Source organism: Thalassophryne amazonica, chromosome 17 (assembly GCF_902500255.1).
Source record: "Thalassophryne amazonica chromosome 17, fThaAma1.1, whole genome shotgun sequence".
NCBI classification, from domain to species: domain Eukaryota; kingdom Metazoa; phylum Chordata; class Actinopteri; order Batrachoidiformes; family Batrachoididae; genus Thalassophryne; species Thalassophryne amazonica.
The window spans coordinates 2859239-2920612 of NC_047119.1; the positions used below are offsets into that span (position 1 = coordinate 2859239).

Sequence of the window (61374 nt, forward strand, 5' to 3'; positions counted from 1 at the left end):
GATGCACAAAGAAATATAAACCGGACACTAGGCAGAACCCACCAACAGAACTCCAACAGCGGATTTTCCTCGCCCACTTTGGAGAAGGAGCTGCCATCTTCTGGGGCACGTTGGCCTTTTTGGCCACTGTGGGTGTCGTTTCACACCTGAACGAAAACATACAACAGTCAAACTTCAGTTTATTTGCACAGCATCAATCAAAACCTGTCCACCTTTTGTCCTGCTCTTATTAACATGTTTTCCCCCATTGTCTTCTTTCTTAATCTTTTTGGTGCTGCAGCTGGTGGTGTCTTCCACAGAGTCACCACAGAGGCTTCTGCAGTGGGAGTTCCCCACAGCCAGCTCGCGGCATTCGCCCTACTGAGATATCCCATATCCCTTACACACCAGAAAGTCACTGCTGTCACACAACATAGAGAATCCACACGACGACAATTACAAATGAACATTATACGACCAAAATGTACTTTTTTATGCTTTTCATCACGTTAATAACAGACTGCTGAATGAGACCCTGAAAACTTGCTAAAACAAATATTCCAAATATGCCATGTTTGCTACATTTAACCTGCGTATAACTTCATGAATGCAAACTGAATTTCAGACATTTTATATATATATTACTCTGGAACAAGAGGACAAACAGTGCTGTAAAGGACAATAAGCAGGACGTTAAAGAGCAAACTTCACTTTCCCCCAGAACGACATGAACAGGAAGTGATCGCGGCTCACAGCGACTCCCGCTGAAAATAACGGAGAAACAACCTGAGCTTCACGTATGTTTACATAAAATAAACACAGTAGAAACATCTACAAACCCAGAGAATATATTCATGAGAGTTTTAGGCACAATATACAACCCCAATTCCAATGAAGTTTGGGACGTTGTGATGAATGTAAATAAAAACAGAATCAATGATTTTCAAATCCTCTTCAACCTATATTCAATTGAATACACCACAAAAACAAGATATTTAATGTTCAAACTGATAAAGTTGATTGTTTTTGTGCAAATATTTGCTCATTTTGAAATGGATGTCTGCAACTATTTCAAAAAAGCTGGGACAGTGGTATGTTTCCCACTGTGTTACATCACCTTTCCTTCTAACAACACTCAATAAGCGTTTGGGAACTGAGGACACTAATTGTTGAAGCTTTGTAGGTGGAATTCTTTCCCATTCTTGCTTGATGTACGACTTCAGTTGTTCAACAGTCCGGTCTCCGTTGTCATATTTTGTGCTTCATAATGTGCCACACATTTTCAATGGGCGACAGGTCTGGACTGCAGGCAGGCCAGTCTAGTACCTTCACTCTTTTACTACGAAGCCACGCTGTTGTTACGTGCAGAATGTGGCTTGGCATTGTCTTGCTGAAATAAGCAGAGACGTCCCTGAAAAAGACGTTGCTTGGATGGCAGCATGTGTTTCCAAAACCTGGATGTACCTTTCAGCATTGATGGTGCCATCACAGATGTGTAAGTTGTCCATACCATGGGCACTAACACACCCCCATACCATCACATGTGTAAGTTGTCCATGCCATGGGAAACTAACACACCCCCATACCATCACTGCCTTTTGAACTTTGTGCTGGTAACAATCTGGGTGGTCTTTTTCCTCTTTTGTCCAGAGGACACGACGTCCATGATTTCCAAAAACAATTTGAAATGTGGACTCATCAGACCACAGCACACTTTTCCACTTTGCGTCTGTCCATTTCAAATGAGCTCGGGCTCAGAGAAGGCGGCGGTGCTTCTGGATGTTGTTGATATATAGCTTTCACTTTGCATGGTAGAGTTTTAACTTGGACTTGTAGATGTAGTGACGAACTGTGTTAACTGACAATGGTTTTCTGTAGTGTTCCTGAGCCCACGCGGTAAGATCTTTTACATGATGTCGGTTTTTAATGCAGTGCCGCCTGAGGGATCGATGGTCACGGGCATTCAATGTTGGTTTTCGGCCTTGTTGCTTACGTGTAGAAAGTTCTCCAGATTCTCTGAATCTTCTGATCATATTATGGACTGTAGATGATAGAATCCCTAAATTCCTTGCAATTGAACATTGAGAAACATTGTTCTTAAACTGTTGGACTATTTTTTCATGCAGTTGTTCACAAAGTGATGATCCTCGCCCCATCTTTGCTTGTGAATGGCTGAGACTTTTGGGGATGCTCCTTTTATACCCAATCATGACACTCACCTGTTTCCAAACATTGTTCTTTGAGCATTCATCAACTTTCTCAGTCTTTTGTTGCCCCGTCCCAACTTTTTTGAAAAATGTTGCAGGCATCCATTTCAAAATGAGCAAATATTTGCACAAAAACAATAAAGTTTATCAGTTTGAACATTAAATATCTTGTCTTTGTGGTGTATTCAATTGAATATAGGTTGAAGAGGATTTGAAAATCATTGTATTCTGTTTTTATTGACATTTTACACAACGTCCCAACTTCACTGGAATTGGGGTTGTACAAAGAGTTTTATGTTGTGATGTTCATGCTGTTGTCCATGTGTAGAGGTTAAAGTGTAGCCTGATCAGTACAGTTTTCATGTTACTGACATCTCACAGAGCAGCAAACTCTTCGAAGTTTTATGAGATTTTGCGGGATTTGAAACCTCAAAAGGGCGAATAAGCCATATAGGTAGTCACCGACAGCGCCACCTGCTGGAGAGGAGCTGTTACAAGCACTCAAAAAATAAACAATACAGCCCTCACATCTGATTGTGGGGGACAAGTAAAAATGTGATCGGACAGCACAGATCCAAGTGCAGTCTGTCTTTCTAATGTGGTCATCATCATTTTTTTCTTTTGGGGGGGTTCACTGCTTTGCTGACAGCACACGTGCACATTATATGGGGACCCCCCCCAACCCCTTAAAGGCCCACTTTTGTAGAAATTTTAAATACATTTTTACACATAAGAATAACAAGAGTAACAACAACAACAACAATAATCAGCAGTTTCTCATACTTTGAAAAAAATTACATATGGAGAGGAAATCCTTTTTTTTCCTCAAAACTTTATTTCAACAAACAAACGAACAAAATATAAGGCCAAAGAGATATAAAAAGGAAAAAAGAAGAAAAAAAAGGAGTTTCTTTTTTGTAATATTTAAAGTAAACTATACATTAACATCAGAATGCCAGGGGGAGGCAAAGGCAAAAGCAATTATATATATATATTACATACATTTTTTGGTAAAAAAAAAAAAAAAAAGAAGAAAATGTATATACAATATGAGATCAAGAAATTCTGAATATATTAAGTGACAAGCAGCTACAACCCCTGGCAAAAATGATGGAATCACCGGCCTCGGAGGATGTTCATTCAGTTGTTTAATTTTGTAGAAAAAAAGCAGATCACAGACATGACACAAAACTAAAGTCATTTCAAATGGCAACTTTCTGGCTTTAAGAAACACTATAAGAAATCAGGAAAAAAAATTGTGGCAGTCAGTAACGGTTACTTTTTTAGACCAAGCAGACGGAAAAAAATATGGACTCACTCAATTCTGAGGAAAAAATTATGGAATCATGAAAAACAAAAGAACGCTCCAACACATCACTAGTATTTTGTTGCACCACCTCTGGCTTTTCTAACAGCTTGCAGTCTCTGAGGCATGGACTTAATGAGTGACAAACAGTACTCTTCATCAATCTGGCTCCAACTTTCTCTGATTGCTGTTGCCAGATCAGCTTTGCAGGTTGGAGCCTTGTCATGGACCATTTTCTTCAACTTCCACCAAAGATTTTCAATTGGATTAAGATCCGGACTATTTGCAGGCTATGACATTGACCCTATGTGTCTTTTTGCAAGGAATGTTTTCACAGTTTTTGCTCTATGGCAAGATGCATTATCATCTTGAAAAATGACTTCATCATCCCCAAACATCCTTTCAATTGATGGGATAAGAAAAGTGTCCAAAATATCAACGTAAACTTGTGCATTTATTGATGATGTAATGACAGCCATCTCCCCAGTGCCTTTACCTGACATGCAGCCCCATATCATCAATGACTGTGGAAATTTACATGTTCTCTTCAGGCAGTCATCTTTATAAATCTCATTGGAACGGCACCAAACAAAAGTTCCAGCATCATCACCTTGCCCAATGCAGATTCGAGATTCATCACTGAATATGACTTTCATCCAGTCATCCACAGTCCATGATTGCTTTTCCTTAGCTCATTGTAACCTTGTTTTTTCTGTTTAGGTGTTAATGATGGCTTTCATTTAGCTTTTTATGTATGTAAATCCCATTTCCTTTAGGCGGTTTCTTACAGTTCAGTCACAGACATTGACTCCAGTTTCCTCCCATTTGTTCCTCATTTGTTTTGTTTTTTTGCATTTTGATTTTTGAGACATATTGCTTTAAGTTTTCTGTCTTGTCATTTTGATGTCTTCCTTGGTCTACCAGTATGTTTGCCTTTAACAACCTTCCCATGTTGTTTGTATTTGGTCCAGAGTTTAGACACCGCTGACTGTGAACAACCAATATGTTTTGCAACATTGCATGATGATTTACCCTCTTTTAAGAGTTTGATAATCCTCTCTTTTGTTTCAATTTGATCTTTCAACATCTCTCGTGTTGGAGCCATGATTCATGTCAGTCCACTTGGCAACAGCTCTCCAAGTTGTGGTCACTCCTTTTTAGATGCAGACTAACGAGCAGATCTGATTTGATGCAGATGTTAGTTTTGGGGATGAAAATTTACAGGGTGATTCCATAATTTATTCCTCAGAATTGAGCCAGAAAGTTGCCATTTGAAATGACTTTAGTTTTGTGTCATGTCTGTGATCTGCTTTTTTTTCCACAAAATTAAACAACTGAATGAACATCCTCTGAGGCCGGTGATTCCATAATTATTGCCAGGGGTTGTATTATATGTAAATATTGCTTTTTGATTTGAGCTTTTTGCTATGGAGGACAAATACATTTCAATTTCTTTTATAACAACAGGAATAATAAAGCTGTGTTTGAAAATTTACATTTGTATATGTAAAATTTTGAAAAAACAACAATTAAATTTAAAACAATCTTTTTGTTTCTGAGGAGATTCGTGTAAATACCAAAAATTACATGTTCAAATTTTAATAAAAAAGCAGGATTCAACTTACTGATAAATTGCTGACTATCTTTCCAAATGATTTTGTGACTGGACAGCTCCAGAAAAGGTGACTAATAGTTTTAGGAGTTTTTTTTGCAAAAAGAACAGCTTGTTGTGTGTTGGGGGGTTTGGCTGGATGTTTTGGTGTTTTCTTTTCTTTGCTCTCCAGGTGGTATGCAAACTGGTTTTTTGTCTGTGGAGAAGGTGCTGGCAGAAGAGTACTTCACCCTCATCAGCATTATTAGCTGCACCTGTGGAGGATGTTTCACGTGCAGGCCTACTGACTCGCAGCACCTGTGGATGATGCTCACGTGTAAACTTAAAGACTTTCAGCTGAAGCAGATAATGAGATGGCGTTCTGCATTTAAGCCATGAGTGGTTCAAGCAGAATTGCCAGGAACTCGATCTTGTGATGTTCGTTTGTGAGACGCTGAGGACCGCGCCAGGGTTTGACACATCGTGCCTGTGAAGGAGGACGGGTGAGGGACACATGCTGTTAGCACACATCAGAGGTGATTATTGTCTGAATGATCGTTAATAATAGTTTGGCATTTTGTTACGCAGTATATTTGAACATTGATGAGAATTGTGCAGTTTGTTTCTCACTGCCGTGGTGTACGGACTGATGATCCTCCACCTGTTGTGAGAAGCTGCTCATTTACATAAAGCTTAAATTCAGACCTGAATGTGTTGCTGATAGTGTGTGCCTCTGAAAGATATTTGCTGTAGCTCTGTTGACTTACCTCACCTTTTCCATCCTTCACAGAGTCAGTTTGTCGTGTCCACCTGGGGGGTGTTTGGCGGTGAATCTGAGTCCAGAAGCACCGAGGCTTCGATCCTTTTGGGCGCTGGAGAGCGCGCCGTCCTTCACTCCGCCAGACAAACTAAATATTTATGTTGTACACTAATTATTGCACTGGAGGGGAAATAAAATCGTTTTGTTTGTGGAACCGCTTTCTGGTTATTTAGCGCTGGGTTCGGTCAGACGTTGGTCCGCTCCTCAACCTGCGTCTGCACATAACACAGCTGGGATCAATAGTTTTGAGAAATTTTTACCATATATTGATTTGTGGGGTAAATTCTATGCAAAAGTTTAAATGCTACATCTTTCATTTTGTTATTTATCATAAGTTTTTGGAGGATGGACCAGCTCTGGTTCCAGATATTATCATTTCAACTGTTTCACATACAAAGCTTCCTTCACTCCCCTCTCAAACCATTTCTTCTCTCTGGCTAACATTTTGACTTCCTTGTCCTCAAACATGTGGTTAGTGTCTTTAAGGTGGAGATGAAACGCAGACTGAGGTCCACCGGCGTCCTCTCTGCGGTGCTGGTATAGCCTTTTGTGCAACAGCTGCTTAGTCTCACCTATGTAGTGTTCATTACAGTTTTCCTGACATGTGATAGAATACACTACATTGCTCTGTTTCTAACTAAGGATCCTGTCCTTAGGGTGAACTAATTTCTGTCTCAAGGTGTTAATAGGTTTAAAGTAAACTGGGATTTTGTGCTGTCTGAAGATCCTCTGTAGTTTTTTCCCCTACTTCTGCTAAGTAAGGGAGAGACACTCCTCTTCTTGGCTCTGTCTCCTGTCTGTCTGGTCTCTTTGTTCTTTGGGACTTCTGCACTTTATCCAGGTACCTTCGTGGGTACCCACATACTGTGAGGGCTTTCCGGACATGTTGTTGTTCTTTTCTTCATGTCAGTGAGAGTTCTGAGTTTTACCAATTAATCGTAATCACCAAAGATTTACAAAATTCTGAGGGGTATCAGTGGATTCTCCAGATACAGGAGAAGTCGGCCTGACGCAAACTTGGCCAAAGATGTGCACTGTGTCCGGGGCGAACTCTAACCCGAACCCAACCTGCAGATGTCAAGGGCCATCTATCGAGTGCAGCAAAATGATCATGTTCATCTTTATAGATCACAATCAGTTAATATGTCGATTATCACGACAAACCGATTAGGGAACTTCACAAAGTCCCATCAGAGATCAGAGCAACATTTTGATGTCATGAGGCTCGATCAAGTGAAAGTCAACATGCACCATGTGCAGAGGCCAAAGTGTTATTCTTCCAACATCAGTGAGCAGCAATTTACCACCACCCCGTGACAAATCTGAGAACAGTCAGTCAGAATGATGCAGGAAAACATGAAGACAGTAAGATTTTAACAGTTTTTTCCTGCGCCGTTTTATATCAGTCTTCAGTCTTATATTTAAAAATATATAATTACACAAACAAAGCCAGATATCATTTTGAAAAACTGGTAGCTAAATGTGAACATTAACATTTTACTAATAATTTTGTGTACTTTATATTACAGCACAACGATGGAGCTGTTTATCAGGACAAAAAGCAGCAGATTCAGAAGAAATTTAGTCAAGTCAAAGATCTGTTGAAGGAGGAAGAGAAAATGTTCAGCAAGAAAAGCTCCCAAGAGCGAGAGTCAGCCGTGCTAAAAATAAATAAAATAAAATTTGCTGGACATGCCAAAATTTAATGGATTCTTACTTCATCCATGCCTCACGGTTCAAATGATTTTCATGACTTTTTTGGCTAATCATGGTGATAATCTATGCAACTGACAGGCAACAAAAGCAAATTCTGGTGTAGAAAAATGAAGCAGATATCAGTAGTTTGGTGAGGTTAGCTACAATGATGATGCCACACAGCCAATATGCTGGTCAAAGTTTTTAATGTCTGCAGCTATGCCACCCATTTTTTAAAAGCAGCATCCAGTCTGTAAAAATATGCCTTAATCAATACCTGACTAAGGTTACATAGCCCGTTAGCCTTAGCTTGGCTGGGTAACAATGAGACAGTGCTCACACTTCATTTATACTGCCCAGATTATGCCCGTTGTGCCCACGCTCCATCTCTTTGCCCATTTATGGGTTGGCAGGTGGGTGGAGTCAGGCACTGCCAAGATGGTGCCATCGAGAGCTGCCCTATTTGAGGTTCAAATCTGCTCCACAAAAAACCCAGTCTATGTGTACAACCCCTGACGGAGGATGTTCATTCAGTTGTTTAATTTTGTAGAAAAAAAGCAGATCACACACATGACACAAAACTAAAGTCATTTCAAATGGCAACTTTCTGGCTTTAAGAAACTATAAGAAATCAGGAAAAAAAATTGTGGCAGTCAGTAACGGTTACTTTTTTAGACCAAGCAGAGGGAAAAAAAAATATGGAATCACTCAATTCTGAGGAAAAAAATGATGGAATCATGAAAAACAAAAGAACGCTCCAACACATCACTAGTATTTTGTTGCACCACCTCTAGCTTTTCTAACAGCTTGCAGTCTCTGAGGCATGGACTTAATGAGTGACAAACAGTACTCTTCATCAATCTGGCTCCAACTTTCTCTGATTGCTGTTGCCAGATCAGCTTTGCAGGTTGGAGCCTTGTCATGGACCATTTTCTTCAACTTCCACCAAAGATTTTCAATTGAATTAAGATCCGGACTTTGCAGGCCATGACATTGACCCTATGTGTCTTTTTGCAAGGAATGTTTTCACAGTTTTTGCTCTATGGCAAGATGCATTATCATCTTGAAAAATGAGTTCATCATCCCCAAACATCCTTTCAATTGGTGGGATAAGAAAAGTGTCCAAAACATCAACGTAAACTTGTGCATTTATTGATGATGTAATGACAGCCATCTCCCCAGTGCCTTTACCTGACATGCAGCCCATATCATCAATGACTGGAAATTTACATGTTCTCTTCAGGCAGTCATCTTTATAAATCTCATTGGAACGGCACCAAACAAAAGTTCCAGCATCATCACCTTGCCCAATGCAGATTCGAGATTCATCACTGAATATGTGTAGCGGTTGCACTCTGCGTTGTGTTGCTATGACTCCACCCATTTGCTCCCCTCGGGACGCGAACTCACGAGCTCTGGCATGGGAGTCGGACTCTCTAACCAGAAGGCTAAAACCCAGGGCTCTGGCCTTGTGACCAGAGAATCCTTTTGAGCTGTTGGGAGTGAGGTTTACTAACTACATCTGAACAGCGACACCTGCTGGCCTCCGTTACACTCACCCCCCTAAACTCACTCCCATCCGGGTCACGGCACCATTGTAGCGGTTGCACTCTGCGTTGTGTTGTTATGACTCAGCCCATTCGCTCCCCTCGGGACACGAACTTACGAGCTCCGGCATGGGAGTCGGACAGAAAGCTAAAACCAAGGGCTCTGGCCTTGTGACCAGAGAATCCTTTTGAGCTGTTGGGAGTGAGGTTTACCAACTACATCTGCACAGCGACACCTGCTGGCCTCCATTACATATGACTTTCATCCAGTCATCCACAGTCCACGACTGCTTTTCCTTAGCCCATTGTAACCTTGTTTTTTCTGTTTAGGTGTTAATGATGGCTTTCGTTTAGCTTTTCTGTAAGTAAATCCCATTTCCTTTAGGCGGTTTCTTACAGTTCGGTCACAGACGTTGACTCCAGTTTCCTCCCATTCGTTCCTCATTTGTTTGTTGTGCATTTTCGATTTTGAGACATATTGCCTTAAGTTTTCTGTCTTGACGCTTTGATGTCTTCCTTGGTCTACCAGTATGTTTGCCTTTAACAACCTTCCCATGTTGTTTGTATTTGGTCCAGAGTTTAGACACAGCTGACTGTGAACAACCAACATCTTTTGCAACATTGCGTGATGATTTACCCTCTTTTAAGAGTTTGATAATCCTCTCCTTTGTTTCAATTGACATCTCTCGTGTTGGAGCCATGATTCATGTCAGTCCACTTGGTGCAACAGCTCTCCAAGGTGTGATCACTCCTTTTTAGATGCAGACTAACGAGCAGATCTGATTTGATGCAGGTGTTAGTTTTGGGGATGAAAATTTACACGGTGATTCCATAATTTATTCCTCAGAATTGAGCGAGTCCATATTTTTTTTCCCTCTGCTTGGTCTAAAAAAGTAACCGTTACTGACTGCCACAATTTTTTTTCCTGATTTCTTATAGTGTTTCTTAAAGCCAGAAAGTTGCCATTTGAAATAACTTTAGTTTTGTGTCATGTCTGTGATCTGCTTTTTTCTACAAAATTAAACAACTGAATGAACATCCTCCGAGGCCGGTGATTCCATAATTATTGCCAGGGCTTGTGTATCTACGAGGGTGAAAAAGTATTACGTCCCTGGTGGAGTGTTTTAACACAATAGTCTTGTTATTTAATGTATCTGAATAAAATTACAATAATTCAATCTGTGGGGTGGATTTGTGGAACGGTTTGGAACTGGAGCTCAAACAGGGCACCAATATAAATCTTTTAAAAGAATGTACAAAAAATCTATCTAAGTAGTTACAAGGTTCACTAAAGTATTCAAAATGGTAAAAGAAATTGAAGAGTAAAAGTACTGTTGACTCATTGTAATTGTTTTCATATTACTGTTCGTAGTCTGACAGAAATGTTTTGTTTTTAATATTGACATGGTATAAATGACAGCTTCAGCCTTGACCTTTTTCGCTCATCTGCATGTATTTTTTTTCAGTATTTTCAATATTGTGCTTTTTTGTTTGATTTTATCTATTTATTCATTTATTTTCTGTTTTGCATGAGTTTGCTGATTGAAATAAATCAAATAAATCAAATCAATTCATGCTACACTACCGTTAAGATTTTTAATACATTTCTTTACGATCAATGGCTCTGATCATGTTGATGAGAGAAAAACATATTTCTCAATACCACTGTAATGTTTCCCAGGAGCTGATGATACAGTCTCTGCTGAAACAGGTTCCATAAACGTCCACTTTAGCAGTCATGAGACACAGTTAATGAGTCAACTAGTGACCGTGTTCACTGACCGTTGCAAAAACTGACACGAAGGCTTTTTATAACTTGACTCAAAGTGAATCACAGGCCTCAGTTCTGCGCTACAATCCTGTATTCAAAAACAACTACAGTTTGTCGACTGCCTCACTCAATAATATTCCTAATCCATTCATTGAATAGTATGTTCCAGCTTTCACCTCATGAAATATTCGACCATTGAACTCATAAACATTCATTTGTATATTGCAGTGTTTGCTGGTGGGTGCATAAATACTTATGTCAGCAGATTACGCGGAAAAAATAATATAAGTAAGAATACGTATGTCTAGATATGGTAAAATTATTGCACAGGATAAATTGCACAGATGTGCATGTAATAAAGCACAAAAGGTGACAGTAGATGTAGTTAATGCTAAAAACATTTTGAAGTATTATACGAGTACAGTCTGTCTGCAGTTGGAATAAATGACCTGCGGAGGCATTCTATCACAAAGCATTAATGTCAAATAATTGTATATTTATTATCCCCTGAGACTGTAACATGAAGAAGATGAGAGTCTACAATTGGCTCTGCACAGGACACCAGCTCATTGCAGCTGGCTACTTTCCCAGCCAAGGCTGCTGCCCATGGACAGCTGGGTGCACTGGTACAATGCAGATGGAACAACTCAAGGACACAGACAAATAGCCTGAAGCACACACCTGGAATTGGAAACAAACACCAGTCTATTTAGTGGCCATCTAACATGGAGCTGGACATCCAATTACCCATTACTTTTTCCACAAAATGGGGACAATCTCTCATAAGCTTCTTTTCCCTTTCTGATCATCTCTGATACCACAAAGCCACCTTCTCTTCATATGACTGTTGGGGAATCACTTCATCCTCCTTAACATCCAGATACATACAGCACAAAACCCTAAAATCTACCCAGGGGAGCAGTTATGGTGTAACCATCAGGTGTCTTTGAGGCCTCTGCAATTAATCCAAAATGCAGTGAAGCAGTTAAAACCTCTAATTGACTTAAGCGGGTTCAATCAATGGCTCTGGATTGTGGCTGTTCTAGTTTAAGCTATGCCCCTTAACTTCTTTGACAGTAAACTGTGCTCTTCATATATATATAACACTTTTGAATAAATTTACTATGTTAAAGTTTAACATAATTGGAAAATTAATATTTAAAAACATTCAATAAATAGTTATAAATAGTTAAGATATGCACTCCATTTGAAAAAAATAGTGCAGCTTCAACAATCAGAGAACCAGGAGTAGTACACACAAAGAAAGAAGTCTATTAAAAAAACAAAACAAAAATACAGCAACAAAAACCCCCCAAAGTGTCTCTTGAGATGCAGCTTCATACGGCATCCAATAAGAAACTGCCGTGATTATCGCGAGATAAAGAGGGACATCAGGGTGTTGGAAGTTGTACAGGAGGCAACTGACCAATGTCAAGCTCAAAACTTAGCATTGTGCATAAACCATGATGTTGGGTAGTTTAAATGGCAATGGGTGTCATATGCCTAATAGCAATTCACAGTTTGCATATGGTACCCCATTGATGGCAACGACCTTATTCTAACCGAGGTAAGTTTGAAATAATCCTGATGTGGAATTATATTGCCAAACCTGAGGGGCTAGTTTGTATTATCAATGAGTGATTATGTTTACTAGAATGGGGACGTTTTGGTCCATATCTCCCTTAATATTTGTCTTGTCGCTTTTTAATGTGTTCCTCGCGTAATTCTCTTCAAGAATCATATACTGCAGGGGTTTTCAAAGTGGGGAGAGTGACCCCCCCTCACAGAACAAATGAATAGCTCCCCCAACGACACACAATTTCAACATCTTTGTGCATTTCTTTTTATTCTTTTACACAACTTAAACACATTTTAAAAGTATTTTTGTGTTTTTAAAGAACTTTCTATTCTTTCACACATTTTACACTTTTCAAACATTTGAACATGTTTTTAAAGAACTTTCTATTCTTCTAATTTTACCATTTGTATTTTAAACATGTTTTTTTAAACATTTAAACATTTCTGTGTGATTCTAAAGTCTTTGGCATAACTAACACATTTTAACATAAATAATAAGGGATGGGTATCGATGCCATTATCGACTCTCCTTATCAATACCGCCTGTGAATTTTCTGTGTACTAAAATTAAGATTTACAGGTTTTCTATGTTATTAACATTTTATTGAGTCTTAAAGTAAATAAATATGAAATTGGTCACTGGATCCTTGATCTCTGGACATAAATAGAAATAAACAAAATCTAGTTTTTCTCAAAAGCATTTCCTTTTAGACATTAATGGCACGAATGTCACTCCGTACCTCTGAGTTGAGCTCAGCCGGCTGCACGTCACCATCAGCGTAATTCATAAAGAACGCAGGACGTCTCATTTTGGGAGGAAAAAACTTTAATCTGTTGTAGTTTGTTGTCTGTGTTACAACATTTGGAAAGAGGTGTCATTTGATTTAAAAGGTGATTCGCTTTGAATTTATTCATTCTGGCCAGACTCTAACTTGACTCAGCAGAGAGCAGTGCAGCGTTTGGAGCTGTGAGAACAGAACGGAGGACAATTCTCATTTCTTACCTGCAACAAGACAAGAGTCCCAGTTAATGACTTTAATCCACACAAAAGTGACTCACAATTGACATTTTTAAATGGCTTTGAGAGGAGTTAAGAAGCAGACTTGCCGCTTCTGAAAAGCAGTGAAGCAATGAACCAATGAAGCAGTGCTCCGACCCACTGCTTCATTGGTTCAAGCTTCAAGAACAGCCGCTGCAGAAGCGGTTGATTACAAACCCGCTTCAAGGTCTGTAATCAACATAAAGAAATGATCATTTTCCCAATAAAACACCCTCAAAAACAACAGCCGCTTTGAAGGACCGATAAAAGAATTGTTAAGCAAAAAGACTATTGATGTCAGTGGATCAAATCATTTCTTAACGATTCTTGAAAAGAACCGGTCCTCAATACCCATTCCTTCCACCCCCGAAGTTTGAAAATCACCGATATACTGAATTTTATCAGCAGCTCACAAAAGGGTAAATTTGTGCTCTCTGAGGCACTGCAGAAGTGTCATTGATCAGCGGAGGCCGGCCGGCTGCCAAAATAGTGTGATTTTACATTATGTTCTGATATGTAAATCTAGATCCTGTAGTCAGTGTCGTGTACATGCTATCTACATGGTAACATTCACTAGTAAGTCCCTTTGGCTGTTCCCTTGTTTTCCCTCAGGGTCACCACAGCAAATCCAAGGTGGATCTGCATGTTGATTTGGCACGTTTAACACCGGATGCCCTTCCTGATACAACTCCACATTCCATGGAGAAATGTGGTGGGGGTGGGGTTTGAACCGGTAACCCTCTGCACTGAAACCAAGTACACTAACCACTTGGCCATCACAGTGATGTATTCCAGGCTGACTCGGTTAAAATTAAATTTCGGGACTATTTACCCCTTTTCAGTGTGCTGTTGATAAAATTCAACATGTGACTCTTGAAGAGAATTACGTGAGGAACACATTAAAAAACATTAGCACGTCAGGACAAATATTAAGTGAGATATGGACCAAAACGTATGACATTAGTACATGTGGTTCCCGAGACTGTCATGGTTTCGAGATCGTATCGGTACCGCTGGTACAGAGGTCGTGTGGTTCCGAGGTCTCCAGCCATAAACATGCAGAAGAACCCTGAGTGAAAAAAAAGTAAGAAACCAAAGGAACTTTGAATGTCTGTCTGTCCCACATACTAAGAACAGCAGTGAGAATGAACCATCCTCATCACCATGGAGACGATCTGTCGCATCCTGTCACACAACAGGAATGATTCGTTTTTGTCCAGCAGACAAGCCGGAAGTCTGCCCCCTACAGGCGCTATGCCACTTGTAAAACACTTGACGAAGAAGCCCGATTTTAGAAACTTTAAACAGATTAAGACAGAACCGAAGCCCTCGGCTGTGTGTGTGACTGTGAGACCTTTCGGTGCCTCCTCTCCTTCTCCAGCCGCTCGCTCCTCTCCAGACGCAGCCTGTCCAGCTCCAGACGCAGCTCCTCGGTTCCGGACTGATGCTGCTGCGGCTCACCAGCACCTCCAGGATCTCCAGCACTCGGACCACTTTGGGCATCAGCCTGGACAGAGCCTCGCAGCCGTACTGGTCGATGATCCTCTCGAACTCTTGGCCCACCACCGCCGCGATGTCGTACACGTCCATGACCGTGAGGTCCGCCACATTCTTCTCCAGGGCCGAGCCGAAGTCCTCCATGTCTGCTTCCTGTCCGCTTCCCGCCGCAAACTTCCTTCCTCCGGGAGACTAAACTGCGCCGAGTCACACTCGCTGTATCCTATTTACAAGGTAAACGGCAGAAAATACACTCTAACTATCCGGCAGAGTGTTTTGAAATAGACTCTGTTTGGGACAAATAATATCGTTTGTCCCATCGCTGTCCGGTCAAATCTGTCCCCCGTCTGTGGTTGGAGCGTCACGTAAGCAACACGAAGAACATACACCTTCCGGTTGCGCGTTTCACAATAAAGCACTGCTCGATGGCTGCGCTGGAAAGTTTTATAAGAGTCTTCAAATTCACAGGGAACATTCTTGGGACACAGGCCTTGGACAAGTTCAGAGATGGCTTAACCTTGACCTATTTTAAGTGGTTAAATAGTCACATTCTATTCTGTTCATTATTTTTTATTATTTTATTTTATTAATTTTTTATTTTTTATTTTTTGAGGGGCAGGGGTTACAGCCAGAGTAGAGGTGGGTGATACCGGGGAATTTTCATATTGTATCCAATACCAAGTAAATACAGGCCCAGTATTGCCGATATCGATACCGATACCAATACCAATACTTTTTCATATTTAAGCTTCATACATTCCAAAGGATCCAAAAGACCTAGGATAGAATTTCGCCAAACATTGTACGTGACAACAAAATGCTTTATTATCACAATCAACATTTTTGTTTAAAAAATATCACTCAACACAACTTAAAACAAAATCTCCTAGGTAGAGGGCTGACAACCACAATACAAGGGTGCGCTGCTCCACAGACAGAGAGTAGACTTACAGACAGAGAGTAGACTTTGATGAATCCGCGTGTGCCAGCAGGCAGTGCGTGCGGGAGAGAGAAAAAAAAAGATTGCGTATCAATCTTTTTACACGAGGATCATTCAATATCAATACCAGCATTGGTATCGATATTATCAATATTAGGATCAATCCGCCCATGTCTAAATCAGAGTAGCAGCACTGTGAAGTCAGTGGCTGGTCTTGCTAGCTGCAAACTCTGTCTGTAAATATAACCTCTTTGTCATATATTATGTAAAAGCTAGCGAGAAGTCAACACTTCTGAAACTGAAAAAGCTGCTTTTGTAACATGATAACGCCTCTGGAGTGATTTACATGACATTTTCACAGATGTCAGTGTGCACGCTAACTTCCGCTAATTCAAAGCTAACTTCTGCTCTTTTCAAAAAGTCTTGTATACGCACACGCATGCCCAACTGCAGCACCATTAAAAACATAAATAATGTTTATGATTGATTGATTGATTGATAGAGGGGCTTTAATGAACATGTGCAAATTGTACGTAAGACAACAGGATCTTAATTAATGTAAATAATAAATGTATGATTATATGTGTTTATTTATACTTTGCACTGGGATACCAATTAAACAACTGCAAATCATAAAGAAGGCAATGCTTATACAGACGAGGGTATTTTACCATTGCATTATATTTTTTTATTTTGATGTCCACTGTGATACCAGTGGCAAGAAAACTTATCTAAAGCAAATATAACCATTTATTCATAAACACCAGCCTATAAAGGGTGTTAGTCATATTAATTCAACAAGCTAATACTCATACAACCCCAGGCAAAAATTATGGAATCATTGGCCTCAGAGGATGTTCATTCAGTTGTTTAATTTTGTAGAAAAAAAAGCAGATCACAGACATGACACAAAACTAAAGTCATTTCAAATGGCAACTTCTGGCTTTAAGAAACACTATAAGAATCAAGAAAAAAGATTGGGGCAGTCAGTAACGGTTACTTTTTTAGACCAAGGCAGAGGAAAAAAACTATGGAATCACTCAATTCTGAGGAAAAAATTATGGAATCACCCTGTAAATTTTCATCTCCAAAACTAACACCTGCATCAAATCACATCTGCTCGTGACATTGACCCTATGTGTCTTTTTTGCAAGGAATGTTTTCACAGTTTTTGCTCTATGGCAAAATGCATTATCATCTTGAAAAATGATTTCATCATCCCCAAACATCCTTCAATTGTCCAAAATATCAACGTAAACTTGTGCATTTATTGATGATGTAATGACAGCCATCTCCCCAGTGCCTTTACCTGACATGCAGCCACATATCATCAATGACTGTGGAAATTTACATGTTCTCTTCAGGCAGTCATCTTTATAAATCTCATTGGAACGGCACCAAACAAAAGTTCCAGCATCATCACCTTGCCCAATGCAGATTCGAGATTCATCACTGAATATGACTTTCATCCAGTCATCCACAGTCCACGATTGCTTTTCCTTAGCCCATTGTAACCTGTTTTTTTCTGTTTAGGTGTAATGATGGCTTTTGTTTAGCTTTTCTGTATGTAATCCCATTTCCTTTAGGCGGTTTCTTACAGTTCGGTCACAGACGTTGGACTCCAGTTTCCTCCCATTCGTTTCTCATTTGTTTTGTTGTACATTTTTTGATTTTTGAGACATATTGCTTTAAGTTTTCTGTCTTGACGCTTTGATGTCTTCCTTGGTCTACCAGTATGTTTGCCTTTAACAACCTTCCCATGTTGTTTGTATTTGGTCCAGAGTTTAGACACAGCTGACTGTGAACAACCAACATCTTGTGCAACATTGCGTGATGATTTACTCTCTTTTAAGAGTTTAATAATCCTCTCCTTTGTTTCAATTGACATCTCTCATGTTGGAGCCATGATTCATGTCAGTCCACTTGGTGCAACAGCTCTCCAAGGTGTGTTCACTCCTTTTAGATGCAGACTAACGAGCAGATCTGATTTGATGCAGGTGTTAGTTTTGGGGATGAAAATTTACAGGGTGATTCCATAATTTATTCCTCAGAATTGAGTGATTCCATATTTTTTTCCTCTGCTTGGTCTAAAAAAAGTAACCGTTACTGACTGCCACAATCTTTTTTTCCTGATTTCTTATAGTGTTTCTTAAAGCCAGAAAGTTGCCATTGAAATGACTTTAGTTTTGTGTCATGTCTGTGATCTGCTTTTTTTCTACAAAATTAAACAACTGAATGAACATCCTCCGAGGCCGGTGATTCCATAATTTTTGCCAGGGGTTGTATTTACAACAGTGCAGAGGGTTGCTGGTTCAAACCCCACACCCTACCACATTTCTCCATGTATGTGGAGTTGCATCAGGAAGTTACTTGGTCACTGGAGGTCACTTGAGTTCAGGTGTGAGTTGTTATTGAGGTGAGAATGATTTTTGAGACTCTGTGGTCTTCCCAAATAGTGGTCCATAGACCACTGGTGGTGCGTGAGTGACCCTGAGTGCCCTATGTGTATATTACTTAAATATCACATTTTAATTAATATTTTATTATAACTGAAAATTGTTTCCCTAACTATTTAAAAATTACAGCAAAGTCTAATAGATAGTAACATATATTATTTTCATTATTAATTCAACTCGCATATAAATTATTCTTATTTTTGAATATTTGGGGAGTCAGGTGGTCCATGAGATTTTTTTTAATCGGTTAAGTGGCCCTTGGTCTGAAAATGTTTGAGAAACACTGGTATAGATGAAAGCATAGACTGATAGGAGGGAGAGATGTGGGATCTCAGCTGCCCACCCTGTTTCAAGAAAGTTTTATCACCTTGACAAAGATGGCTTCCTTGATGCCTCTTTAAAACCAGCCATCTTCCCCATGTAAAAAAATACATATACGTATATCACTGTTATCCTCAAAGGTGTCTTTTTGTCTTTCATATGCTGGTATTTGGCCAAGTTCTGACCAGAGGAATGAACCCTTCTGTGCTGAGCCATTTGTTTATTCACTGGCTGTTTGGGAAACCCAAAGTTTTCAAGGAACTAAACAAGTCCAGTTGATCTGTCTCATCATACTTGAATACCATAATCAGTATGACTCAGAATCTCCACAGACTCCTGTGTACATTGAGTCACCCTACAGCACTTGTATCATACAGGGATTTGCAGAATCATCGGATTACTCTGATTACAGCACTTAAGAAACTATGTGAGGAATCGGAGTGTCTGGTTTGAGATGGTCCTGGATCAAGACTAAGATTCATGCTTTTAATGACTTTCTAGACTCAGCCATCAGAAGAGTATCTGTATGTGGTGAAAGTGTTGAGTTTGGAGAGACATTACTTATCATTGCAGTGACATACATGTCTCTGGGTCCTCAGTCTTTGAGATCGAGAGGCGCCTGAGCATGGAGTCATGAAGTCGCTGGTGTTAGTTGATATCTTTGCAGGAGAATGAAACTCTAATAGTCTTTAGGGTTCTGGTGCTTCCTGCCTTACTGTATAGTTATGAATCTTGGGTGCCAACCAGGGAACAAAGGTGATGACTAGATGTCTTTGGTACTTCAAAGGCTTCTTGGATACAGCTGGAATGACTTTGTGTCAAATGAGCACTTACTGTATGTAGAGAGAGGAAGAGTAACTGCATGGTGAGGAAGCATTATCGTCAACATTTGGCTATGTCGCAGTGGTTCCTGTGGATCATCCAGCGTGCACCTGCCTGAGTGCTGAGGACCCCCAATGGCCGGAGAAGGATATGGGATGCCCACATTTCACTTGGTTCAGGGAAATAGATGGTTATTTTTGAGATGTGGGGACAAACTATTTGTCTGAGTGGTTGCCATCCAGGAGCTAAGGTGGTTGTGGGGTGTTGTGGATGGAGGGAGGCATGGCACCAACACATTCTCCCAGACTTGATGTCAGAGTTGAAATCTGTAAAAAAGCAACTCAGTTAACTAACACAAAGAATGATCACGCTGGAGACTGAATTTCATTTCCTGATCAGGAGAGAACGAATGACCCTTCGTCAACCTCGTCCTCGTCCACTCTGAAGGACCCGCCCACTCTGCTCCTGAATTTATTTGCACACAGACATATTACAAAACAATATACAAGGCACAGCTGTGTTTCTTCAGTCAATTAATATTTGTATCACTTTGCACCTGGAAGGCGCCCTGCAGTCTTGCTCAGACAGATAGTAATTGTTCTTCAAATTGAAACATTACAGCGCCAGCCTCAAACTAGTGTACAGGCTGTGTTATTCTGCTCAAGGCCGAAATATACATCTGTGCTCAGCAAAAACATAGCTCTAGCAAAACAGTCTGCACATTCACTAAAGCCAAAAGTCAAATGTTACATTCTCGTGGGAGCAGTTTTTGTATATGACTGCTTTGACAATGAGTGATTATTTAGCAAGAATAATGGTGCATGAACTCTCACACATGCATATATGTATATATGGAAAATAGAGAACAGAATCAAAAACAAGATCAAAGGCAGCTCATCAAAGTAAAGGCATTAACGATCAAAGTAAAGACAAAGACATTAATATTTGATAATAATATTGATAATATATAGAAAACCCTGTCAACATTTGACAAGGGCTCAACACCAGCACATGATCTAAGACCTGAATCTTAAATTATGCTCAGTTAACACTCTTAACAGTCTTCATCCAGACTGCTCCCACTTCTGCAATTCTGCATGGTTGCAGTCAGTGCAACAGGCTGGCCATGGCATTTCAGGGACTTGGCCGTGCTTTAATTTTGAAGATACTGTCACGCCATTCCCAGTCTGGTGTTGTCTACCTTGACACCTGTGTTTGGATGGCAGCGAGCGCGTCCATGAGGCTGCAGTTTGTTTTTGCGCATGACAGAAATAACAGACAGATGAGGTCGATGCGCGGAAATATGATCGAGATAAATCTGGAGATTTATTCTGCTTATTGCTCACTACTTACTGTCAAAAATAAATTGGTCCAAACACACGACTTAAAAAGTGGAACACCACTGTTTTTTTTATCATGAAACTTTCTTCAATGTTGCTTCTAAATTTGCTCCAACACAATTTCTGAGCAGTTAAAAATTATTTCGTGTTATAGATGATAGAACAAACACAGGCACACGCACGCACACTGCCACAGTTTTTTTTTTTAACTATTAGTTTTGTAATGTTTTGCCTTCCCAGCTACAGGCCCTCACCAATAGGGGGTGCTGCAGCCCCTTCAGCAGCTCGAATTTCAGCGTTTCTGAGTGTGTTTGACCTTTGACAAAGTAGCAGTTTTCCTTGTGATCACAACAATAGGAAGAGTTTTGCTGTTTTTGGCGACAGTCTGACTCATCTGCGAGCCAGAAGCAACTTTAACCTTTGACCCCTGTGCAAACTGAAATTGACCTTGCCATTATATTTGCTGTTTTTACCCCAAAAACCTCCATAACAATCATCCAAACTATACATTTTTGGAATCTTCATGATCAGACAAATAGGTGCTATAGTTTTCAATATGACTGGAACATTTTTACATTTTGACCCCTGTGTAACCCTTTACGGACCTCTCTGCCTGCCTGAAGCTACACCCTGGGATGGTGATCATACATTTGTGTGTGGCTTGTCAAGTGTGTGGATTGTAAATGTTGCTTGGCCTCCTCAAGCAGTACAGACAGCCTGCTTGGATCATGGACTAAACCTCCTGATTTTACCAGCTGATTCTTCCCTGAAAATTCTTTGGAGGTAAAAGGAGTATTGAGTCAGAATTTACCTGCTTCACTGCCACCTGACTGCTGCTGTGACTGTGTCAGTGATCTCCTCTCTGGTGCCACACCTCAGAGCTCCAGGATATGGACAAATTTGAAAATCAAATCAAATTAAATCAATTTATTTATATAGCGCCAAATCACAACAAACAGTTGCCCCAAGGTGCTTATATTGTAAGGCAAGGCCATACAATAATTACGTAAAACCCCAACAGTCAAATCGACCCCCTGTGAGCAAGCACTTGGTGACAGTGGGAAGGAAAAAACTCCCTTTTAACAGGAAGAAACCTCCAGCAGAACCAGGCTCAGGGAGGGGCAGTCTTCTGCTGGGACCTGGTTGGGGCTGAGGGAGAGAACCAGGAAAAAAGACATGCTGTGGAGGGAGCAGAGATCAATCACTAATATTAAATGCAGAGTGATGCATACAGAGCAAAAAGAGAAAGAAACACTCAGTGCATCATGGAACCCCCCAGCAGTCTAAGTCTATAGCAGCATAACTAAGGGATGGTTCAGGGTCACCTGATCCAGCCCTAACTATAAGCTTTAGCAGAAAGGAAAGTTTTAAGCCTAATCTTAAAAGTAGAGAGGGTGTCTGTCTCCCTGATCTGATTGGGAGCTGGTTCCACAGGAGAGGAAGCCTGAAAGCTGAAGGCTCTGCCTCCCATTTCTACTCTTACAAACCCTAGGAACTACAAGTAAGCCCGCAGTCTGAGAGCGAAGCGCTCTATTGGGGTGATATGGTACTACGAGGTCCCTAAGATAAGATGGGACCTGATTATTCAAAACCTTATAAGTAAGAAGAAGAATTTAAATTCTATTCTAGAATTAACAGGAAGCCAATGAAGAGAGGCCAATATGGGTGAGATATGCTCCTCCTTCTAGTCCCCGTCAGTACTCTAGCTGTAGCATTTTGCAGCAAATGTTGAAAAAGCACAGGTCTCTGTCCCCTTGTACTGATTTACAGGGCCTCATCGATATTCATATTAAGAACAGGATTGATAATTTGAGTTTTCATCTGCAGAATGCCACCAAGATGATCATAGGAATTATCATTAGCGCAATTCTCATCTTTTCTAAGGATGCAGCAGAGTGTGTTCATCATGTCAGAAACGTTCTGCAGCAACTTTTAGGCAGCAAATCTTTTATGAAGTCCAAAAAATGTGACTTAAGCCAGTCTACCTTCTCATTTGTGGCTTTGTGATCTCCCCTGGAAAGGTGGGGTTGGATCGAGGATTGGCAAGTCATGAGATGAGCAAACAGTTTCAACAGTTCCTAGTTTCACAACCTTCAAATGTAGGGTATTAGCGATTATAGCACCTTGGTTGCTTCATTGCATCACACATTTCAAAACTGAAGCCTGACTGTCAATAACAATGCTGAAACTATCTCAGTTTGGGGCACAAACTGAGACACATCTGGTCACCTTCAGAGCAAAAACACTTCAGAAACCTGAGGCCGAACTTCACCTCAGCTTCAGTCTTGACCACGTCAGATCCATCTTAACAATTTGTGGTGAAGTTTGATGTTTCAGATGTGGGAGTTGGGGCAACACTCTCACAATGATCCCCTGAGGACAACAAATGCATTTTTCTTGAAAAGCAGACTGAAACTCTGATGTGGTAATGCTGGTATTTGGTTAGACTCTTTCTCTCCGATTGTTCTGTCTGAGTTATTTCATTAGTTACTTCATCCAAACCATCAACATGTTATTAGACCCCCATTCCTACCAGGTGCTCAAGGAAGTCCTACCATTATTTATGCTTCGATCTTAATATGATCAATCTATCTTTATTAGTTGGCTATGTACCACAGGCTTTTAAGGTGGCAGTAATTAAAACCATTACTTAAAAGCGATCACATGACCCAGCTATCTTAGCTAATTATAGGCCAACCTCCAACCTTCCTTTTCTCTCAAAAATTCTTGATAAGGGTAGTTGTAAAACAGCTACTGATCATCTGCAGAGGAAGGTCTATTTGAAGAGTTTCAGTCAGGTTTTAGGAATCATCATAGTACAGAAACAGCATTAGTGAAGGTTACAAATGATCTTCTTATGGCCTCAGACAGTGGACTCATCTCTGGCTTGTTCTGTTAGACTCAGTGCTGCTTTTGATACTGTTGACCATAAATTTTATACAGAGATTAGAGCATGTCATAGGTATTAAAGGCGCTGCGGTGGTTTGAATCATATTTGTCTAATAGATTACAATTTGTTCATGTAAATGGGGAATCTTCTTCACAGACTAAAGTTAATTATGGAGTTCCACAAGGTTCTGTGCTAGGACCAATTTTATTCACTTTATACATGCTTCCCTTAGGCAGTATTATTAGACAGCATTTCTTAAATTTTCATTGTTACGCAGATGATACCCCAGCTTTATCTATCCATGAAGCCAGAGGACACACACCAATTAGTTAAACTGCAGGATTGTCTTACAGACATAAAGACATGGATGACCTCTAATTTCCTGCTTTTAAACTCAGATAAAACTGAAGTTATTGTACTTGGCCCCACAAATCTTAGAAACATGGTGTCTAACCAGATCCTTACTCTGGATGGCATTACCCTGACCTCTAGTAATACTGTGAGAAATCTTGGAGTCATTTTGATCAGGATATGTCATTCAAAGCGCATATTAAACAAATATGTAGGACTGCTTTTTTGCATTTGCGCAATATCTCTAAAATTAGAAAGGTCTTGTCTCAGAGTGATGCTGAAAAACTAATTCATGCATTTATTTCCTCTAGGCTGGACTACAACCCCTGGCAAAAATTATGGAATCACCAGCCTCGGAGGATGTTCATTCAGTTGTTTAATTTTGTAGAAAAAAAAGCAGATCACAGACATGACACAAAACTAAAGTCATTTCAAATGGCAACGTCAGGCTTTAAGAAACACTATAAGAAATCAGGAAAAAAAATTGTGGCAGTCAGTAACGGTTACTTTTTTAGACCAAGCAGAGGGAAAAAAATATGGAATCACTCAATCTGAGGAAAAAATTATGGAATCATGAAAAACAAAAGAACGCTCCACACATCACTAGTATTTTGTTGCAACCACCTCTGGCTTTTATAACAGCTTGCAGTCTCTGAGGCATGGACTTAATGAGTGACAAACAGTACTCTTCATCAATCTGGCTCCAACTTTCTCTGATTGCTGGTTGCCAAATCAGCTTTGCAGGTGGAACCTTGTCATGGTGTTGGGAAAGTGTAGTGACACAGACCCACAACAGGGGGTGTAAATGAACGGACAATGAAAGAGTCGAATATGAACACTTTACTGTTGTGAAAGAGCACAACCACAATACAGAGGAATACAGAATTTTGCAAACAGTCAATCCACAACGGTGACGTGTGGGCAGGCTCGAGGATAGAAGACGTCTGTCCTGAGAAGAACCGGAACCACACGATTTCCTCCGCCACCGAACCTGGAGAATAACTGGAGCCGCCAAGTCCCGAGTCCCCAGTTGGCCACCGTCTTCCGAATGTCGGATCTGGTACTGCTGGCGAGGAGCAGAAACAATAAGAAGTGGGTGTGTGTACACCCAGTAACAACATGGTGGAGATTCCACCTCCACCTCTCACACACACTAGTGCAGCTCCTGTCTCAACACTTATCTGGCTGGGGTGTGAAGCGAAGCCATCATGATTACACCAACCTCACTGATAAGGCACTCCACAGGAAAGCAGCTGCAAAATGAATTCATACTAAGACACAATTAGCTTCTGGCTGAGGATATTACCTTCACAGGTAGATGATATCTGGGCAACGAGGTGGAGATGACGTCCGGGTTTATGGAGTAGTATGATGAAGTGTAGATGGGTGACAGCTGTCATGAGATAATGAGTGACAGCTGTCACTCCCGGCTGTGTCCGTGGCGGCAGCGCCCTCTCGTGCCTGAAGCCCGCACTTCAGGCAGGGCGCCCTCTGGTGGTGGGCCAGCAGTACCTCCTCTTCTGGCGGCCCACATAACAGGACCCCCCCCCTCAACGGGCGCCTCCTGGCGCCCGACCAGGTTTATCCGGGTGTCGGCGGTAGAAATCGGCCAGGAGGGCCAGGTCCAGGATGAAGCTCCTTTTCATCCAGGAGCATTCTTCGGGTCCATACCCTTCCCAGTCCACCAAATACTGGAACCCCCGGCCCATTCGATGGACGTCCAGGAGCCAGCGCACTGTCCAAGCCAGCTCCCCGTCAATGATCCGGGCAGGAGGCGGTGCCGGACCGGGAGCACAGAGGGGTGAGGTGTGGTGTGGTTTCAGTCTGGACACATGGAAAACAGGATGGATCCGCAGTGAAGCTGGGAGTTGGAGCTTCACTGCGGCAGGGCTGAGGACCTTGAGGATTTGAATGGTCCGATGAACCTGTCCTTCAACTTAGGGGAGTCCACTTGGAGGGGGATGTCCTTCGTTGATAACCACACCTCCTGCCCGGGCTGGTATGCAGGGGCTGGGGACCGCCGTGGTCTGCATGGGCCTTAGCCCTCGTCCGGGCCTTTAACAAGGCAGAACGGGCGGTACGCCACACCCGACGGCACCTCCGCAGGTGGGCCTGGACCGAGGGCACACCGACCTCTCCCTCCACCACGGGAAATAATGGGGGCTCGTACCCTAGACACACCTCAAATGGGGAGAGGTCCGGTGGCAGAAGACACCTGGCTGTTATGTGCATACTCGATCCAGGCCAGATGGTTACTCCAGGCCGTCGGGTGCGCGGATGTCACACAGTGGAGGGTCTGTTCCAACTCTTGGTTGGCCCGTTCTGCCTGTCCGTTCGTCTGTGGGTGGTACCCGGATGAGAGGCTCACGGTGGCCCCCAGTTCTCTGCAGAAACTCCTCCAGACTTGAGAGGAAAACTGGGGACTACAATCCGAGACTACGTCAGTTGGTATCCCATGCAGACGGACGACGTGGTGGACCAGGAGGTCTGCTGTCTCCTGGGCCGTTGGGAGCTTCGAGAGGGCCACGAAGTGGGCCGCCTTGGAGAATCGGTCCACTATCGTGAGGATGGTGGTGTTGCCCTGGGACGGCGGGAGGCCCGTGACAAAATCCAGGCTGATATGGGACCAGGGGCGATGAGGCACAGGAAGCGGCTGGAGAAGTGCCAACACTGCACAATTTTTTTCTTGATATCTTATAGTGTTTCTAAAAGCCAGAAAGTTGCCATTTGAAATGACTTTAGTTTTGTGTCATGTCTGTGATGTCTTTTTCCTGGTTCTCTCCCTCAGCCCCAACCAGTCCCAGCAGAAGACTGCCCCTCCCTGAACCTGGTTCTGCTGGAGGTTTCTTCCTGTTAAAAGGGAGTTTTTCCTTCCCACTGTCGCCAAGTGCTTGCTCACAGGGGGTCGTTTTGACCGTTGGGGTTTTTCTATAATTATTGTATGGCCTTGCCTTACAATATAAAGCGCCTTGGAGCAACTGTTTGTTGTGATTTGGCGCTATATAAATAAAATTGATTTGATTTTGATTTGATGTGGGAATCTGGGAGCTGCTTGCTGTCAAACTGGCATCAGGAAATTGGAGACTCTTGTGGTGTCCACAATTAAAAATCCTTCTTTCAGGATGACTTGATTTTGAGTAAATTAATTCTTTAACAAATTACAGAACAAATGTTTGATTACAAATGACCTAAAAAGACCACTTTTTTTAAACTGTATTCAGTGTTTCAAAAGACTAAAATTGTTTCATTCAGCAGTTTATGAATTTAATATTTTGACTGTTTCAAAGCACTGAACTATTTTCTGATCCTTCTGGCTTGTTCTGCAGCTTGATCTGGTTTATAAACTCGAAATAACGTTCAGGATGTTGCTGCTCCTTTGGTACCAAGTGCACACAGAGTCTGAACCCAGAAACTTCCAGAAACAACCCCAGTCCCACTCATCGCTCAGTCAGTCAGTCCAGACTGACTGAGGGAAAGTCCTGCATAGGACCTGAGGCCTGTTTCTGCTCATCTCAGGAAAACATGATGAGGATCTCCACCTGGACAGGAACTCCAGTCCAACACAGGTTTGTCCTCAGTCCAGGCCAGTGAAACCTGGATCACTTGGTCCCATCCTGGATTTGAATTCACAGTTACCGGGACGGGAGACAGAAGCTCGAACCATGAGGATAAAACCCGCGGACTCTGTCTTTTGTCCTCAGGGGAGGAGGTTTACATGACTTCTTCTGCACAGCACCACCTGCTGGTCTCCGTCACACCAGCACCCATTTTTACAGCTGGGAACTGAGTTCTTCTCTTTCATGTTGGTCACAAATTAACAAACAACAATGTAGTATGAAAATTCATAAATATATGATGGTCATTTTTCATATAAAGTTTTTTTTTACTCTTCTACTTGCTGAAAGATGACATTTGACTTGTTTGGTATAAAAGTTTTATTTCGTGAGGCTTTAATATACGAGGAAAAACACCTTTAATATACAGGAAAAACACCTCCGTGTTGATAACCATTTGTAAAATCCAGGCAGCTTTTGATGGCTTTCAGTGGAGTGAGTATATGAGAAATTGTTTAACAGCTGGACATGTTCCAACTTGTCCTTAAGGCTTCCAACAGAGGTGTTTTTCCTGTGCCGCCGCACCGCGTCGGGTGTGTTTTTCCTGTGCCGACGCGCGGACCCGTCCGCACGTCTTTCATAAAAAAAAAATCTCCTTTAACAGTGGAATATCCGGATAAAATGCTGAAACCGACTTCTTCTGAAACTTCTCTGTTCTCTCACGACGTCCTGGATCAATAGAGCCTGAAATGTGGAGGTTTTCAGCTTGAAACAGGCTGACGATGGCACCTCGGAGCGCTGCACGACGTCTCGCTCCATGGGAAGTCCTTAAAGTGACAGTATCACCTCAAAATCTCTCATCAGCCGTTAAAAGTTTCACTGAAAACCAGCTTAATTTTTCGAACCGTGTCCACTTCGATGTGTCTCACAGGTTTAGAAAAAATTTTGATCAAACAAAGCGCCAGTCTCTCAGCAACTTCTCAGACAAAGGAATTCCGACGAGGGGCTGGACGACTTCTCCCACAAGGAGTGCTCACAGGCGAATGACGTCACCGACAGGCGTGGAAAAACTCACGCATGCGCACGAGGGTTCAAGCATGTCTGACGTAAAAACATATGAATGAAATCCATATAGTTTTTGAAAAAAATAAAAAGGACTGTTACTTTATGGACAGACCTCGTATTAAATCATAATTTGTTCACACACACACACACACACACACACACACACACACACACACACACACACACGGAGAGACAGATGCACAAAGAAATATAAACCGGACACTAGGCAGGAACCACACCAACAGAACTCCAACAGCGGATTTTCCTCGCCCACTTTGGAGAAGGAGCTGCCATCTTCTGGGGCACGTTGGCCTTTTTGGCCACTGTGGGTGTCGTTTCACCCTGGAAAACGGAAAAAACATACAACATTCAAACTTCAGTTTATTTGCACAGCATCAAATCAAAACCTGTCACCTTTTGTCCTGCTCTTATTAACATGTTTTCCCCCATTGTCTTCTTTCTTAATCTTTTTGGTGCTGCAGCTGGTGGTGTCTTCCACAGAGTCACCACAGAGGCTTCTGCAGTGGGAGTTCACCCACAGCCAGCTCGCGGCATTCGCCCTACTGAGATATCCCATAATCCCTTACACACCAGAAAGTCACTGCGGTCACACAACATAGAGAATCCACACGACGACAATTACAAATGAACATTATACAACCAAAATGTACTTTTTTATGCTTTTCATCACGTTAATAACAGACTGCTGAATGAGACCCTGAAAACTTGCTAAAACAAATATTCCAAATATGCCATGTTTGCTACATTTAACCTGCGTATAACTTCATGAATGCAAACTGAATTTCAGACATTTTATATATATATTACTCTGGAACAAAGAGGACAAACAGTGCTGTAAAGGACAATAAGCAGGACGTTAAAGAGCAAACTTCACTTTCCCCCAGAACGACATGAACAGGAAGTGATCGCGGCTCACAGCGACTCCCGCTGAAAATAACGGAGAAACAACCTGAGCTTCACGTATGTTTACATAAAATAAACACAGTAGAAACATCTACAAACCCAGAGAATATATTCATGAGAGTTTTAGGCACAATATACAACCCCAATTCCAATGAAGTTGGGACGTTGTGATGAATGTAAATAAAAACAGAATACAATGATTTTCAAATCCTCTTCAACCTATATTCAATTGAATACACCACAAAAACAAGATATTTAATGTTCAAACTGATAAAGTTGATTGTTTTTGTGCAAATATTTGCTCATTTTGAAATGGATGTCTGCAACATATTTCAAAAAAGCTGGGACAGTGGTATGTTTCCCACTGTGTTACATCACCTTTCCTTCTAACAACACTCAATAAGCGTTTGGGAACTGAGGACACTAATTGTTGAAGCTTTGTAGGTGGAATTCTTTCCCATTCTTGCTTGATGTACGACTTCAGTTGTTCAACAGTCCGGGGTCTCCGTTGTCATATTTTGTGCTTCATAATGTGCCACACATTTTCAATGGGCGACAGGTCTGGACTGCAGGCAGGCCAGTCTAGTACCTTCACTCTTTTACTACGAAGCCACGCTGTTGTTACGTGCAGAATGTGGCTTGGCATTGTCTTGCTGAAATAAGCAGAGACGTCCCTGAAAAAGACGTTGCTTGGATGGCAGCATGTGTTTCTCCAAAACCTGGATGTACCTTTCAGCATTGATGGTGCCATCACAGATGTGTAAGTTGTCCATACCATGGGCACTAACACACCCCCATACCATCACATGTGTAAGTTGTCCATGCCATGGGAAACTAACACACCCCCATACCATCACTGCCTTTTGAACTTTGTGCTGGTAACAATCTGGGTGGTCTTTTTCCTCTTTTGTCCAGAGGACACGACGTCCATGATTTCCAAAAACAATTTGAAATGTGGACTCATCAGACCACAGCACACTTTTCCACTTTGCGTCTGTCCATTTCAAATGAGCTCGGGCTCAGAGAAGGCGGCGGTGCTTCTGGATGTTGTTGATATATAGCTTTCACTTTGCATGGTAGAGTTTAACTTGGACTTGTAGATGTAGTGACGAACTGTGTTAACTGACAATGGTTTTCTGTAGTGTTCCTGAGCCCACGCGGGTAAGATCTTTTACATGATGTCGGTTTTTAATGCAGTGCCGCCTGAGGGATCGATGGTCACGGGCATTCAATGTTGGTTTTCGGCCTTGTTGCTTACGTGTAGAAAGTTCTCCAGATTCTCTGAATCTTCTGATCATATTATGGACTGTAGATGATAGAATCCCTAAATTCCTTGCAATTGAACATTGAGAAACATTGTTCTTAAACTGTTGGACTATTTTTTCATGCAGTTGTTCACAAAGTGATGATCCTCGCCCCATCTTTGCTTGTGAATGGCTGAGACTTTTGGGGATGCTCCTTTTATACCCAATCATGACACTCACCTGTTTCCAAACATTGTTCTTTGAGCATTCATCAACTTTCTCAGTCTTTTGTTGCCCCGTCCCAACTTTTTTGAAAAATGTTGCAGGCATCCATTTCAAAATGAGCAAATATTTGCACAAAAACAATAAAGTTTATCAGTTGAACATTAAATATCTTGTCTTTGTGGTGTATTCAATTGAATATAGGTTGAAGAGGATTTGAAAATCATTGTATTCTGTTTTTATTGACATTTTACACAACGTCCCAACTTCACTGGAATTGGGGTTGTACAAAGAGTTTTATGTTGTGATGTTCATGCTGTTGTCCATGTGTAGAGGTTAAAGTGTAGCCTGATCAGTACAGTTTTCATGTACTGACATCTCACAGAGCAGCAAACTCTTCGAAGTTTTATGAGATTTTGCGGGATTTGAAACCTCAAAAGGGCGAATAAGCCATATAGGTAGTCACCGACAGCGCCACCTGCTGGAGAGGAGCTGTTACAAGCACTCAAAAAATAAACAATACAGCCCTCACATCTGATTGTGGGGGACAAGTAAAAATGTGATCGGACAGCACAGATCCAAGTGCAGTCTGTCTTTCTAATGTGGTCATCATCATTTTTTTCTTTTGGGGGGTTCACTGCTTTGCTGACAGCACACGTGCACATTATATGGGACCCCCCCCAACCCCTTAAAGGCCCACTTTTGTAGAAATTTTAAATACATTTTTACACATAAGAATAACAAGAGTAACAACAACAACAACAATAATCAGCAGTTTCTCATACTTTGAAAAAAATTACATATGGAGAGGAAATCCTTTTTTTTCCTCAAAACTTTATTTCAACAAACAAACGAACAAAATATAAGGCCAAAGAGATATAAAAAGGAAAAAAGAAGAAAAAAAAGGAGTTTCTTTTTTGTAATATTTAAAGTAAACTATACATTAACATCAGAATGCCAGGGGGAGGCAAAGGCAAAAGCAATTATATATATATATTACATACATTTTTTGGTAACAAAAAAAAAAAAAAAGAAGAAAATGTATATACAATATGAGATCAAGAAATTCTGAATATATTAAGTGACAAGCAGCTACAAACCCCTGGCAAAAATGATGGAATCACCGGCCTCGGAGGATGTTCATTCAGTTGTTTAATTTTGTAGAAAAAAAGCAGATCACAGACATGACACAAAACTAAAGTCATTTCAAATGGCAACTTTCTGGCTTAAGAAACACTATAAGAAATCAGGAAAAAAAATTGTGGCAGTCAGTAACGGTTACTTTTTAGACCAAGCAGACGGAAAAAAATATGGACTCACTCAATTCTGAGGAAAAAAATTATGGAATCATGAAAAACAAAAGAACGCTCCAACACATCACTAGTATTTTGTTGCACCACCTCTGGCTTTTCTAACAGCTTGCAGTCTCTGAGGCATGGACTTAATGAGTGACAAACAGTACTCTTCATCAATCTGGCTCCAACTTTCTCTGATTGCTGTTGCCAGATCAGCTTTGCAGGTTGGAGCCTTGTCATGGACCATTTTCTTCAACTTCCACCAAAGATTTTCAATTGGATTAAGATCCGGACTATTTGCAGGCTATGACATTGACCCTATGTGTCTTTTTGCAAGGATGTTTTCACAGTTTTGCTCTATGGCAAGATGCATTATCATCTTGAAAAATGACTTCATCATCCCCAAACATCCTTTCAATTGATGGGATAAGAAAAGTGTCCAAAATATCAACGTAAACTTGTGCATTTATTGATGATGTAATGACAGCCATCTCCCCAGTGCCTTTACCTGACATGCAGCCCCATATCATCAATGACTGTGGAAATTTACATGTTCTCTTCAGGCAGTCATCTTTATAAATCTCATTGGAACGGCACCAAACAAAAGTTCCAGCATCATCACCTTGCCCAATGCAGATTCGAGATTCATCACTGAATATGACTTTCATCCAGTCATCCACAGTCCATGATTGCTTTTCCTTAGCTCATTGTAACCTTGTTTTTTTCTGTTTAGGTGTTAATGATGGCTTTCATTTAGCTTTTTATGTATGTAAATCCCATTTCCTTTAGGCGGTTTCTTACAGTTCAGTCACAGACATTGACTCCAGTTTCCTCCCATTTGTTCCTCATTTGTTTTGTTTTTTTGTGCATTTTTGATTTTTGAGACATATTGCTTTAAGTTTTCTGTCTTGTCATTTTGATGTCTTCCTTGGTCTACCAGTATGTTTGCCTTTAACAACCTTCCCATGTTGTTTGTATTTGGTCCAGAGTTTAGACACCGCTGACTGTGAACAACCAATATGTTTTGCAACATTGCATGATGATTTACCCTCTTTTAAGAGTTTGATAATCCTCTCTTTTGTTTCAATTTGATCTTTCAACATCTCTCGTGTTGGAGCCATGATTCATGTCAGTCCACTTGGTGCAACAGCTCTCCAAGTTGTGGTCACTCCTTTTTAGATGCAGACTAACGAGCAGATCTGATTTGATGCAGATGTTAGTTTTGGGGATGAAAATTTACAGGGTGATTCCATAATTTATTCCTCAGAATTGAGCCAGAAAGTTGCCATTTGAAATGACTTTAGTTTTGTGTCATGTCTGTGATCTGCTTTTTTTTCCACAAAATTAAACAACTGAATGAACATCCTCTGAGGCCGGTGATTCCATAATTATTGCCAGGGGTTGTATTATATGTAAATATTGCTTTTTGATTTGAGCTTTTGCTATGGAGGACAAATACATTTCAATTTCTTTTATAACAACAGGAATAATAAAGCTGTGTTTGAAAATTTACATTTGTATATGTAAAATTTTGAAAAACAACAATTAAATTTAAAACAATCTTTTTGTTTCTGAGGAGATTCGTGTAAATACCAAAAATTACATGTTCAAATTTTAATAAAAAGCAGGATTCAACTTACTGATAAATTGCTGACTATCTTTCCAAATGATTTTGTGACTGGACAGCTCCAGAAAAGGTGACTAATAGTTTTAGGAGTTTTTTTTGCAAAAAGAACAGCTTGTTGTGTGTTGGGGGGTTTGGCTGGATGTTTTGGTGTTTTCTTTTCTTTGCTCTCCAGGTGGTATGCAAACTGGTTTTTTGTCTGTGGAGAAGGTGCTGGCAGAAGAGTACTTCACCCTCATCAGCATTATTAGCTGCACCTGTGGAGGATGTTTCACGTGCAGGCCTACTGACTCGCAGCACCTGTGGATGATGCTCACGTGTAACTTAAAGACTTTCAGCTGAAGCAGATAATGAGATGGCGTTCTGCATTTAAGCCATGAGTGGTTCAAGCAGAATTGCCAGGAACTCGATCTTGTGATGTTCGTTTGTGAGACGCTGAGGACCGCGCCAGGGTTTGACACATCGTGCCTGTGAAGGAGGACGGGTGAGGGACACATGCTGTTAGCACACATCAGAGGTGATTATTGTCTGAATGATCGTTAATAATAGTTTGGCATTTTGTTACGCAGTATATTTGAACATTGATGAGAATTGTGCAGTTTGTTTCTCACTGCCGTGGTGTACGGACTGATGATCCTCCACCTGTTGTGAGAAGCTGCTCATTTACATAAAGCTTAAATTCAGACCTGAATGTGTTGCTGATAGTGTGTGCCTCTGAAAGATATTTGCTGTAGCTCTGTTGACTTACCTCACCTTTTCCATCCTTCACAGAGTCAGTTGTCGTGTCCACCTGGGGGTGTTTGGCGGTGAATCTGAGTCCAGAAGCACCGAGGCTTCGATCCTTTTGGGCGCTGGAGAGCGCGCCGTCCTTCACTCCGCCAGACAAACTAAATATTTATGTTGTACACTAATTATTGCACTGGAGGGGAAATAAAATCGTTTTGTTTGTGGAACCGCTTTCTGGTTATTTAGCGCTGGGTTCGGTCAGACGTTGGTCCGCTCCTCAACCTGCGTCTGCACATAACACAGCTGGGATCAATAGTTTTGAGAAATTTTTACCATATATTGATTTGTGGGGTAAATTCTATGCAAAAGTTTAAATGCTACATCTTTCATTTTGTTATTTATCATAAGTTTTTGGAGGATGGACCAGCTCTGGTTCCAGATATTATCATTTCAACTGTTTCACATACAAAGCTTCCTTCACTCCCCTCTCAAACCATTTCTTCTCTCTGGCTAACATTTTGACTTCCTTGTCCTCAAACATGTGGTTAGTGTCTTTAAGGTGGAGATGAAACGCAGACTGAGGTCCACCGGCGTCCTCTCTGCGGTGCTGGTATAGCCTTTTGTGCAACAGCTGCTTAGTCTCACCTATGTAGTGTTCATTACAGTTTTCCTGACATGTGATAGAATACACTACATTGCTCTGTTTCTAACTAAGGATCCTGTCCTTAGGGTGAACTAATTTCTGTCTCAAGGTGTTAATAGGTTTAAAGTAAACTGGGATTTTGTGCTGTCTGAAGATCCTCTGTAGTTTTTTCCCCTACTTCTGCTAAGTAAGGGAGAGACACTCCTCTTCTTGGCTCTGTCTCCTGTCTGTCTGGTCTCTTTGTTCTTTGGGACTTCTGCACTTTATCCAGGTACCTTCGTGGGTACCCACATACTGTGAGGGCTTTCCGGACATGTTGTTGTTCTTTTCTTCATGTCAGTGAGAGTTCTGAGTTTTACCAATTAATCGTAATCACCAAAGATTTACAAATTCTGAGGGGTATCAGTGGATTCTCCAGATACAGGAGAAGTCGGCCTGACGCAAACTTGGCCAAAGATGTGCACTGTGTCCGGGGCGAACTCTAACCCGAACCCAACCTGCAGATGTCAAGGGCCATCTATCGAGTGCAGCAAAATGATCATGTTCATCTTTATAGATCACAATCAGTTAATATGTCGATTATCACGACAAACCGATTAGGGAACTTCACAAAGTCCCATCAGAGATCAGAGCAACATTTTGATGTCATGAGGCTCGATCAAGTGAAAGTCAACATGCACCATGTGCAGAGGCCAAAGTGTTATTCTTCCAACATCAGTGAGCAGCAATTTACCACCACCCCGTGACAAATCTGAGAACAGTCAGTCAGAATGATGCAGGAAAACATGAAGACAGTAAGATTTTAACAGTTTTTTCCTGCGCCGTTTTATATCAGTCTTCAGTCTTATATTTATAAAATAATAATAATTACACAAACAAAGCCAGATATCATTTTGAAAAACTGGTAGCTAAATGTGAACATTAACATTTTACTAATAATTTTGTGTACTTTATATTACAGCACAACGATGGAGCTGTTATCAGGACAAAAAGCAGCAGATTCAGAAGAAATTTAGTCAAGTCAAAGATCTGTTGAAGGAGGAAGAGAAAATGTTCAGCAAGAAAAGCTCCCAAGAGCGAGAGTCAGCCGTGGCTCCTCTGCTCCAGCTGACAACGGAGCAGCAACAATCTGCTCAGAAGGACCTGAAGGAGTTGGTCACATGTTTTAAAGAACAGATGGAAACCATGAAGTTCAACTTCCACAAACATCTGAAAGACCAGGAGGACCGTCACACAAAAACTCTGGCAGCCCAGGAGGAGAGGCTTTTGATTCAGAGAGACCAACACCAGAAAGAGGTGGGAGATATGAAACAATATCTTATGGAAGAGCTGCAAAACCAGGACAAAAAGCATCAAAAAGAACTGACAGCCCAGAAACAGAGTTTCCAATTTAAGGAGGACAATCACCAAAAACAGCTGGAAGACCTGAACAAACTATTTACAAAGGAACTGGCAACCTGGAAAGAGAAATATCGGCATAAGGAGGACTTACTGTTGGGAAGGTGTCGTAGCACGGACCCACAACAGGGGGCGCAAAGGAACGGACAATGAGTAAGCCAAAAGGTAACAATTTAATGTTGTGACAATACACAACTAAATACACAAAATCTGCAAAGTCAATTAACACCAGGTGACGTGTGGGCAGGCTCGAAGATAGGAGACCCCGATGAGAGAGAGGCCGCGTCCCACACGGCTTCCACCACCAACGGCCTGAAGAACACCGGAGCCGCCAAGTCCCGAATCCCCAGGTGACCTCTGTCTTCGACTGTCGACCCTGGTACTGCTGGCAAAAAGCAGAAACAAGATGAATGAGTGTAAGTCTTTACACTCAGTGGTTCTCGGTCTGTACACCGTTAGGAGGGGGAACCTCCACCTCCGAATCACACACTCGTGCAACGCCTGTGTAACCACTTATCTGTCCAGAGAGTAAGGCGCAGTCGTCGTCGTTAATCTCCGAAGTCCCAGATAAGGCTTCGTCCACAGGAATAGGGCTGCAAATAACACAACGTGTCAGTCAGCAGAGAAATTACCTCACGGTAGTCGATTTCTCGGCGGGGAGGTGGAGTTGCAGTCCGGCTTAAGTAGTGGCGTAGATGAGTGACAGCTGGTGTGATGAGTGACAGCTGTCACTTCCTCTGGATCTGGCGCCCTCTCGTGCTTGGAGCCCGCACTCCAAGCAGGGCGCCCTCTGGTGGTAGTGGGCCAGCAGTACCTCCTCTTCAGCGGCCCACACAACACTTACATCAGTTAGAGCTGGAACACCTGGTAAACAAATTTAAAAAAGAACTCTCAAAACTGGAAGAAAAAATTAAATCTCAGCAAGAAAACCTACCAAAAGGACCTGGAGGACCTGGACAAGAGATGCAAAGACCTGGCAGCCCTGACAGAGAGTCTCCAGTCTAAGGAGGACAGCTATGAAAGAAAGTTTAAAGACCTGGAACACAAATTTAACAAACTGGCAGCACAGGAACAAAACTTTCGATCCAAGGAGCAAAGTTACCACAAAGAACTGGAAAACCTGGAAAAAACATTTAAAAAAGAACTGGAAACTCTGGAAAAGGAGTTCCAGTCCAGGGAGGACAGCTATCGAAAAGAGCTGGAAGACCTCAGCATCAAATACAAAGACGCGTTGACCAGGGAACACAATTTACAAGTTAAGGTGCAAATTTATGAGAAAAAGATGGAAAACCTGGAGAAATCATTCCAAAGAGAACTTGCAGCCCGAGATGAACATTTCCAATCCAAGGAGGGCCAATACCTGAAGATGCTAGAAGACCTGCAGACCAAGTTCAAAAAAGAACTGGCAATCCAGGAAATGAATTTCAAATTAAAAGAGGACAGACTTGAAAAAAGGCTGGAAGACCTGAAGAATACATTCATGACAAAACTAGCAGACCAAGAAGAAAAGATGAGACTACAAGAGGACATGTTTAAACAAGCAATGGATGACCAGGACAAAAGATTTAAAAATGAATTAGCTGCCCAAGAAAAGAAGTTTCAGAACCAGCTGACTGATACCAAGAAGAGGAAGCTGGAGAACCACGAGAACCCAAACAGAAACACTTTACACAGAATGAACCCAGCACCAAGTGGAAACAGAGTTACTAAGCCACTGCCATGTGAAGCTAAATACTATAAAAATATTTTAATTGAGTATAAATACACATTATTTTAAAGTGTCCTGGTTGCTTCATGTATCATAAAACTGTTGTTAAATCTTTAAAAAAGCAACAGCAACAAACCAAATCCATACACGTGTGTACGAGCCCCTCTAACAATCACATGCTTGACTTTTATTCACCGACTTTTCTTCAGCTTTTAACCAGATGCAGAATAGTGACGACAGTGTTTTGAATTATAACATGATGTTTCATGAAAACTGTAATAAGATCCACCTGTAAAGGTGTAATAAGGGCCACAGAAAGAAAAATACACTTTTTTTGAACAGGCTAATTTTCCTTTTTCTTCACTTTCTGTAATGTAATAAATTTGATCCATTTTTCTTCATGTTTTGATTTGAAATAGAATGTGCAGTGTTGACATGCATTTGTGTGTCTGGAAATAAAAACTATATTTTGATTTTTACTCGCTTTTTAAACACTATTATTTTATTATTTTCGGTGGGTGTCTGGAATTATCCAGACAAATTCTAATTTGCCAAAGTTCATGTGTTGGTTCTGACGTCACGTCTCCACCTTTTGTTGATTTACCAAACTTGGTATGTCAATGAAGGTTGACCTGAAAATAATTCCTTTTGGTAAAAGTTGAGGAATTCAGTTTTCCAACCTAATTTGGGTCAAATGTGGCACATACTTAGATGGACTCCAGAATATTCTGGCAAGGTCAAATAGAGGTCAATATTTGGGAAAAGGTTCAAGCAACTGGGTCCAAGTGTTAGAACGGCGTAAAGCTTACTGTGTCAATGTGCACAGGTACTGTTTGCCTATACTTGAAAAATGGCAAACATCTTCAAGTTTGAATGACTTGGATGTTATTTAATCTAATTATACCTGGAATATCACAGATTAATTAAAAAAACAACAAAACAACAACATTGATCTGAAGCTGCAGTACGTCCATCTGTACTGTTGTCCTTTTTTTGTTTTGTTTTAATCACAGATAAAAGTATGACAAAAGAAGTTGATAAAAGAATGGTTTTAATAGTCACTTGCAAACAGACCTGATGTATCAATAAGTAACACAGAGAACCAATTCCTTGAATAATCTGTTTTTGTTTTTTTTTGTATTCCTGCTGGAGATAGAAAGTTTGCACTGTGGTAACTGTTCACACGCCCAAAACCTCTTAACAGTCAAGGTCCCAGATGGTATTAATCCAAAATCCAGGCCGTTTAAATGTGAGTTGGGTCCAACGTCAAGACACAAACGGCTGAGCGGCGACACAGTTACGACTTCTTTCTGGTTTTCCCTCTGCTGTAGCGAAAACTCTTCAGTGGGTTCTTCCCCTGAACGTTCTTCTGCAAAGAAGGAAAGAAGAAGCTGTTCAGTCACCGTAGGCCAAATTAATTAAATGGCATCATCGAGAACCATGGTTCCCAATCCGTGGTCCGAGGCCTGCTGTGTGTTCACCTAAAAGAGGTCATTTCACTGATTAGCTCATCCACCTGCCTGAAGAGCCGAACTAATTCAAATCAGCTGGTTTAGAGGGTAGAACAAACGTTTGGTAGGACTTTTACTCCCTGGAGCTGGAGTTTTCCATCTCTAATCTGCACTGAAGCTGCAAAAAATTAGAAGTACATGTGTCAAAGCCTCCTGGATAATCAACAGTCATTAAGAACATCGTTTTTCTTTGGAACAATCAAAGAGAAAAGGAGAAAACTAAGTTATGTGTTAGAGAGTTCCCTTTTGACTGAGACTCCTGGGTTGAGTTACTTTAGTCTTTAGTTACATGAAAGTTTCTCTTCATACAAACAGCGTAGTTTGAAAAGAAAAAAGTTGGGAACCACAGATCTAGAACTTGTGAAGCTGTGAAAGGTGAACGTGTTAAGTTTTGTTTGTGGCACCACCAGTGACGGTTTCACGGTGGAGTTTCATACAAGAAACAATAATGGCCTCCATCAATGTGAAGACAGTGCAGATGGAGAAGAATTATTCAGGAATTATAGCAGAAAGATGTCCTGGGCTATTTCAAAAACTTGACTTTGTGGATGAACAGACCACAATTACATGTACAGAGGTGCACGTAACTGCCAAAGTCAGTCTCCCCATGAAGACATCAGACATGAATAACTTTCCTTCTTGCATATCTTCATATAATCTACAACCAGTGTGACGTTTCATTAAAAGGTTTGAGGCGTTGCACTAAACTCATGGACACACACAGATGAACTGACAGCACAAACCCTCTTCTACGTAACACTGTTGAGGTCAAAGGTTGTAAAAACATTCTGCACTCACACAACATTCAGTCTCATTATAGAAACTTTGCACAATTTATTACCACCCTTGAAAAACGTCAGCTGCCTATATTTTTTTAACACAACCTAATCTAGAGCCCGTGGATCCCCACGGACAACACGCTAGTTCTCACCTTAAAACTGGTCTTTGTGACACCATGAGAGTTTGACTTTTCCCTCTTCCTCCTCTTCTTGAATGACAGTGGATTTAAGACCCCCTTCAGCGTCTGAGGAACTTGATTGAAAATGAACACGGTTAATGTGAGGAAGCTGACCTGTGGCTGTGCGCGGGTTCGACTTACTGAGGTATTCTGGGATGTTCTTCAGGTGGGGTTTGACCACAGCAGGATGCAGTTCTTTGTCGTGTCTCAGTAGCTGCAGGTCTCTGGGGTTATCTTCAAAATACGTCTGATTGACAGCACAAAGCTTCAGGAAACATCCAGACAGATTGAGTCCACAGTGGAGTGACAGTTCCTCACCTTAAGCTTCTCTGAATTGAGGAGCTCCTGTTTGATCTCCTTCAGTCTGGCCTCCTTTATCGCCTGCTTCGTGACTGTATGCATCGCATCCTACGTAACACAAAACACACAACTGTGCAAGCTTGACACAATCCACCACACTAAAATTAACATGTAATCCATTCAGAACATAGTAAAGCAGGAAAAATTCCTCCGTGTGTCTGCAGGGCAACTGAAACTAGTCAAACTAAAGGTGCCCTCAAAGGTACAAGGAGACAAAAAGCCACTCTATGGCTTTCCCGGGCCACACTGACCACCTCTGACTGGGGGATCCCAAGGTGTTCCCAGGCCAGTGTGGACATATACAGTGAAGAAAATAAGTATTTGAACACCCTGCAGTTTTGCAAGTTCTCCCTCTTAGAAATCATGGAGGGGTCTGAAAATTTCATCTTAGGTGCATGTCCACTGTGAGAGACATAATCTAAAAAAAAAAAAACTGGAAATAATTTATTTGTATGTTACTGCTGCAAATAAGTATTGGAACACCTGTGAAAATCAATGTTAATATTTGGTACAGTAGCCTTTGTTTGTAATTACAGAGGTCAAATGTTTCCTGTAGTTTTTCACCAGGTTTTCACACACTGCAGCAGGGATTTTGGTCCACTCCTCCATACAGATCTTCTCCAGATCTTTCAGGTTTGGAGTTTCAGCTCCCTCCAAAGATTTTCTATTGAGTTCAGGTCTGGAGACTGGCCAGGCCACTCCAGGACCTTGAAATGCTTCTTACAGAGCCCCTCCTTAGTTGCCCTGGCTGTGTGTTTGGGGTCATTGTCATGCTGAAGACCCAGCCATGACCCATCTTCAATGCTCTTACTGAGGGAAGGAGGTTGTTGCCAAAATCTCGCAATACATGACCCCATCCATCCTCCCTTCAATACGGTGCAGTCGTCCTGTCCCCTTTGCAGAAGAACACCCCCAGAGTATGATGTTTCCACCCTCATGCTTCACGGTTGGGATTGTTTTCTTGGGGTTGTTCTCATCCTCTAAACATGGTAAGTGGAGTTGATTCCAAAAAGCTCTATTCTGGTCTCATCTGACCACATGACCTTCTCCCATGCCTCCTCTGGATCATCCAGATGGTCACTGGTGAACTTCAAATGGGCCTGGACATGTGCTGGCTTGAGCAGGGGGACCTTGCTGCCCTGCAGGATTTTAAACCATGACAGCATCATGTGTTACTAATGTAATCTTTGTGACTGTGGTCCCAGCTCTCTTCAGGTCATTGACCAGGTCCTCCTGTGTAGTTCTGAGCTTTCTCAGAATCATCCTTACCCCACAAAGTGAGATCTTGCATGGAATCCCAGACCGAGGGAGATTGACAGTCATCTTGTGTTTCTTCCACTTTCTAATAAATAATCATAACAGTTGTTGTCTTCTACCAAGCTGCTTGCCTGTTGTCCTGTAGTCCATCCCAGCCTTGTGCAGGTCTACAGTTTTGTCCCTGGTGTCCTTAGACAGCTCTTTGGTCTTGGCTATGGTGGACAGGTTGGAGTGTGATTGATTGAGTGTGTGAACAGGTGTCTTTTATACAGGTAACACGTTCAAACAGGTGCAATTAATACAGGTAAAGAGTGCAGAATAAGAGGGCTTCTTAAAGAAAAATTAACAGGTCTGTGTGAGACAGAATTCTTGCTGGGTGGTAGGTGTTCAAATACTTATTTGCAGCAGTAACATACAAATAAATTATTAAAAAATCATACATTGTGATTTCTGGATTTTTTTTTTTCGATTATGTCTCTCACAGTGGACATGCACCTAAGATGAAAATTTCAGACCCCTCCATGATTTCTAAGTGGGAGAACTTGCAAATCGCAGGGTGTTCAAATACTTATTTTCCTCACTGTAATCTCTCCACCTAGTCCTGGGTCTTTCTTGGTATCTCCTCCCAGATGGACGTGCCTGGAACACCTCCCTAGGGAGGCACCCAGGAGGCATCCTTACCAGATGCCTGAACCACCTCAGCTGACTTCTTTCAACATGAAGGAGCAGCAGCTCTACTCTGGGCTCCCCACGGATGACTGAACTTCTCACCCCATCTCTAAGGGAGAATGGTAAATGGTAAATGGACTGCATTTATATCGCACTTTTCCATCTGCATCAGACGCTCAAAGCGCTTTACAATTATGCCTCACATTCACCCCGATGTCAGGGTGCTGCCATACAAGGTGCTCACTACACACCGGGAGCAATAGGGGATTAAAGGCCTTGCCCAAGGGCCCTTAGTGATTTTCCAGTCAGGCGGGGATTTGAACCCATGATCTTCTGGATTCAAGCCCAACAACTGGAGACACCAGCCAACCTCCTGAGGAAGCCCATTTTGGGGGGTGGGGGGCTGTGCAGCTGCAGCGCTGCTGAACTTGTGTGTTCACTGGAGGAAGCAAAGACGGCACCGTTTACATCAACACTGCTGCAAAGGTGAATGAAACTCAATACCAGTTTTTCGTATCGATGAATATCAGAGTATGTTTTTTGTCAACCTTAGTCGGCACAGTTTGGTATCTAATATTTGACCACGTCACTGAAAACTGCAGACGGCCTTTGTTCCAAAGAAGTGAGAACTTTGGGATCACACCAGAATGTCATCGTCTTAGTGTAACTAACACGGCAAGTCCAGAGAGTCCAGGTCCAGATGGTGCAAATGGACAAAATAAAACACTTATTTTCTGGTTAGACACTAAACTTTGATTTGAAGAGGACACTTACCCGACACCTGTACCTGAATCCTTCAATCGCTTCCATCTTAAATTCATAAGGCTTTAAAACACAATCTTCATTATCTAAACAAAAAACAAACAACGTAAACATACACTTTCTAAAGATCAGTATAAATGTGGTCTTTTCCAACCACGAACAGCAGCTTCTGTTTGTGTCTGTCTCTCTCTCCCTCTCTCTCTGCTTGTCTCTCCCTCTGTCTGTCTCTCTCTCTCGCTCACTTTCTCTCTCACTGTTTTCGTGCTGCACAAACTGAATTTTTTGGAAACAAGAAGCCTTTCAACTGTAAAATAAATGTATCATCAGCGACTCTCACGTGCCGGATTTTAATGGAGACTTTTTTCTCTTTCTGCAGACAGAATCTCTGTTCGCCGTCCTTCTCAGCTGCACACTGAGCTGCTTTTCATACCGTTTTACAGCCTCTGGACAGTGAAGTGGTTAACTTTTTAGCACACATTTTCAGCAACAATTCAGTACATTTTTTGGAAAATATGTGCTTGAAGAACAGACAATTTGAACCCGAGAGCTGAGCAGAAATTTGCCACTAACTGCAGCTAGAACACTGCAGAAGAGAGCTCTCTCAAAGAGCCGGACTTCAGAAAACCTCCTCACACTCAGCAGTAAACAAGCAGAGAGCAAACAGCAGCAGTTGAGAGAATTCACAGTGGCTCTTCTCCAGTATTGGAAAATTTTGTGGGTTGGATTGGTATTTTCCGATATGTGAATTACGTTGTATAGGAACCTGATGCTGATCCAGGGTTGGTCCAATCCCTAGTGGATACCATGAAATGACCTCTACAAACACTACACAAGCTGGAGCCAAGGGCCCAGTGCCGTCAGGCTCTCAGAAGATACAACCAGGCCCTCGAACCAGCAGCCACAAGTTAGTTTTTGGTTTAGGTCCCAGCATTACCAAAGATGATGGTATTATCACAGGTTCTAAACTGCCAACAATGAACCCCCGTCTGCACAAATCCTTGTTTTGAGGTGAAGTGCCACCCAAGTCCCACCCAACAAGCTGATATAGGGGGACTTTGTGTAGGTGAGAAAGGCAGTAAATAGTATCACCGGGTTTTTAAATGTCTCTACAAACAGGCAATAGGAATGTCCACAATCACTTTTAAAAGCACCCAGCCACAGGGTTTCACAACAACACAATACTCAAACCTCTTCTCACCTGGACTGGACCGGCAGCTCCGAGTTGAGCACGCAGGCAGGAATTCCAAACTGTTACAAGAAGAGTTTCAGCTTGTAGCATCGCTCCAATGAGCCCACAAACAGCAGTCTTGCCCCGGGAGCATGCTTTTATTTTGGAGGTTAAACGGCTCACAGCGGAAGCTGGTTTACCTGCCCGCTTGTGTCCGTGGGGACATGTGGATTTTAGACGTTTTGGACACGACAGTGAACCACTGGTGGAGGTTTTAAATATTTGTCCCAAACCTAAACGGACATTCAGCAGCGTCGCTACAGACATGAACTGGTAAACATGCAGCTTTTTCATGTCTGTTGTGTGACTTGACTAGTCGGCTGTTTTTCTTATGGGTTAATTTGATCACTCAGATACCATGATTTTACAACAATTTAAGGATTCATCTTTAACGAAAACAGCCGGTGTCTGTAACTGTTTATGTAACGTCGTCTTTCGGTATCTGCCTTTACAGCAGGTCACTTCCGGTTCGGTGAAAACAAAGCACGTTTTTGTGGCTCACTATCGTCAGATACGTCGTGTGTTGCGTTTGGTTTACTCATATTAACCAACCGCAACATGAAACACACTGGGGAAAAAAGATCGTTTCATAATTTTCCCTAAAAACAAAGAGAAACGTAATTTGCAAATTTGGCCATGAAAGCCAGATTTGATGGCAAGTAGAAACTCAGGGAATGAATTTTATGGGTTGCCTCGGTATGTGAGAGACCGGAGGCGTGACGAGTGGGAAAAAAAATCGGTCACGTGACTCCTGGTGCCATCTTGGTTTCAAATTTTATTTTATTTATTTTTTTTTTTTACTTTTTTTTTGTAATATATAAAGTAAACTATACATGAACATCAGAATGCCAGAAGGGAGGCAAAGGCAAAAGCAATTATATATACAACCCCTGGCAATAATGATGGAATCACCGGCCTCGGAGGATGTTCATTCAGTTGTTTAATTTTGTAGAAAAAAAGCAGATCACAGACATGACACAAAACTAAAGTCATTTCAAATGGCAACTTTCTGGCTTTAAGAAACACTATAAGAAATCAGGAAAAATAATTGTGGCAGTCAGTAACGGTTACTTTTTTAGACCAAGCAGAGGGAAAAAAATATGGAATCACTCAATTCTGAGGAAAAAATTATGGAATCAACCTGTAAATTTTCATCCCCAAAACTAACACCTGCATCAAATCAGATCTGCTCGTTAGTCTGCATCTAAAAAGGAGTGATCACACCTTGGAGAGCTGTTGCACCAAGTGGACTGACATGAATCATGGCTCCAACACGAGAGATGTCAATTGAAACAAAGGAGAGGATTATCAAACTCTTAAAAGAGAGTAAATCATCACGCAATGTTGCAAAAGATGTTGGTTGTTCACAGTCAGCTGTGTCTAAACTCTGGACCAAATACAAACAACATGGGAACGTTGTTAAAGGCAAACATACTGGTAGACCAAGGAAGACATCAAAGCATCAAGACAGAAAACTTAAAGCAATATGTCTCAAAAATCGAAAATGCACAACAAAACAAATGAGGAACGAATGGGAGGAAACTGGAGTCAACGTCTGTGACCGAACTGTAAGAAACCGCCTAAAGGAAATGGGATTTACATATAGAAAAGCTAAATGAAAGCCATCATTAACACCTAAACAGAAAAAAACAAGGTTACAATGGGCTAAGGAAAAGCAATCGTGGACTGTGGATGACTGGATGAAAGTCATATTCAGTGATGAATCTCGAATCTGCATTGGGCAAGGTGATGATGCTGGAACTTTTGTTTGGTGCCGTTCCAATGAGATTTCTAAAGATGACTGCCTGAAGAGAACATGTAAATTTCCACAGTCATTGATGATATGGGGCTGCATGTCAGGTAAAGGCACTGGGGAGATGGCTGTCATTACATCATCAATAAATGCACAAGTTTACGTTGATATTTTGGACACTTTTCTTATCCCATCAATTGAAAGGATGTTTGGGGATGATGAAATCATTTTTCAAGATGATAATGCATCTTGCCATAGAGCAAAAACTGTGAAAACATTCCTTGCAAAAAGACACATAGGGTCAATGTCATGGCCTGCAAATAGTCCGGATCTTAATCCAATTGAAAATCTTTGGTGGAAGTTGAAGAAAATGGTCCATGACAAGGCTCCAACCTGCAAAGCTGATCTGGCAACAGCAATCAGAGAAAGTTGGAGCCAGATTGATGAAGAGTACTGTTTGTCACTCATTAAGTCCATGCCTCAGAGACTGCAAGCTGTTATAAAAGCCAGAGGTGGTGCAACAAAATACTAGTGATGTGTTGGAGCGTTCTTTTGTTTTTCATGATTCCATCATTTTTTCCTCAGAATTGAGTGATTGCACCAGACAAAAAAAGTCCCAAACATTTTGTATTGTTTTCCATGTAATAAACACCGTATATAACAGATTTTGTACAGCGGATTTTCCACTCAAATCGGACAAAATCTCAAGTCCAATCGCAATGTACACTCAACAAAAATATAAACGCAACACTTTTGGTTTGGCTCCCATTTTGTATGAGATGAACTCAAAGATCTAAAACTTTTTCCACATACACAATATCACCATTTCCCTCAAATATTGTTCACAAACCAGTCGAAATCTGTGATAGTGAGCACTTCTCCTTCGCTTAGATAATCCATCCCACCTCACAGGTGTGCCATACCAAGATGCTGATTAGACACCATGATTAGTGCACAGATGTGCCTTAGACTGCCCACAATAAAAGGCCACTCTGAAAGGTGCAGTTTTGTTTTATTGGGGGGGGATACCAGTCAGTATCTGGTGTGACCACCATTTGCCTCATGCAGTGCAACACATCTCCTTCGCATCATCCGTGAAGAGAACAACTCTCCAACGTGCCAAACACCAGCAAATGTGAGCATTTGCCCACTCAAGTCGGTTACGACGACGAACTGGAGTCAGGTCGAGACCCCGATGAGGACGACGAGCATGCAGATGAGCTTCCCTGAGACGTTTCTGACAGTTTGTGCAGAAATTCTTTGGTTATGCAAACCGACTGTTCCAGCAGCTGTCCGAGTGGCTGGTCTCAGACGATCTTGGAGGTGAACATGCTGGATGTGGAGGTCCTGGGCTCGTGTGGTTACACGTGGTCTGCGGTTGTGAGGCTGGTTGGATGTACTGCCAAATTCTCTGAATCGACTTTGGAGACGGCTTATGGTAGAGACATGAACATTCAATACACGAGCAACAGCTCTGGTTGACATTCCTGCTGTCAGCATGCCAATTGCACGCTCCCTCAAATCTTGCGACATCTGTGGCATTGTGATAAAACTGCACCTTTCAGAGTGGCCTTTTATTGTGGACAGTCTAAGGCACACCTGTGCACTAATCATGGTGTCTAATCAGCATCTTGATATGGCACACCTGTGAGGTGGGATGGATTATCTCAGCAAAGGAGAAGTGCTCACTATCACAGATTTAGACTGGTTTGTGAACAATATTTGAGAGAAATGGTGATATTGCATATGTGGAAAAAGTTTTAGATCTTTGAGTTCATCTCATACAAAATGGGAGCAAAACCAAAAGTGTTGCGTTTATATTTTTGTTGAGTATATTTCCATTAAACCCCTCACATGTGGGACCGGAGTCATTTCTGTGATTAAAAGCCTGACCGTTTAGTTTTTTCACACCATGCTCAGATTCGGACCCACAGCCTGACACACACATGTTAAATCAGATGCAAAAGGCTGTGATTTGACACTTTGCTGCTTTCACTGCTTCATCTGCCACCATATTATAATAGTTTTTTACAGTGTGAACGCTGATTACATTTTGATAATGGATCAAATACATTTGGCAGAAAAAAAATTTCAGAGGAAATTTTGACCCGGTCATTAAATGAGGCGCACGTCCTGATTCAGGATTTCTGTAGATGTTCAGCACCTCCTGACTGTAACTAATCCGTTACATACATATGGCTCGCATCTGATAACATGTCCCGTCCGATCTCAATGTATTTCCATTAAAAACCCCGAGCAGTCTGGACGTGCACAGTAACAGAGGTACAAATTAAAGTTCAGCTCTGACACTCGCCGATTTGAGGACTGGAGTCATTTTTGTGATTAAAAGTCATTCTCATGATTTTTTATTTTTTTGCAAGTACCTACATATGTCTGATGAACACATGCAAAATATTTCTGCTTAATTTCAAGTAGTTTTTTAGATATTATTTTTTTAATAAGGGTACCCACAATCCTATTTTTCACTCGTGAATGCATTTTGAGCTTTTTTAATTTTTAAAAGGCATTATCTCAACTAAAAATGCAGATATAAATCTCAAATTTGGAATATACCCTATTTGGGCACCCTAGATACAGTAGTAAATTTCAAAAATGGGATACAGAGCTAATTTTTCATTCTGTAGCATCATAAAAATGGCAGTTTGTCCATTCTCGCAAAAAATTACAAAATTTCAAAGAGCTATACTAAAGAAGAGATTCAATGGATAATCTTCATATTGCAGAATACACATATCTGCTGTACTAGTTATGTGTGTAAAACAATGAGCAGTTACTCTTGATATCAGATCTATTTTTAAACTGCAGTGACTCATGATCAGCTTGTCTAAAATTGTTCTAACAACAATTCTTTGCCCTATTAATGCCTCTGATGAAATGAACAGATACATAAGAAAAATACATATTGTCTTAGTTGTTTTAGCTACTGAACTAAGCACTATTAGTATAATACTAGACTAAGTATACACTTTACTGCACCATGCAAGATTTCATCTGCTTTGAGAGAGAAACCCCCATCCTGATGAATATATTTCAACAAATATCGCCCCTCAGCAGCAGCTTCCAAATTCTTTAAATAGTCGTAGGTCATCTTGAACACTTAAGTCCCGTCACACATAGCAAGAATGTGGAGGAAGCATTCCTGACACGGCAAATATTGCCATAATTCGACGCAGTTGAGAGGAAAAGAGGCGTGGTCAGCTGTATCCAAATGCATCTGGACTGTCTCGTGCGCACCTGCAGGATGCAGCCCAAATGTGTCAGATGGCATCGACATTGGAGCTGTCACTTGGAGGTGATGATCTAGTGGTTAAGGTGTTGGGCTTGAATCCAGAAGATCATGGGTTCAAATCCTCGCCTGACTGGAAAATCACTCACGGTCCTTGGGCAAGGCCTTTAATCCCCTATTGCTCCCGGTGTGTAGTGAGCGCCTCGTATGGCAGCACCCTGACATCGGGGTGAATGTGAGGCATAATTGTAAAGCGCTTTGAGCGTCTGATGCAGATGGAAAAGCGCTATATAAATGCAGTCCATTTACCATTTACTCACCCACTCACTCACCCACGCAATCAAATCTCGGCTTGTTCTCACATTCCCAGTACTAAACTGACCTCTCATCAGTGTGTGTCTCACATGACGGAGAGCGTGCGTGTATGTGTGTAGAACAGGTGATCAAAGCAGTGTGCGAGTGTGTGGCTGAAATGTTCGCACAGTGTGCGAACATTTCGTTTATGAGCAAATATGTGTGCTCATAAACGCTGTACCAGCCACTCCGCGTGCGCACGTGAGCACATGGGCTGTTCATCCAGAGAGTGCACAAACAGGCTGACAGCTGTCAGTGTTTGCCTGCTGTTAGTCTGGTGAAAAATCCCTTTAGGTATTTGATCAGTATATACCTGCATTGTTAGATTTTACTTGTCCATCTGGACTCCATAACCGCTATTGAACTGTGCTGGCAGTGTGCCAACTTCTCACGTGTGCATATTTCAGATGCAGCCAGTGGACTTTCTCTTTTCTCTTTTTTTAAACTCTTTTTTGTTGTCATTTTACTTGATACGCATCTTAACACAAGTGTAGTTGGATTATCATTGTGGGACGGCACTTCACATGGGATTTATTCATATCAGAGGGGGATTATGCATTTGTCAGATGATCAACTTTTCCAGCATATAGCGCAGCCGGGCGAAAGGGACTTGACCAGCTGTCTGCGCTGCGCTGTGGAAGGCGAAGTACTGGAGGTGAGTTCCATGTTTATTTATGTCATCATGTGCTGGGCAAACATTTCCACATCATACCTGCTACAGACTTAGGAGGTGAACATGTAATAATATGTGCATTACAGCGGCGACATCCCGTTCAGCTGTGTTGCGGCGTGGCACTGAGCCTCTGACACATGCACAGTGCCATATACATGTTATTACATAACAACATTACCTTCGCCCTCCCTGCCCGGGGTCCAGTGGAGGTGGACAAACGTGGCACAGCATGTCGGCAGGCTTTGCTGTGACCGATCAATCTCAGAGCTCAATCAACCGTGATCAGATCATTTTAGATGTCGTTTTGATGGCATCTGAATATGTAAATTGCAGTCAGATGGTCATCAGATTGCATATGGGCCGCTGTTGGATAGGTGTCCCATCTCGATGGTGCCCAGAGGGTTTTGAACATGTGCATCACACTCGGGGCCGCCGGCCAATTTTGACCAACTGTGTCGACTTCCGCAGATGGCTGTCAGAACGTTTTGGAACTAAAATTTGACACTTGTCGGATGTGTGCCGATTCATAAGTCCAACGCCACTCTGCATGATTCCGACAATGTGTGACGGCGAGTATTAAAAATGCTTATTAGTCTACTGCAAATTCTGGTTTCTTATATGTGCTCCAATGTCATTTTACACAAAGAACATCACGAATGCCATCAGCAGGTCACCCACCGAATATGTGGCTTTGTTTTCACTGAGTCGGGCTGTCAGGTCGTTGTTAGCAGTAAAAGACACCAGCGCAATATTGGGAACGAGGCTGACTGTCTTCCTAAACACCTGCTAAAAACACAAATGGGACAAAGGCAACCTGCTTCACCACCAGTACCTCCATCAGCTCGTCCTTTTGTCACCTTTCTGTCATTGAATTGATACTTAGTTAGCTAGTTAGTTAGTCGGGTGCAGCAATAAACCTTGAAGCCGAAAAACGCAGTCCATGTGCCGTACAGCGGACTGTGTACTGTTCACACTCTGTGGTCGAAGAGCCTTTTTTGGAGTTCACCATCTCTTAGGAAACTTCTCTTTTAAATTTTTTTTAACTTTATTTTTATTAAAATTTTCAGTTTTACATAAAAAGAAACAACAAATAAACCAACCAAGTGTCCTGCAAACCAACAAAATATAGAAAGAGCCATCAAGTAAGAGTAATAGTACTCGTAAGAGAAAATTACACATACTCCACAAGGTTTTTAAAAAATGAAATGCTATTATAATTCAAGAAAACATTTCTATTTTTCCAGTACTTGTCACATTTTTCAGAGGAGTGTCTGACAGAGTAGGTTATCTGCTCCATAAGTGGCTAAAAACGCGTCAGTCTGAGGGCAGAGCCGAGCTGGTTGAATGTGCACAGAACAGGTTCTGTTTGTAGGCGGCTGTGGAGGATCAGCCACACTTTAAAACCAGCCCACCTGGACTTCTTAAAGCCACAAACTACATTCCACTCAGGTGTAGCACTTATCCATACAAGACAACAAAAGCTAGCTCTCTCTCTCTCACACACACACACACACACACAGCTGACAGGAACGGAGAAATCAACTTGCTCGTGATTTCTCCTGAACGATGCCAATTATAAAAGCAGCAGACGCTTTCAGGGGCTGTAATCACATAATGAGAGGATGAATATTACCAACCAAACAAGAACACAGTGAAACAACCCAGAAAAAGCACAGACCGCTTGTCACACACACCATCTTGCTACACACTTAATCTGCAATAAAAAAATCCTGCTATTTTTTTTCTCATGATGTCATACTGTTTTTAATCATGTAAAAATTTATACCAGTATTATCGTGTACAGTATGATATGGCACAGCCCTACTTGCATACAGCAGAATGCCCATGCGTTGCATATCAAAATGTTCAGATCAGTCTCAGCTTTCTGAATGTGAGATATGTATTTGTCAAGAACACTACATAAAAGATATAATTTGGCTCTCTATTATTGAAATTTTGAGTCGGTATACAGCTGTATTCATGTGGAGAAAGTGTTTTTGTGTTGGAAATGGATTTATCAAAGTCTTTAGGTTTCATGCTGAGTGAAATTCTCATCTTAATAATGTATGCTAACTGTGTTAGCACGTTTAGCAGCAATCTGTAGCTTCATCCATTAGGTCCTGTTAATGCACAGTTACTGAGAAAATAAGCGGCTCATGATGCTTAATGCCAACACTAAAGCAAATGGCTATGAGAACCACCGTGCAGTCCCACAAAAAATAGGATTTTATTAACCATCCGAACCAAAGTTAGCCTGGTAGCTTACTGGTTCGGACTGGAAGATACGAGCTTGTTCAGGCTTCTTTCATCACACAACGGAGTCACCCACGCACCAGCCGTCGATCTGTTAATGGGTTTGTCACATTCATTGTAGGTACAGTAAGTGGTGCCAACATGGCAGCACCCAGTATGTGTTTCATATCAGCTGTTCCAGCTCAATATAGTTAACTCATGGGTGACATAATGCAGGATTTGTTCAATATACGGGTGATTCTTTAACTACAGGCACTATTGGCCTTGTAAATGTAATTTCCACCACACCATTGCCTTACAATATAAAGCACCTTGGGGCAACTGTTTGTTGTGATTTGGCGCTATATACATGTGCTCTGATGTCACTGTTTATCTCCATAGAAACTACCCAAACAATCTTTCATACAAACTGTTTAAAGGGACATTACAGTGTTGTGGTGGAAATTACGGCAATAGTGTGGGACAACTACATTTTGTTTAAAAAAATCACAACAGTTGTATGACATTGAATACCCCAATTATGTTTTGATTATTTTACTGATATTTTATTCAGAGATATTTTAAAACATTAGAAAAAACGTTTCTTTACCATTCATTTTTATCATTGAAGATCAAAAGTCTGGGTGTGGGACAAGCACAAAACGGCAATATTTGCATATAATGATGCTGAAAAAAGGTGAAAAAGTCATCATAGACTACTAGAACAAATTTCTTAACACACTTTCATTGTAAAGATAACTATAAAAGTGTGAAATTTCCCCTTTTTTCTGTTTTTCATACAATATGATCAAAGGACATAATAAATGCCCATAGTCTAAGAATCACCCATACAGTTGTATGCAAAAGTTTGGGCACCCCTGATCATTTTCATGATTTTCCTTTATAAATCGTTAGTTGTCTGCATCAGAAATTTCAGTTAAATATATCATATCGCAGACGAACACACTGATATTTGAGACGTGAAATGAAGTTTGTAGTATTTACAGAAAGTGTGCAATCATTATTTAAACAAAATTAGGCAGGTGCATAAATGTGGGCACCCTTGTAATTTTCTTGATTAGAATACATTTAGCACTAATTATTGAAACACAAAATTGGTTTGGTAAGCTCATTGACCCTTGACCTCCTTACACAGGTGAATCCAATCACGAGAAAGGGTATTTAAGGTGGCCATTTGCAAATGTTTCCCCTCTTTGCATCTCTTCTAATGAGTGGCAACATGGGAGCCTCTAAACGACTCTCAAATGACCTGAAAACAAAGATTGTTCAACATCATGGTTTAGGGGAAGGATACAAAAAGCTGTCTTAGAGATTTCAGCTCTCTGTTTCCACTGTGAGGTACATAGTGAGGAAATGGAAGACCACAGGGACAGTACTAGTTAAGGCCCAAAGTGGCAGGCCAAGAAAAATATCAGATGAAACAAAGGATGGTGAGAATAGTCATAGTCAACCCACAGACCTGCTCCAAAGACCTACAATATGATCTTGCTGCAGATAGTGTCTCTGTGCATGGTTCAACTGTACAGCGCACTTTGCACAAGGAGATGCTGTATGATGCTGTAATGCAGAGGAAGCCTTTTCTGCATACACGCCACAAACAGAGTCGCTTGAGGTATGCTAAAGCACATTTGGACAAGCCAACTTCATTTTGGAATAAGGTGCTGTGGACTGATGAAACTAAAATTGAGTTATTTGGATATAACAAGGGGCAGTATGTATGGCTGAAAAAGAACACAGCATTCCAAGAAAAACACTTGCTACCTACAGTAAAATTTGGAGGTGGTTCCATCATGCTGTGGGGCTGTGTGGCCAGTGCAGGTACTGGAAATCTTGTTAAAGTTGAGGGTCACATGGATTCCAGTCAATATCAGCAGATTCCTGAGAACAATGTTCATGAATCAGTGACAAAGCTGAAGTTGCTTGGGGCTGGATCTTTCAACAAGACAACGACCCTAAACACTGCTCAAAATCTACTAAGACATTCATGCAGAGGAACAAGTACAGCATTCTGGAATGACCATCTCAGTCCCCAGACCTGAATATTATTGAAAATCTGTGGTGTGATTTTAAGTGGGCTGTCCATGCTCAGAAACCAACAAACCTGAGATGTTTTGTAAAGACGAATGGTCCAAAATACCTTCAACCAGAATCCAGACTCTCATTGGACACTATAGGAAGCGTTTAGAGGCTGTTATTTCTGCAAAAGGAGGATCTACTAAATATTGATGTATGTTTTTCTGGTGGGGGTGTACCACTGCGCCCCAAATAAATAAATAAGGCCCATAAGTATTAGGTTTGGACAGTAACTATTTTTTTACTTTTATATTCTTGAGTGGGGGGAACTCATGATGGATGTTACCCTCCTTGACCTGGCCCAATGATCATCTCCAAGCAAACTGAAATTTGTCGCTTACTCTTTGAGATGCAGTATGCAAGTTATTTTTGGATTTCATCCACTCCATTTACCATCTTCTCAGTGGACACCGTGTACAGTACCCTCCAAAAGTACTGGGCCCCTTGATATTTCAGACGTTTTAATTTGTTTATGCCATTTCACATTCAAAAAGTAAATTGGGTTTCTCAGTATAAACATTTCTAAAATTATGTTCCTTAAACTCAAACTCAAAGCAGATCTCTACAATGTGATATAAATTAATAAAAAATATAAACCCAAGAAGAAGAGAGAAGCGGAGAAGGATTTTCTTTTACCAAAACATTAAATCTAGACTTAAATCTCAGATGTACCTTCTGGCAAATTGTAGCTGAACATTCAGGTCTTCTTTTTACTAAAACCCTCCTCTGTACCACTTCATCATGAAGCTGGATAACTGCAGATACAAAATGCAAAAGGTGCACAATTTCATCCAGAGAAAACTGTAACTTCTTCTGGGTTGTCTGGGTGTCTTGGTGGCTTTCCTCACTCTTCTCCTTCTTGCACAGTCACTCAGTGTTTGAGAACTGTCTACTCCACACAGATTTACCACAGAGTGTCGTACTGTTTGTATTTTTTCATAATTGATGTAAATAAAGTTCAAGACATATTCAGTGACTTGGAAATGTTCATGTATCCATCCCCTGACTTGACCAAAGAAAACTGGCTATAAAACTGATTATTTACAGGTATTATACCAAAGGGGCTGATTACTTACACAACACATCACCTTGGCTTTTTTTTATTTTTAATTAATTTATATCAAGTGGCAAAAATTTGCTTTGAGTTTGAGTTTAAGGAAGATAATTCTAGAAATTTTTATATTGAGAAGTCTGATTGACTTTTAGTATTTGAAATGGCATAAACAAATTCAAATGTGTGAAATACCAAGGGGCTGAATACGTTTGGAGGGCACTGTATATGCAAGTTAAATGTTTTTCTTCTGCTCAGGGTGAATTGGTCTTTTTTTGTTGTTGTTTCAGGTTGGACGACATGATGACGTGGAGCCTGTGGGTTTTTCTGCCTCCGCTGTACTTTGTTGGCACTGCTGCTGGACTCTGGGTGGTGTAAGTTCTGTTGATTGTTGGGATATACTTTTCATTTATACTCGTACGTTGGAATTTCCCAGTTACGTCTCCCAGGAACATCTCCTGAGGTCATAATTCCAATTTACCAACTTGTTCGAAACCCACATGCTTCAAGTTGACAATCCAACATGGCTGCTCCAAGCAGCAACAAGAGTGAATGTTGTAGTTTTCAATGTTTAAGTACTTCTGGACACAGTACTGCTGCACTGCTGTCTCTGGACATGTTGCTGCAGTATTTGTATGCGGGAAATGCTGCAAAAAGCGTTTATCAGCTGGTCTTTGCATGTTGTTGTCTGCGTGGATTTCCTCTTTCAGCAAAATATACATGTTTGATAAAAGTCCCAAATGGGCTTTGTGGCAATGACGGTGCCGAAAAAACATTCATCCAGTTCAAAACATCGCTGTGCAGTAGTAGTGTACTTATACACCTGCACAGCCGCTAACGTATTTATCGTTGTTTCCTCAGTTACTTTACTGCTGTCAAAAATGAAGATATAGTCCCCTTGACCTCACAATACAGGTAAGAATTAAACCATCTTAAATCAAATAAATATGGTTTAGTTTTATCTCTAGTTAAAGGATATTTTCTTTTACAGAAGAGTGGTAAATAGTTCCATATACTTTCCTTACATTAGGTAAGCATCATTTAATATGTTCGGAATCTTTATTTAAGAACAGTAAAAGCTAAATCCCCTCTTTTTGTTAAAGTGTTGCAGGAAATTCCCCACCAGCGAGCTGTATTTTCAGTCAAGTTATGAACCTGGCAGCCTTTGCAGGTCAGAGCAGTGATGATACAGAAGTGATCATGTTAATATCTCAGATGCCAACACTGACATTTGATGCATAAACAAGTTACAGTGCATCCCGAAAGTATTCACAGTGCTTCTGTTATATTACAGCCTTATTTCAAAGTGGATGAAATGCACTTTGCAGAATTGTAGAATTTTGTGTGTGTAGAATTTTTTTCGGCAAAATTGTACACACAATACCCCATAATAACAATGTGCAAATAAGTTTGGTTTTTTTTCTTCAAATTTATGAAAAATAAAAACTTTTAAAAAAAAACTAAGAAACCACATGTCCATAAGTATTCCACCAGTCTTTGCATGAAGCTCAAAACTGAGTTCAGGTGCCTCCTGTTTCCACTGATCATCCTTGAGATGTTGCTACATATAAGGTCCCACAGCTGACAGTCAGAGCACAAACCAAGCATGAAGTCAAAGGAATTGTCTGTGGACCTCAGAGACAGGATTGTCTGGAGGCACAAATCTGGGGAAGGGAACAGAAACATTTCTGCTAAGAGATAAGACTTTATTGATCTCACAGTGGAGAAATTCACGTTACGATGGGTGCGAGTGGAGGAAAATGTGCATCAAACAGCGTGTGCAAGGATAAGCAATAATAATAATACTTGTAACAATACAATAAATTAAGAAAATGAGGTAGAAATAGAATATTATATATACCTATTTTTTTTCAATTCCAGTCATGTTATATATATATAATATATATATATAACATGACTGGAATTGAAAAAAAAAATAGGTGCATCTTATTTACAATATGTGAAGTGGAATTTAGATGTGATGAGATGACATTAGTGCTGGGATTTGTAAACGAGTTATTGCACATGATTTGTGGACAAATCATGTGCAATAATATTCAGTTATTCAGTTGAATTTGAGTTACATGTTCATTTTCTATTTCTTTTGGTTCTTCTATATTTCAGGATTCATCATTGCCGTGCTTCGGTACCTCCAGATCAAATATACAATTGGCAAATCTTGGCTAAACATCGGAAGTGTGATAGCGTGTTCTGTCAGCTGCTTTGGCATGACGCTGGTGGGAAACTTCCAGGTGACAAAGCATCACTGATCCATGCATTTACACTCAACAAAAACATCAATGCAACACTTTTGTTTTACTTTATAGTTTAAAAGAAAATCTGTGTCTGCCCAGATAATCCATGCACCTGGCAGGTGTGATTATTGGACAGGTGTATGTTGGACTAGTCACAATAAAAGTTGAATGGAACATTCCATCTTTCACTGAATGAAATATTCTGTGATCAGTGTGCAATAACACAAATTGTATAGTACCACAGTTGCACGCTAAATAGCACTATTGCACAGTAAGTGTAACACAGTGGCAAATGGTACAAATAATCCATGTCATGTGACGTACAAACCATCAGTCAAATGACAAAGATCTATTCAGCCACTATATAATGATCAGCTGCACATTAGAGAGGCCTTGAGACCACTTCAAGGCAATCATGCCCTTTAATCAGCATCCTGCCAGTTGGATGGATTATACTGGTAAAGGTGAAATAAATTTAACAGAAATAGGCCTTTTGTGTACACAGGAGGAGCCTTAAATATTTTACATCAACTTGTGAAAATTGGTGTATAAATATTGACAACCACAGGGTCACTTTTTGAGGACTGAAGGTCACTGATGTGACTTTCTGGATTTTGTCTGTAGATATTCAGTGAGGAAACGATTCACAACACAGGCACCCTGATGGTGTTTGGGATGGGAACACTGTTCTGCTGGATGCAGAGTTTTATGACACTGTGTGAAGGAAAGAAGTTCGCCGTCTTCCGTTTCTTGTTGTCTGCATCCATCACTGCCTGCATCATAATTCGTATCCTTTTTCTCATGCCTGTGTATCGGCGTAACAACGAGCTCTCTTTTTTCCATCTATTTCTGTTCTTCATAGTTTGCCAACCTTATGATTTTGGTGTTAAAGATGTTACGTCCTCAGCTGACAGGTTGCCATGTTCTGCTGTTACATTCCCCCTTTGACGTGTGTCATCTTTAACCAGCACGGTGCAGATTCCTCCATGATTGCTGTGCACCTTCACATGCACGGGGCTCGCAGCCAGTGGGCACTGGTCATGTTCCTCCTCATGTTCATCGCCACTTTTGCTGTTGAGTTTCGTCACTGTCACTTTGACTTAATATGTAGAGATGACTCCAGGTGTTCCATCATCCCACCGCAAACCTTCTCTGAAATGCGTCAGACACACGATTGGTCAAACACTAACACGTGATCAGGTTTAGGAACGACACAGACAAATGAATCTGTGCTGTCAACATACTTTAAGAACAACATGGAATTCCATTTGCTGAATGTACTTTTAACTGAGTATCATGACCAAAAACTCCTAATATGAGTCATCACAGAAAATTACAATAATATAAGACATTGATCCTAAAACATTTGTCTAAAGTCGGTCTCCCAGGACAGATTTTTGAGCCCGGTTACCTTCCCAAGTCCAAAAAAATTTACAAAATTGGGCGGGATGTATGACAATAGCAGACTAAAGTTGTGTGTCATATGAGTCTGCAGCAGATTGCTGCAGACTCCACACACATTTGAATGTGGCCCACGAAACGAGAGCTTCTGGTCACGTGCACAATGGTACTGTGGTCTAATGTCTGCAGTTACAGTGGGGAAAATAAGTATTTGACCCCCTGTCGGTTTTGCAGGTTTTCCCACCTACAAAGAATGTAGAGGTCTGTAATTTTTATCGTAGGTTCACTTCAACTGTGAGACAAAATCTAAAAACAAATCCAGAAAATCACATTGTATGATTTTTAAATAATTAATTTGCATTTTATTGCATGAAATAAGTATTTGAACACCTACCAACCAGCAAGAATTCTGTCTCTCACAGACCTATTAATTTTTCTTTAAGAAGCCCTCTTATTCTGCACTCTTTACTTGTGTTAATTGCACCTGTTTGAACTTGTTACCTGTATAAAAGACACCTGTTCACACACTCAATCAATCACACTCCTGTAGCCTAGCATAAAAATAACAGCATCCAAATCCACCTTCAGAAAGGATTTATTTAAACACTGACAAAATAACAAAAACCCATCTGTAAAAATAAAGTAAGACACATGATGTGTGCGGTCCGAGTTCAGTCCAGTAAGTGACAGTGAAGCGGTCCAGTTTCTTATAGTAGGGTGATTCTTTAACTACGGGCACTATTGGCCATGTAAATGTAATATCCACCACACCATTGCCTTACAATATAAAGCGCCTTGGGGCAACTGTTTGTTGTGATTTGGCGCTATATACATGTGCTCTGATGTCACTGTTTATCTCAATAGAAACTACCCAAACAATCTTTCATACAAACTGTTTAAAGGGACATTACAGTGTTGTGGTGGAAATTACAGCAATAGTGTGGGACAACTACATTTTGTTTAAAAAAATCACAACAGTTGTATGACATTGAATACCCCAATTATGTTTTGATTAT

General features: G+C 41.1%; 2 protein-coding genes across 3 annotated transcripts; one reads left to right on the forward strand and one right to left on the reverse strand.

The window, feature by feature from the left end:
• Positions 1-39579: 39579 nt before the first annotated feature.
• Positions 39580-44165, reverse strand: LOC117529562 (probable ATP-dependent RNA helicase DDX56). Its single transcript, XM_034192383.1, has 5 exons — positions 44083-44165; positions 41341-41430; positions 41164-41269; positions 40996-41096; positions 39580-39922 (listed from the first exon to the last, which is right to left on the reverse strand). The coding sequence occupies exons 1-5, from the start codon at positions 44116-44118 to the stop codon at positions 39851-39853; spliced, it is 405 nt and encodes a 134-aa protein (XP_034048274.1). The 5' UTR covers positions 44119-44165; the 3' UTR covers positions 39580-39850.
• Positions 44166-45446: 1281 nt separating this feature from the next.
• tmem150c (transmembrane protein 150C) lies at positions 45447-60663 on the forward strand. 2 transcript variants are annotated; one of them, XM_034192195.1, is made up of 8 exons: positions 45447-45571; positions 56993-57076; positions 57564-57617; positions 57694-57732; positions 57806-57873; positions 58827-58954; positions 59582-59744; positions 59936-60663. In XM_034192195.1, the coding sequence occupies exons 1-8, from the start codon at positions 45564-45566 to the stop codon at positions 60151-60153; spliced, it is 762 nt and encodes a 253-aa protein (XP_034048086.1). In that variant the 5' UTR covers positions 45447-45563; the 3' UTR covers positions 60154-60663. The 2 variants fall into 2 exon arrangements, with proteins under 2 accessions (XP_034048086.1, XP_034048087.1); XM_034192196.1 differs by lacking the exons at positions 57564-57617; positions 57694-57732 and having other exon boundaries at positions 59936-60662.
• Positions 60664-61374: the final 711 nt, after the last annotated feature.

Coding starts and splice junctions, on each gene's coding strand:
- tmem150c (XM_034192195.1), top strand. Junction 57,618..57,693: donor CCCTTGACCTCACAATACAG/GTAAGAATTAAA, acceptor TTTCTTTTACAG/AAGAGTGGTAAATAGTTCCA. Junction 57,733..57,805: donor ATATACTTTCCTTACATTAG/GTAAGCATCATT, acceptor TTTTTGTTAAAG/TGTTGCAGGAAATTCCCCAC.
- LOC117529562 (XM_034192383.1), bottom strand. CDS start 44,118: ATGGAAGCGATTGAAGGATTCAGGTACAGGTGTCGG. Junction 41,431..44,082: donor GATTCAGGTACAGGTGTCGG/GTAAGTGTCCTC, acceptor TGTGTTACGTAG/GATGCGATGCATACAGTCAC. Junction 41,097..41,163: donor GAACATCCCAGAATACCTCA/GTAAGTCGAACC, acceptor TTTTCAATCAAG/TTCCTCAGACGCTGAAGGGG.